The sequence below is a fragment of the Lampris incognitus genome, chromosome 5 (assembly GCF_029633865.1).
Source record: "Lampris incognitus isolate fLamInc1 chromosome 5, fLamInc1.hap2, whole genome shotgun sequence".
Lineage (NCBI taxonomy): Eukaryota > Metazoa > Chordata > Actinopteri > Lampriformes > Lampridae > Lampris > Lampris incognitus.
This window is the reverse complement of record NC_079215.1, coordinates 46,953,704-47,012,270: the sequence shown is the minus strand read 5'-3', so window position 1 is coordinate 47,012,270 and position 58,567 is coordinate 46,953,704. Positions and strand designations below refer to the sequence as shown.

Below are 58,567 nucleotides of genomic sequence, written 5' to 3'. Positions count from 1 at the left end.
CTTGCTGTATTAGCAAAGAAATACAGGCGGTATGGTTGCCCAGTGGTTAGCACTGTTGCCTTGCAGCAAGAAGGTCCTGGGTTCGAACTCGAGGCCGTCCCAGGTCCTTTCTGTGTGGAGTTTGCATGTTCTCCTCTTGTCTGTGTGTGTGGGTTTCCTATGGGTGCTCCAGTTTCCTCCCAAAAGACATGCATATTAGGGTTAATACTCCTGTCTATGCCCCTGATGAAGGCAATGGAAAGAAGAACTGGAGTTGGTCCCCGGGTGCTGCAGCTGCCCACTGCTCCTATACAATAGGATGGGTTAAATGCAGAGAACACATTCCATTGTAAGAATACAATGACAAAATAAAGTGGTTTTCTTCTTAACAAAAAAGAAAGAAAAAAATAAATATAGCATGGCTAGAAAGGCCCTGAGACAAAGACTTAAACACAAGGTGAAGTTGATGCACAGCCAGAGAAAAGAAAGTTCCTTGATGAAGTAACAGAGAGGAAGATTGAGTTAGGTAGTTAGATATCAAGTACTTTATTTTGTAAAATGTATGAAGTCCAGTGTAAGTAATTGTGAGGTATTGTATATAGGACATATGGGCTTAAAGGGTACACAGATAGCTTATAAGCCCAGTCCAGATTTTTAAATAAAAGTAATTTAATTTAATAAGGAAATCATTCTGGAGTTTCTAGATGAGAGATTGATCTTCTGTTTGTAATCCAATTTATTAGGAAATAATTTAAAAACCAGAAAGAAAACATTAGAAACAGATTTTGGTGGGCTTTAATTGGGTCACTTCCCCTAACCTTCCTGTTCCTCAGCAAGTTATTGTGTTGATAAAGGTTATTCAATAGGTAAATTTGATTATTACTACTACTACTACTACTACTTTCGGCTGCTCCCATTAGGGCTCACCACAGCGGATCATCCGTTTTCTTCTTGTCCTCTGCATCTTCCTCTGTCACACCAGCCACCTGCATGTCCTCCCTCACCACATCCAGAGACCTCCTCTTTGGCCTTCCTCTTTTCCTCTTCGCTGGGAGGTAAATTTGATTACATTTCTGAAAAATTAGGCTCTCACACAGATTCTGTCAAGCACCTGTAACCAGCAACCTCTTCCTTTCACTTTCACAGTGAGGCACTCCAGTAAGACAGAATGACTACAGACTACCACCTAAACCCCCAGACTCTTCAGAGAGAGCACATCACTCCTCAGCAGACTTGAGCAGGGTCACCATGGGGTCAATTTGTGATCAGGAAGATGAAGAGGACATGGAAGTGGATGTTCTAAGATGCTCCCCAACCAAGGGGCTTGAGCCCAGCGGGTACGCGATAGGGCATGACATGGGAATAATGCCAGATGAACAACAGAAGGCGGAAGAGGAAGTGGATTACATTTTTTCCGTTTTATTTTATAGGGAAAAAAAACATTCAAAATACAACATCCATCCATTACCTGAACTGCTTATCCTGCTCTCAGGGTTGTAGGGATGCTGGAGACTATCCCAGCAGTCATTGGGTGGCAGGTGGGGAGACACCCTGGACAGGCTGCCAATCCATCACAGGACCCCCCCCCCCACACACACACACACTCTTTCCATTATACTCTTAAAAATATGAATACGAATATGAAGTGAATTACATTGATGTGACAGATGAAACAGAATAAACATTTGTCCATAGATGCTCGTCATCTATGTAAGGTTTTTATTTTGTGGAGTATTGTAACTCTACAGTGCATAAAATGTGGTGTTTTGTCTTTTGGAACTCAGGGAACTTTTTTGTTACTCACGGTATAGTCCATGCTACTTAGTTGCCAACTGAGATAAAGTTTGCTATAAAGCTCTGTATAGAAAGACCTTTCCTTGACTTTTTTTTTGTTGTTAATTTTTACCATCGGTTCTGATGTTGTGATGAACCCTGGCTTGTGCACACACAGGAGCATTGGCTTTTTCTCTCTGGGTTACTTACAAATAGTTCTCATGGATGTTCAATTCAGACAAAAAAAAAGTTCACGTTGTCATAACAGTGTAGATGCATCTACAGTTTAATCTCAGACTCATTTACAAAGAAATACATACGGACACAATTTATATTCAGCTACTCAAAATCCATTTTTTAGCAAAGTGTTGGGGAAGTTATTTGAAATAGAGTAATTACGGTTCATTAAAATTTCACTTATCATCGGTTTAACTTTTTATTTTTCTGCAAAACATGTTCCTGTGTGCATATAGTACACACATAGACACACAAAATACAACATCAACAACACGAGCCCAGGGATACAGGCAGAGGGAGGACAATATCCACTAGGTGCTTCATTCAAGTCTAATCATAGCACCTACTACTACTACTACTTTCGGCTGCTCCCGTTAGGGGTCGCCACAGCGGATCATCCGTTTCCATTTCTTCCTGTCTTCTGCGTCTTCCTCTGTCACACCAGCCACCTGCATGTCTTCCCTCACCACATCCATAAACCTCCTCTTTGGCCTTCCTCTTCTCCTCTTCCCTGGCAGCTCCATATTCAGCATCCTTCCCCCAATATACTCAGCATCTCTCCTCCACACATGTCCAAGCCATCTCAGTCTTGCCTCTCTTGCTTTGTCTCCAAACCGTCCAACCAAGCGGTCCCTCTAATATAATCGTTCCTAATCCTGTCCTTCTTCGTTACTCCCAGTGAAAATCTTAGCATCTTCAACTCTGCCACCTCCAGCTCCACCTCCTGTCTTTTCGTCAGTGCCACTGTCTCCAAACCATATAACATAGCTGGTCTCACAACCATCTTGTAAACTTTCCCTTTAACTCTTGCTGATACCCTTCTGTCGCAAATCACTCCTGACACACTTCTCCACCCACTCCAACCTGCCTGCACTCTCTTTTTCACCTCTCTACTGCACTCCCCGTTACTTTGGACAGTTGACCCCAAGTATTTAAACTCAAATGCCTTTGTCACCTCCACTCCTTGCATCCTGACCATTCCACTGTCCTCCCTCTCATTCACGCATAGGTATTCCGTCTTGCTCCTACTGACTTTCATTCCTCTTCTCTCCAGTGCATACCTCCACCTCTCCAGGTTCTCCTCAACCTGCACCCTACTCTCGCTACAGATCACAATGTCATCCGCGAACATCATCGTCCATGGAGACTCCTGCCTGATCTTGTCCGTCAACCTGTCCATCACCATTGCAAACAAGAAAGGGCTCAGAGCCGATCCTTGATGTAATCCTACCTCCACCTTGAACCCATCCGTCATTCCAACCGCACACCTCACCATTGTCACACTTCCCTCATACGTATCCTGCACCACTCCTACATACTTCTCTGCAACTCCTGACTTCCTCATACAATACCACACCTCCTCTCTCGGCACTCTGTCATAAGCTTTCTCTAAATCTACAAAGACACAATGCAACTCTTTCTGGCCTTCTCTATACTTCTCAATCAACATTCTCAAAGCAAACATCGCATCTGTGGTGCTCTTTCATGGCATGAAACCATACTGCTGCTCGCTGATCATCACCTCTCCTCTTAACCTAGCTTCTATTACTCTTTCCCAAATCTTCATGCTGTGGCTGATCAACTTTATACCTCTGTAGTCGTTACAGTTCTGCACATCGCCCTTGTTCTTGAAAATCGGTACCAGTATGCTTCTTCTCCACTCCTCAGGCATCCTCTCACTTTCCAGGATTGTGTTAAACAATCTAGTTAAAAACTCCACTGCCATCTCTCCTAAACATCTCCATGCCTCCACAGGTATGTCATCAGGACCAACTGCCTTTCCATTCTTCATCCTCTTCATAGCTGCCCTCACTTCCTCCTTGCTAATCCGCTGAACTTCCTGATTCACTATCCCTACATCATCCAACCTTCTCTCTCTCTCATTTTCTTCATTCATCAGCCCCTCAAAGTATTCCTTCCACCTTCTTAGCACACTCTCCTCGCTTGTCAGCACATTTCCATCTCTATCCTTGATCGCCCTAACTTGCTGCACATCCTTTGCAGCTTGGTCCCTCTGTCTAGCCAATCGGTACAGGTCCTTTTCTCCTTCCTTAGTGTCTAATCTGTCATACAACTCACCATACGCCTTTTCCTTTGCCTTTGCCACCTCTCTCTTTGCTTTACGCTGCGTCTCCTTGTACTCCTGTCTACTTTCTTCATCTCTCTTACTATCCCACTTCTTCTTTGCCAACCTTTTCCTCTGTATAATTTGCTGTACTTCCTCATTCCACCACCAAGTCTCCTTGTCTTCCTTCCTCTGTCCTGATGACACACCAAGTACCTTCCTAGCTGTCTCCCTCACTATTTCTGCAGTGGTTGTCCAGCCATCTGGCAACTCTTCACTACCACCCAGTGCCTGTCTTAACTCCTGCCTGAACTCCACACAACAGTCTTCCTTCTTCAACTTCCACCATTTGATCTTCGGCTGTGTCTTCACTCGCTTCCTCTTCTTGGTCTCCAAAGTCCTCCTACAGACCACCATCCGATGCTGCCTAGCTACGTTCTCCCCTGTCGACACCTTGCAGTCTCCAATCCCTTTTAGATGGCGCCTTCTACATAAGATATAGTCCACCTGTGTGCACTTTCCTCCACTCTTGTATGTCACCCTGTGTTCCTCCCTCTTCTTTAAATATGTATTCACCACAGCCATTTCCATCCTTTTCGCAAAATCGACCACCATCTGTCCTTCCACATTTCTCTTCTTGACTCCATACCTTCCCATCACCTCCTCATCACCTCTGTTCCCTTCACCAACATGTCCATTGAAGTCCGCTCCAATCACCACTCTCTCCTCCTTGGGTACCCTCTCCACCATGTCGTCCAACTCGCTCCAGAATTCTTCTTTTTCATCCATCTCACACCCAACTTGCGGGGCATATGCGCTGATAACATTCAGCAATAAACCTTCAATTTCCAGCTTCATACTCATCACTCTGTCTGACACTCTCTTCACCTCCAGCACGCTCTTGACATACTCTTCCTTCAGAATTACCCCCACCCCATTACTCCTCCCATTCACACCATGGTAGAAGAGTTTGAACCCACCTCCGATACTCCTGGCCTTACTCCCCTTCCACCTGGTCTCTTGCACACACAGTATGCCTACCTTTCTTCTTTCCATCATGTCAGCCAGCTCTCTCCCTTTACCAGTCATAGTGCCAACATTCAAAGTTCCAACTCCCACCTCCACATGCCTACCCTTCCTCCTCTCTAGCTGCCTCTGGACATGCTTTCCCCCTCTCCTTCTCCTTCGCCCAACAGTAGCATAGTTTCCACCGACACCCTGCTGGTTAACAGTACCGGTGGCGGTCGTTGGTAACCCGGGCCTCGACATATCCGGTATGTAAGTCTTATTTATGATCCGCATATTTGATTTGGCAAAGATTTTACGCCGGATGCCCTTCCTGACGCAACCCTCCCCATTTGTCCGGGCTTGGGACCGGCACTAAGGATGCACTGGCTTGTGCATCCTCAGTGGCTGGGTTCTAATCATAGCACCTACTTCAGTCAAATATGCTCCGATATCAGTCCTGTGAGGTCACAAAGGTTGGGTATAATAGCACAGGCCTCATAGCTTTAGAGTTTTTTGAATATTTTATGGAATCCACATGTTCATTGAGTTCATTCTTAAAAACATGGAAGAATGGTTTAGAACCATCGAATAAGCATTTGTGGATGTGGTATTTAGCAAGTAAAAATGAACGATTTGTTATAAAATATCTTCCTTCATCGTTATCATTTTCCATGTTAAAATCGAACACGCCACAGAAACAGCCTTAAAACAAAATTCATGAATGAAAACTGTAACGCCGCTCGTGTGACGCGGCTGGGAGGAGCTACGCTGACAGCTGTTTGAATACAACTTTATTGATAGCGGAAGTAGGTGCACCCCGCCGCTTGACCGGATTGAAACACGTGTTTTTTTTTTCCTGCGGGTTTGAAGGTTACCAAGGGAGCTGTCGGACCGGTGTGTCCGTCGTTTGCTGGAGAGGTTTTCTTAAAGAAAAAAAATCCGTGTGGTTTTAGAGAGCAACGGAGTGAATTTTCAAAATGGATCCTATGAAGGCACAGCAGCTTGCGGCGGAGTTAGAAGTGGAGATGATGGCTGATATGTACAATCGGTAATGCCGAATGGCAAGCTTGCTAGCTTGGGTAGCTGCCCTCTAATGCATCTGAGTACATTTATCGCTGCAGGACGCAAGGATTTCATTCATACTTCATTTTCATTTGTGTCCACTTTTACGAACGGAGTCGTCAGTGCTACGTATGATAAAAGGGCTAACCTTGAGATAAAGCGATCGTGACCGACATGATAGGTAAAGCCGGGGAAATGAGACGGGCCCTATTGAATAAGAACTGTTCTTGTCTCACGCCTCAGGGCTATGAGAGTTTGTTAACCAACCAACCACTGTAAAACGTAATGTTCTGGGTGACTGTACAAAAACGAGAGTAGTTACCCGTGTTTTACCGACCACCGTGATAATTCAACAGCTGTGACTGACCGAGTTTTGCATACTTAAAAGCGCATCAATTATAAAGCAGACTTTGCTTTAACTTCTCCACCCCTGTAGCTTCCTCTTAATACCGCAAGTGCGTTGTGACTTCATTTCACGTGGGGTGTAAATCTCGTCTGACTCCCCCAACGCTTTCTCTCCTTCCAGGATGACCAAAGCCTGCCGCAGGAAGTGCGTGCCTCCCCATTACAAGGAGGCGGAGCTGACCAAGGGTGAGTCGGTGTGCTTGGACCGCTGTGTGGCCAAATACCTGGACCTGCATGAGAAACTTGGACGCAAGCTGACTGAACTCTCCGTGCAGGACGAGAAGATGATGAGGAAGGAGGCTATTGGAAGTGGCTAGATCAACCCAGAGACTGGCGGAGGGAATGGAAAGGACTGCATTGTGGGATTTTGGGGGTGGGGGGTATGTGAAAGGGGTATTGCGTGTGAATTCTCTCGATGACCGTTGTAAAGATATGGGCTGCTTTGCTATAATCTCAAAAGCCATATTCATGGTTAATGAGGAGAGTGAGGCGAACTGTCATCTGCTGCACTGAAGGGTGGCGCTAAAATGGGCTTAAAGTAAATGGTGAAGAACTTCGGGTTGGGACTCAGTCTAATATTGGTTCATCTGGGACATCCATCAACCGGTAATAAGACTGTCATATACTTGGCTGGGGGTCAGGATTTGCTTGAGATGGTTCTTCAAAAGTCACTGAGATTTAATTGATTCGGAAAAAACCTGAATCCCATAGTACATTCAAGTTATGCACAGAGATTGTTTTACCCTGCTGGGAGTACAAGGCCAGAGAAATTGGTTGCATCAGGACAACTTGGGGTGGTGTCAGCTGTGTTGTTCAATAACAGAAAATGTGTATGAAATTGATCCACCAATACGTCATCTGGAAGTTGAAGCTCTCTGATACCTGTGTTGTCCTTGATGAGAAATTCTGGTACTTACAGGAGGTTAAAAATAATTATCTGTCAATGCCGCTGTAACAGTCACAGAACGGGACTTGGGGGAATTCGTTTTCTGGACGGCAGGTGGTGCTCGTGGGTGCTGTTTATAAAGGCGTAATCAGCGTGTAGAGGAGCTGTTCTTATATAATTATCATGCAAGCACAGATGTCGATTCCATATACAACCTCTTACTCAAATGCATTTTAAGATTTTTCCCCCAAACGTAAGGGTCATACCTGTGTAATGCAGAAGAGGGAGCGACTGGATAGGACGATATAAATTATGTTCTTAAAAAAAAATAGATATTTGGTCCATTTGTTTCTTACCAGAGACACGTCAGTTTACGTTGATAACATATAATGATAATAATATTAATTACATTTTTATAGCGCTTTTCTAGACACCCAAAGCGCTTATGTTATGTCAATATCACAAACCCGTGTTAGTTTTTCTCACTGTACGTCATGTCAATGTGAATACAGACTTGCTGATTGGCAGGTTTCTTTTCCTCCAGTGTTGATATCCAATCAGATTTGCTAATGATGGTGGATTTAACACTATTCAGTCATTTTTACATGTGATTTTTTTTCCTTTTCTGTTCAACATGTATGGTCTGTGTTTTTGGATTATGATATTTCCGTGTTTTTTGTTTTTGCCCCCCCCCCCTCAGTCCTTTTAATATTGTTTGAACATGGTGGTTTCAAGGCTGGGTGGGGGCTGTTCTATTCCACTGGGCTTTTTACAGTATTTCAGCTGCACAAACGTGTAAATAAAAAGGTGTCCATTTTAATTGCATTATAATGTTTTCCATTATCCTGATAAATGGAGGATTAAAAAAAAAAACCCCAAAAACATACGTGTTGTGTTGCCAGTGGTGTGGCTAGATCAACGCAGGGTTCACTTGGTAAACGGGGTGCTGGCCCTTTAAGAGAAACGGTCCAGCCAGTAGACGTGCAGAAGTGATGCCGGCTAAGTTTCATTTCCCTCGTTATAACCTTCCGCCGTGGCTGCACCTTTGTGGGAAAGGGGAACTGCGTTTTGCGAATCGCGAAGCGAGTAGTTTTGTGCGAGACACGGGTCGTCGGATTTCCAGTAAAGCTGCCTGGCAGTTCGATGCCAGCGGAGGACCACGCGGCAGCTCACGGTAAGGGTTCGTCGGTGTTTCTGAATGATTACAGAAATATGTGACTCGCGCGTTGAGCCATTAAGAGCAGAATTTCCAGAAGACACAAACGATGAAAGATCAGTAGGACCCGCTGTAATTAACAAATCACGGAACCCGGACTTTGGAGATTAGTAGGCCTTGTGCTGTACTCGTAGGGCATCGATACCGCGACCCTCCCAGCAGTTTGATGCTAGCGCGTCATGCACAGCTGGGGAGGGAGGCGTGTGGAGGGTAATGTACACATGGAGGTAAACACCAGCCCACGTTGCTGTGGGGGAGTCGCGTCGTACCAGGCTTCCAGCATGGCTATGCAAACATCAAGTGCCAGGTTTTCCCAAAACGGGTTAAAAATGGCTTGAGGGAAAGTTGAGAATCGGATGCGTTCGTTTTATGGTTAAATGAAACAGCAACATGTGGACTTGGTCTTTGAAACTAAAGCAGGTCGGTGTTATGGTTTTAGGCAAATTTGTCTTTTGTGATCTCGGGCTGTACAAGTAAAATTGACTTGACTTGGCCGGAAGACTCGACTTAGCTGATGAATATACAGAGACTTGACTTTGCATATACATATGCTGAAGACATGGCCGGACAATCACACGCTGAGCTACTCCACCTCCACATCATCAACTTCCGTATCACTACCAGTGCGCGGCACTAGATACTACAGCCTCCTTTCTCAGTATGAAAGTTACACTTCAACATTGCTATCATGAAGAGCTGTTTAGGACTGAACTGTGTGTTATACTGTTATTGTCGAACTCACACATTTGATTTAACATATATAAACTTAGCACAAAAAGTAAGGAAATGTGTGTTTGGTAGAGTATTTCTTTGTTGCAACAATGCTTCTTGGCAATGAATCTTATATCAGGCAGCTGATTGTCAGCACCTGGAGTACCAGAAGCTCAAAACAAGAGTCAATAGCAACAGCAAAATAAGCTGTTTGGCATTGGCAGAGAAGATTTGGCAAATTTATCATGGGCGCAACCCACATACTCAGCTCTGCTGCTCATCCCACAAATGCATGTTCCTTACAAATGTGGCCCCATTTAAAATGGAAATAACCAGGCTTTCCAACGGTATAAGATTTATTGCCAAGAAGCATTATTACAACAAAGAAATAATCTACCAAACACACATTTCCTTACTTTTTGTGCTAAGTATATATATATATATATAGTAATGTTTCTGGTGTTATATATATATATATATATATATATATATATATATATGTAACCCGCACTTTGCGTTCGGCCGTCGTCTCCCTACACGCCCTGGGACTCTGCGTTGTGTTTGTTGTAGTATGATGTTTGCGTGGAAAAGGAAGGAGGCGGAGGCGTGGGATCGTGGCTGAGACCTGGACACTTTACTGGCACTCGCTTACACTTCACCTCTCATCAATCAGCTGGCCGCTGGCCTCATCATACTCACAGCTTCCGGCAGACAAACAAAAAACCATGTATAATCTGCTCAAATAATACTGCATCCTGCGTTATATGCTATGCTAATGCTCAACAGGCTAGCCAACACTTTTTGTCACATTTCTCTTGCCAAATACAATGTTCGACATCAAACTTTAACTAGGTTATAAGCAAACTTGTCTATTAACACCACAGAATAAACAGTTAGACAATATGTGCGATATAAATCAATATTTTTATGATAATGCAGACCGCCAGTAACACTGCTCACCTTCCGGCAGACAAACAAAAAACCATGTGATCAACGTAGCCTTTTGCCCGGGACAAGACTTAGGGGTACGGTGTTGCAAGAGGGACAAACATCGCCATTTGCGGCATTCCCAGGGGAACATACAGCGTAACAGTGCCACCCTGTGGCGGATTTACATTACTACCTTACATCTACCCCTTCTTTAATTGATGGCGTCCCAGCCATCAGACCAAACAAAACAAAACAAATAAAACTTATGAGCATAAACATTAAAACAGATCACACTGAAAGTGACGTATTAATACCATGAGTTGCATATGAAATGTAGATGTGTAAATGCAATCAAAGTAAATAAACCATTAATAAAACTTGTTTGTTTTTTTTTTCGTGGATTATACGTGCCTTGCTACTCTCTCTGCTATGGCCCTCTGCCACAATGTCCAGCCCCTCTCTATCTTCTGCTGTTCCTCTTTTGATCTCACCACCTGTGACTCGTAAGACAGTTTCTTTGGGGGACGTCGAGTTCTCTGTGGGTTCCTCCTCAGGCTGGGGCCATCAAGTGCGTTGGTGTCACTGACATTTAAGTCCTCTTCCCCCCCTTGACTCACTTTTTCGGCTTCCTCCCCCATTACCTCCATGCCATCCACCTCCCAGTCCCCCATGTCAGACTCAACTCCTGCACTTGTTGCTGCACCAGCCCGCTCCACCGGAAGAAACATACACTGTGTAAGAAGGTTGCGGTGAACCACTCTCTCTTTTTCACCATCCTCTGTTCGGACCACATACACAGGTATACTGGGTTGTTTCTTCACCACAATGTATGGGCGTGACTCCCATCTGTCTCCCAGTTTCTGCCGTCCCTCCACATGACATATTTTGACCAAGACTCTGTCCCCTGGGCTGAAACCTTGACTCTTTGCCTTTTGATCATAGTACCTTTTCTGCTGCTCTTTTGCATGTCGTGAGGCCTGGTTAGCCTGAGTATAAGCTTCCGACAGACAGTCATGCAGTGTCTGGACATATTCACTATACTCACATGGCTCTTTGGTGGTAGAAAGCCCAAAAATCAGGTCGACTGGGAGTCGTGGATGTCTACCAAACATTAGGTAATACGGTGTGTACCCAGTAGAGTCATGTTTGGTGCAGTTATACGCATGTGTCATTGCATCCACATACTCATGCCAGTGGGGTTTCAGGTGAGGCTCTAGTGTCCCCAGCATGTCCATGAGAGTCCGGTTGAACCTTTCGGTGGTGCCGTTACCCTGGGGGTGATAGGGGGTTGTGTGTGTCTTAGTGACACCAGTACACTTACACAGCTCTTTCACCACAGCACTTTCAAAATTACGCCCCTGGTCTGCATGTAGTTTTGCTGGGAATCCAAACCGACAGAAAAAGTTCTTCCACAGTACCTTCGCCACTGTACAGGCTTTTTGGTCTTTAGTGGGATAGGCCTGGGCGTACCGGGAGAAGTGGTCAGTGACAATAAGCACATTTTCTATGCCTCCCTTTGATTTCTCCAGAGTCAGAAAGTCTACACACACAAGTTCCATTGGAGCGCTGCTGTGAATACTGACCAGGGGAGCCCTGAGGCCTGCAGTCGGAGTCTTTCTGAGGCAGCACCTTTCACACTGCTCACACCAAGCCTTGATTTCCTGGAACATCTTAGGCCAGTAAAATCTCTCCCTTATCATCTGCAGCGTTCTCTCAAACCCTAAATGCCCTGAGTCATCATGAAGTGCAGTCTTGACGGATGTGTGAAATCTCTCTGGTAGTACCAGCTGCTCTACTACCCCCCTTTGACAGTCTTGGACCTGACGATACATTATTCCATCCCTTACTAATAACCTCCGCCACTCTTTTAAGAGAAGGCAAACCTGCCTGCCACCACCAATCCTCTCGCTGCGGCTCGGTTTTTGGTTCACACTTTTAAAGTGCAAAACGGGACCGATTACAGCATCCTCTTTTTGCCCTGCACGAATCTCCTGTTTTGTCAATGCAGGTAGAGAGTCCATCCCCACATCTTGATAGGATTCACCGAGCGTGTGTGACAGAGGTTCTTGATGCTCAGGTCCCTCTGAAGCGGAGCTTTCCAGTTGTTGGGGAGATTGTTCCTCTACACACTTTTGTACTTTGGCTGATACAAGCTGAGGGCAGGTTTGCAGGACTTGGGTGACCTCCTGGTTAGACAGCCGGGAGAGGGCATCAGCGTTCGCATTATTCTGTCCCCTTCGATACTGCACATCAAAATCAAATGCTGACAGCCGAGACACCCACCGCTGACCTGTAGCATCCAATTTTGCAGACGACATGACATACTTGAGGGGGTTATTGTCTGTCTGGACTGAGAACTTGCGCCCATATAGATGGTCATAGAACTTGTCGGTCACTGCCCATTTCAGAGCGAGGAACTCTAGTTTGTGTGCAGGATACCTCGTCTCTGCTGGGCTCAAGCCTCTGCTGCCATAAGCTATGACTCTCTCGACTCCGTCCTGAACTTGGGCTAATACAGCACCGAGCCCCTCCCCCGAGGCGTCAGTCTGGAGCAGAAAGGGTAGGCTGTAGTCTGGATAGCCTAACACTGGAGCAGTTGTCAATCTTTCTCTCAGTGACTGAAAAGCCTCCTCACACTCATCAGTCCAGACAAAGGGCGGGTCAGGCACTCTCCGTTTCTTTCTAGGGTCACCAGCGGTAAGGCGGTACAGGGGCGCGGCCAAGGTAGAGTAACTGCACACAAACCGCCTGTAATATCCGGTGAATCCCAGGAACTGAAGCACCTCTTTACGATTCGTGGGCCTCGCCCAGTCCTTGACTCTGCTGATCTTCTCTGGGTCTGTCCTGATGCCCTCCGCAGACACCAGGTGACCCAAGTAGTGCACCTCCTTTCTCACAAGCTGACATTTGGAAGGCTTCAACTTCAAGCCATGCTCCTTCAGTCGATCGAACACCGGCTGCAGCCTCTCCAGATGCTCATCAAAGGTTTTAGAGCAGGGGTCGGGAACCTTTTTGACTGGGAGAGCCATAAAAGCCAAATATTTCTAAATATATTTCATTGAGAGCCATATAGTATTTTTAACGTATAATAAATTAAATATGTCTTACTTTTAATGCGACTTCTGGTGCTGCATGGTTTTGCTGATGGCCTTGTAGTCTGGTTCATACGTGGTGAGGTTGAGCTTCATGCAGGCGTTGAGGCTTCCATCAGTTAAACGTGAGCGTAGGTTGGTCTTAATGTTCCTCATATGCGAGAAAGACTGTTCACATGCATATGTAGAGCCAAAAATGGTCAATACGGCAATACTCACACGCTGCATTGTGTGGTATGTCACAGGAAGCTCGTTCCAAGTTTTAAGAATCAGCTGGTCTTCAGGTTGAAGACTTTTAATTTCTGTCCACTTGTGTTCCCTCGCCAGCTCTGCTCGCTGTCGCGCAAGACTTTCCAACTCTCCATTAAGTGACTTGAACTTACTCATCCACATGTCTGATGCCTTCAGGTCAGCAACTTCCAGCTCAAAGTCTCCGATAGAGACCCCGGGGATGCATGTCAGGTCGATTTTGTCCACTGCACACTCATGTGGATGAGTGATGAACTTGAAAAGACCAGTGCGCGCACGAAATTCTCCAAAACGTGCTTTGAATGACTGCAGGAGATTGAACATAAAGCCAGCTAGCTGCTGGAGATCCAGATGTTGAGTGGAGTCACTTGCTAAGCATGCATCTCTAAATTGTTGCAGTCTTTCAAAGTGCAGAAGACGACCTGTTTCAATGTCCCTGAGAAAGACTTCCAGCTTGCTTTCAAATGCAAACACTGCTTGTTGAAGGGATGAGATTGTATTTCCAATACCTTGCATTTTCACATTGAGCTGGTTCAGATGGCCAGTTATGTCCACGAGATAGTGAAACTGCAGGAGCCAGTCAGTGTTGTCTAGCTCAGGATGCTTGACGCCTTTCATTTCAAGAAAAGTCCGGATTTCACTCAGGCAAGCTGCAAAACGGCTGAGCACCTTCCCCCTTGACAACCAACGCACGTTGCTGTGTAAAAGCAGACCGGGATAATGATTCCCAACTTCTTCTAACAGAGCTTTAAACTGGCGATCATTTAAAGCTCGGGCAACAATAAAGTTGACCACTCGAATGACCAGAGACATCACCTCGCCAAGCTCCTGGCCACACGTCTGAGCGCAAAGCGCCTCCTGGTGCAGGATGCAATGAAAACTTAGGATGGCTCTCTTTTCATGTTCACGGAGAAGTGCTACAAATCCTTTGTTCTTCCTCAACATACAGGGTGCACCGTCAGTACAGACAGAAATAAGTTTATCCATCGGTAGTTTTTTTTCTTTAGCAAACTCCATGAAAGACATGAATAAATCCTCTCCTCTTGTTGTCCCTTTCATTGGCAAAACAGCCAAGCTTTCCTCACGCAGTGTGTCACCTGCAGCATACCTGGCAATGATACTGCACTGAGATAGATGGCTAACGTCTGTTGACTCATCTAACGCGAGAGAAAAGTATGTCCCGGCATTTATGTCTTCATTTGTGTTTCCTCGACTTGATTTGCCATCATGATGCTACGATCGTGCACAGTTCTTGCTGACAGGGGCATGTCTTTTATTCGTTTGATTATCTTGTCTTTATTTGGGAAGTCATCAAACAGTTCATTGGCCACATCAAGCATGAATGTTTTGGCATACTCGCCATCTGTGAATGACTTTCCATTCCTTACTATTGCCAAAGCCCCCGCAAAGCTAGCGGAATTCCCGTCACCTTGCTTGGTCCACACACGTAGTTGCTGCTGACTCGTCTGCACTCTCCGCTGTAGCTCCTCGCATGCCCTTTTCCTGCTGTCCCCCGCTGGATATTTCGATGCAAATGAAGCATGGTGCGTATCGAAGTGCCGCTTTATATTTGACCGTTTCATCGATGCAATTTTATCATTGCATATTAGACATACCGCAGATCCTGCTCTCTCCACAAATGCAAATTCCTCTGTCCACGCAGCCTGGAATGCACGGTAATCATCGTCTTTTTTTCTTTTCGCCATCTTTTCCGTTACAAGGGTTGAAGCGGATAAACTAGTTGGCTATCTGATAAAATTGATTTCTTCACCTTTACAATGACCCGGACATGCTCGCGAGCCATTGGTTCCCGACCCGACCCACGGGTGACCCGTGACCCGTGAAATTTATCTTCAAAACTAATTTCTGTTTACTTTAAAATGACACAGTATTATTAAGAAATATCACAAGTATTTTAAAATCAGTTCCAAACTGATTTTTTTGAAAAAAAAATAATTTTCAACTCAAAATTGTCTGGGAGCCATATGCCGTCACCGGAAGAGCCATATATGGCTCGCGAGCCATAGGTTCCCGACCGCTGTTTTAGAGAATATGATCAGATCATCAAGGTAGATCAGGAGATGGGTGAAGTTCAGATCGCCAAAACAGCAGGTCATGAGTCTCTGGAAGGTGGACGGAGCGTTTTGAAGGCCGAAAGGCATTCTGTTGGCTTCAAACAGCCCCATGGGAGTACTGAATGCTGTTTTGTGTTTGTCCTGCTCCGCCACCTCTACCTGCCAGTATCCAGATGTGAGATCAAGTGTTGAGAAATACTTTGCTTGACCCAGAGCCTCCAGGGCCTCCTCTATTCTGGGCAGTGGAAATGCATCTCTTGTGCTGCAGGCGTTAAGCCTTCGGTAATCGATGCATAATCTTAGTGATCCGTCTTTCTTGGTAACAATCACTACTGGCGAAGCATATGGACTCTTACTAGGCCTGATAACCCCTGCTGTTTCCATTTCTGTCAGCAACTTCCTCACATCCTGCCACTGTGAAGGGGGAATCTTGCGGTACGGGAGTCGAAAGGGCTTTGAGTCGACCAGGGGGATTTCGTGCTGCACTGTTTTTGTGTGGCCGTAGTCCATTGAGTGCTGTGAGAACACCCCCATATTCCTCTCCACAAGCTCTTTTAGGAGGGCGCGCTGGCGCTCATTCTCCACTGCTGCCTCACTTATGTCCACCCCACCACTGCTCACAACTTGGTGCAGACACCGGTATGTCTCTTTGTTCTCCTCATTTTGATGACAACCCTGTTCCGTGGCTGAAAAATCCACAACACTGTCCACCAGGAAGGCGCTGGCCAGCTGTGTGTGTGGTTTGATTGTGACAGTTTGTTGGGACAGGTTCATCACTCTGACAGGAGCACAGCCTTTCTTCACATCTGCAAGAACTTTGGCGACCATAAGGTCCTGAGGAAGCCGAATGGAGGCGTGGCCTTCAATTAGCGCTGTGTATGTCTTTCTTTGTGGGCCAGTTTTGATTTTGCACATTAAGTCCATCTCTTTCCCTCCTGGGATGCGTATTTTACGGCCAGTGTACACAGCAGGGCCCACCATGTCGTCTGCTCCTGTATATTCAGTGTCGCCAGTTTCCAGTAAAGCTGTGTACCACTCTGGATGGCTTTCCTTCACCCGCTGAAGATATTGCTCCCCATAGGTTGCTTGGAGGTGCCTCCTGGCGGCACGGACGACATTAGTTCCCACAAGCAGTGGGACGGAGGAGCGATACTCAGAGTCAGGGACAACAAAAGCTGGCACTCTCTGGAACTCTTTCCCCAGCACTTTCAACTTAATGCGCAGGACACCAGAGTAAGGCACATCCTGACCTGCTGCACCTGCTATGGGTATTTTAGAGGGCCGTAGTTTCTGTCCATGGAGGTCAGGGTGGTTGCACCAGTATCCGTGAGTAATACTGGTTACCTGAGGGCCGGAATCGATAAGAGGCCCGCACTTTAATCCATTGACTTCCACCTCACCCTCATTCCTGGGACCCACAATAGGAATGTCCTCTACTCCATCATCAGTATCGCTCACCTGCAGTGGGGGGTCTTGCTGCTTGCCCATGGTTGCCCCAGTTACCACAGGCTCTAGGCGTTTAAATGCTGCGTTGAGTGGGGCGTGGTGCTCTCTGCGGAGGTCGCAGGCTGGGGTCGGTGAGTCCAGGGCAGACTGGGATCTGGGAGCACCGCTCGACATACTCGGGCTATATGCCCTTGCTTCCCACACCGGTAGCAAACAACACTGGAGCCCTGAGTAACTGTTCTGGGAGATGGTTGGGGCCTTAGTGGGGGTGCAGGGGCTGGTGCAGGGGTAGGTGCAGCAATTCTCAACTCAAGGTGAGCCAACTTGGTCACCTGTTCTTCTTGGCTAAGAGCTAATTTCTTGACCATATCTTTAAGCTCTGTCCATTCTGAAGTGTGTTTTGACCTCTCTGACCTCATATTGGTATCACATTCTGATGTGACCTGCACCTGGGTGAGCGCTTTCTTTGTCTTGTGTTGTGACTGGAACTTCTGAGTCTCTTTTGCAAGGTTTCTAAGCTCTGCTTGCAGCTCCCGGAAACTCCAAAGCCTGGGCTTCATTGGTGCGATCCTTGCATACACCATCTCATCCATAAGCCCTCTTAGAAACTGTCGAGTGAGTTTACTATCACGATCAGGAAATTGCCTGCCCCCTCTCTGACTTTCCTCTACCGCTCTGTGTTGCCTCCAGAGCAATAGCATAAGAGCAGGCAGACTCTCCGGACCTCTGGCTGCGCTCATAGAAGTCGGCTAGTGGATCAAGTGAGCCTTGTGTGTCGCTGTATTCAGCCCTGAGCTCCTCATACGCCTTCTCTGGAGTCTGGTCGTGGGGGGGTAGGTTCAGGACTAGCTTCCTGGCCTCACCGCTCAGGTGTCGCACAACAGTCGAAAAGCGGAGGTGTGTGGGGAGCTCGATTGCCTCCAGAAGGTACTGCATATCACGAACCCAGTCTTCTACAAGTATTTTGCTGTCTGGATTGCCAGTGAAGATTTGGACATTTTTTACCTGATGAGTTTGCATGAACCCACCATATGCAGCTGGTGGAAGGGTTGTGTTTGCTGCGGCTCTGGCGGCAGCATTCACTGGGGGCTCATACGGACGTGGGTGCATGTGCGGGGTGGTGGATGGGTGTTGTGGGAGTGTGTTGTGGTACATGACCGCTCGAGGGTCTGAGGCAGGGGCTGTGTGGTTAGGGTCTACATGTTGCACTGCTAGTGGGGTGGTCACCTCTTGGGGGTAGAGGGCAGCAGGCTGTGACATATGCAGCTGGGGGATTGATCCATGCTGCAAACTTTGAAGGGTCTGGCCAGTAGAAGAGAGGTAGCTCATAATGTTCATCATTGGTGGCATTTGAAAGCTTGGCATGAGGGCCTGGGGCACAGGGGGATTATATGCAGGACCAGTGTAGACCTGGGGTTTAGGCTCGGCAGCAGGGCTTTGGTAAGGAGGGGTGTCTGGGTGAGTCATGGTCGGCCGCTGTACAGTTTGCATTTCCGTGGAGGTGGGGCACGAGAGGCTGTGAATGGGCAAAGGGTGTGTGTGCTGGTTCACACTGGCTTGGGCCGGGGGATTAGGTTCCACTAATATCTGTACAGCTGGAAGGGATGCACTGGGCAGGCTGTAGTCTGGCCTGCTGTTTTGGTGGATTGGTTTGGCAGCTGGGCTGCTGTCAAAACATAGTGAGGGTGCTTGCATTGGAGCTCTAGAGGCTGGCAAGGTGGGTGCATGAGCTGGAGTGGAGTAGTGAATAGGGTAAGGTGACAGTATTGGGGGTGGTGGAGTGAGTGGTGCACTTAGTCCTGGGTATGGGGGCTGCTGACTGCTGTGGTGGTCTTGAGGGAGGATCAGCTGTTGGGTGGTGGTGGGGCTAGTGAAGTAGTTGTTAAGCTTTGGCCTCACTGATTGCTGTTGATTTGCAGCACTGGTGGTTGTTACGCCCTTGCTTGAAAGGTGGGGTTGTGTCTGGGCTGGAGTGTCACAGTTGTGGCTGGCTGTGGGTATCGGGGGCAGTTGGGAACCCGGTGTGGCAGCAGAGGCACCTTCTTGCTTTGACTGATAATCTGCATAGTCACTGAACATTTTGATATATTTTTTTCTAAATCACTATGACTGGTGTAACTGTTGGTGTCAAAACAGATGACCATTAATGATTCACTGTGTTCACAGAATAAGTTTAGCTGTGTATGCAAAATCTCCCCTTTTTTCCAGTAAATATATCAAAAAACAATAATCACTATCAACTCAAAACTCACATTAAACTTGAGTCAAAATCAGATGGTCAATACACAACCCTTAACCAAAACCAAAAAATTATGAATGATATATATCAGCTTAATGTTAAACACAGTGTTCCTATAGCAGGATCTCACATAGCACACTTTTACACAACTCAAATAACAGTTAAGTTTATCGAAATATCATAAAAAGTCCTCAAATGGATATAGCAAGCTTTCAACAGTCTTTAAAGGATATTTGAAGAGGTGAGTATCTTGCCAATGCTGCAACGCCGATGACAGTAGTTCAGTCCACCACACTGTCCAGTCACTGAAGGTAACGCAGTTCAATGCAGCAGCAAAGGCGAGGACGCGAGTCTCTGTATCTCCTTGGATCTCGAAGCACCACGATCCGGGTCACGGCACCATGATGTAACCCGCACTTTGCGTTCGGCCGTCGTCTCCCTACACGCCCTGGGACTCTGCGTTGTGTTTGTTGTAGTATGATGTTTGCGTGGAAAAGGAAGGAGGCGGAGGCGTGGGATCGTGGCTGAGACCTGGACACTTTACTGGCACTCGCTTACACTTCACCTCTCATCAATCAGCTGGCCGCTGGCCTCATCATACTCACAGCTTCCGGCAGACAAACAAAAAACCATGTATAATCTGCTCAAATAATACTGCATCCTGCGTTATATGCTATGCTAATGCTCAACAGGCTAGCCAACACTTTTTGTCACATTTCTCTTGCCAAATACAATGTTCGACATCAAACTTTAACTAGGTTATAAGCAAACTTGTCTATTAACACCACAGAATAAACAGTTAGACAATATGTGCGATATAAATCAATATTTTTATGATAATGCAGACCGCCAGTAACACTGCTCACCTTCCGGCAGACAAACAAAAAACCATGTGATCAACGTAGCCTTTTGCCCGGGACAAGACTTAGGGGTACGGTGTTGCAAGAGGGACAAACATCGCCACCCTGTGGCGGATTTACATTACTACCTTACATCTATATATATACACTCACTGGCCACTTTATTAGGTACACCTTGCTAGTACCGGGTTGGACCCCCTTTTGCCTTCAGAACTGCCTTAATCCTTCGTGGCATAGATTCAACAAGGTACTGGAAACATTCCTCAGAGAGTTTGATCTATATTGACATGATAGCATCACGCAGTTGCTGCAGATTTGTCGGCTGCACATCCATGATGCGAATCTCCCGGTCCACCATATCCCAAAGGTGCTCTATTGGATTGAGATCTGGTGACTGTGGAGGCCATTTGAGTACAGTGAACTCATTGTCATGTTCAAGAAACCAGTGTGAGATGATTCGAGCTTTATGACATGGCGCGTTATCCTGCTGGAAGTAGCCATCAGAAGATGGGAACACTGTGGTCATAAAGGGATGGACATGGTCAGCAACAATACTCAGGTAGGCTGTGGCGTTGACACGATGTTCAATTGGTACTAAGGGGCCCAAAGTGTGCCAAGAAAATATCCCCCACACCATTACACCACCACCACCAGCCTGAACCGTTGATACAAGGCAGGATGGATCCATGCTTTCATGTTGTTGACGCCAAATTCTGACCCTACCATCCGAATGTCGCAGCAGAAATCGAGACTCGTCAGACCAGGCAACGTTTTTCCAATTTTCTATTGTCCAATTTTGGTGAGCCTGTGCGAATTGTAGCCTCAGTTTCCTGTTCTTAGCTGACAGGAGTGGCACCCGGTGTGGTCTTCTGCTGCTGTAGCCCATCTGCCTCAAGGTTCGACGTGTTGTGCGTTCAGAGATGCTCTTCTGCATACCTCGGTTGTAATGAGTGGTTATTTGAGTTACTGTTGCCTTTCTATCAGCTGGAACCAGTCTGGCCATTCTCCTCTGACCTCTGGCATCAACAAGGCATTTTCGCCCACAGAACTGTCGCTCACTGGATATTTTCTCTTTTTCGGACCATTCTCTGTAAACCCTAGAGATGGCTGTGCGTGAAAATCCCAGTAGATCAGCAGTTTCTGAAATACTCAGACCAGCCCGTCTGGCACCAACAACCATGCCACGTTCAAAGTCACTTAAATCACCTTTCTTCCCCATTCTGATGCTCGGTTTGAACTGCAGCAGATCGTCTTGACCATGTCTACATGCCTAAATGCATTGAGTTGCTGCCATGTGATTGGCTGATTAGAAATTTGCGTTAACGAGCAGTTGGACAGGTGTTCCTAATAAAGTGGGCGGTGAGTGTATATATGTATCCATTATCCGAACCGCTTATCCTGCTCTCAGGGATGCTGGAGCCTATCCCAGCAGTCATTGGGCTGTGTGTGTGTGTGTATGTATATATATATATATATATATATATATATATATATATATATATATATATATATATATATATATTAATGAGCATAGTTGGAGCGCCACTCTTACCGCCGGCTCATCAGAAAGTCTTTGTACCTCTCAGTCCTGGTTTGAGCCTCTGGGAGCACGCGCTTCCGATGGCCTCACGGTCTCACCATCCCACTTGTAGCGAGTTCGGGGGGCAGTCTGGGAGCCGCCGCAGCCAGGATGCGAACCCGGATCTCCCGCACCACGGGCGACAACGTTAACTAGTCGACTAAAGGGTCCGACCCGTTAGTCAAGGGCTAGCGAGTCTATTCATTTATCAGTGCACGTCACACTCTCCGCCAGGCACTATGGTTTGGTCGCATGTGTGTGTGTCTGTCCGCGGCTAAGCTTGAAAACTACTGCATTTATCAACCTAAATTTGTTTTGTGCACAGTTATGACTGTATGCTCTAGAACCTCCCGCGGAGATTAAAAACCTTTGGAAAATGTTTGTTCTCACTATCGCCGATCCCACTCCTCAGTCACGCTAGCTCGCTCGACCAATGCTGCTCTGTCGCTGCACGCATGCGCACGGTTGATTTAGATCTGATTAGTGCCCATAATGTATTAGGGCAGTGTTGAGAGTAAACGAGACGTCAGCTGTGTTTCGCAAATCAGTAAATAATTCACTGCTGATCTCAGCACAGGAGAACTGGAGGAACACTGGATGAACCAAACATAATTTGCTTTATTCACCTCGCCACCATGTTTGTTTAACTGACGTCATGGACGTGGAGGTGTCATAGACTCCAACGTTAAAACTCCACTATAAAAATACAATTTTAAGAGTGGGATTAATCATGGTCACAGCTGGAAATCATCTCAGTAGCTATAATAAAACATGATCTATGCATTCTTACCGCTGTTTTATTGCTTTAGAAGGAACGAAAGTCATTAGGCTGCGTAACGTCCATGCTTTGTAACACGTTTAGTAATGTTTCTGGTGTTAGTTTTAATGTTTATCCTGGTCACAAGGGGCGCTCTAGGGGGCGCTCTAGGTTAAGTGTTAAGCCCGGAAGTAGCGGAAGGAGAGAGGTGTGGTGACCCACATCTATATAACGAAAGACATTCACCTAAGAGGACGGTGTTTCTTTAAGGGAAGAGGCGAGGGGTCAGATAATGCACTTCCGCTTCCGGTTCACAGTTCAGTGTCTTTGTCTAATGTATGACATGCTAAGTTGGAGCTATTAAACTACCTCGACTACGTCTACTCTCACGTCTCCTGTCTCGTTGTTTTCTAACTCCACATTGGTGACCCCGACTTGATCGAACTACTAATACGAGTATGTCTGACAACGAAGACGCCGGCGCTAACAACATGGCTATTGCTAACGCTAGCATTTATGCCGCTACTGTGAAGCTACCCGACTTTTGGCAGCATAATCCACGGCCGTGGTTTCAACATGTGGAAGCCCATTTCCAGCTGAGAGGGATAACGCAGTACTTCCACGTAGTGGCGGCGTTAGACGCATCGACAACGGCGCGAGCAATGACACTGTTGGAAGCTCCGCCAGCTGCTGGCAAGTACGATGCTATAAAGACATTCCTCCTATTTGAACTGTCGGAGCTGGAGAAGGCAGACCGTTTACTGTCCCTGAATGGCCTCGGCGACGGCAAACCGTCTGAGTTAATGGAAAAAATGCTGTCTGTGCTGGGATCGGCTGATCCGGCCTTTCTTTTCACACACATTTTTCTGAGGCAGCTCCCCGCACCTGTACGCACAGCACTGGCCAGTTCTCCTCTCGCCGCCTCCAAGGACTACCGTTCTCTGGCTGCTGAAGCAGACAGGGTTTTCCTGGCCAACCGGCAACAGTTTGTGCATGCCCTGCTACCCCACCAGACCGCCCCACCACCACCTGTGTACGACTATATGGACACCGCGGCTGCGGTGACAGCCCGCCGCCAACCTGACGACGGGCTCTGTTATTACCATGCCAGGTTTGGGGCAAAAGCAAAACGGTGTCGCAAACCCTGCAGTTACAGGGTTCAGGGAAACGCCAAGGCCGGCGCTCGTTAACGGCTATGGGCGCCGGCCGTGACTGCAAGCTGTTGTTCATCAGAGACTCCTTGTCGGGCCGGCGGCTGCTGGTTGACTCTGGCGCTCAACGCAGCATACTACCAGCACAAGCTGTGGACACGATGACCAACAGTCACGACCCCCAGACGGACGCCGCCAACGGCACGTCCATTCGGACGTACGGTATCAGACATGTGGACGTGTGTTTTGGCGGCCGACGTTTCGGCTGGGACTTTGTGATGGCTGCTGTATCCACCCCGCTCCTAGGTGCGGATTTCCTCTGTGCTTTCAACCTGCTGGTGGATATTAAAAACTGTCGCGTGATTGATGCCGTCTCTTTTGCGTCATACCCCTGCACGCTTGGGGGCGCTGGAGCGCTGTGCCTCGCTAACACACTCTCCACCGGGGATCCATACCAACGCCTGCTCGCAAATTTCCCCGAGCTCACCACACCCACCTTCTCCTCGGCGGTGGCCAAGCACGGCGTGGAACATCATATCACCACAGTGGGCCCCCCAGTTTACGCCCGGGCCCGACGCCTCAACTCGGCCAAGCTCACAATAGCCAGGGAGGAGTTTTCGACTATGGAGCGCCTCGGCATTGTCCGCCGTTCTGACAGCCCGTGGGCTTCCCCTCTTCACATGGTTACTAAGGCCGACGGGGGTTGGCGCCCGTGCGGGGACTACCGTCGCCTAAACAATGCCACGACCCCCGACCGGTACCCCATACCACACATACAAGATTTCTCTACCCACCTGGCGGGCGCTGCCATCTATTCCAAAATCGACTTAGCGCGGGGGTATCACCAAGTGCCGGTCCACCCACTGGATGTCCCAAAAACGGCTGTCATCACACCCTTTGGGCTCTTTGAGTTCTTACGTATGCCTTTTGGCCTTAAAGGGGCGGCGCAGACGTTTCAGCGCCTTATGGATTCTGTGCTCCGCGACATGCCATTTTTGTTTGTGTACTTAGACGACATCCTCGTGGCCAGCGCGTCGGCGGAGGAACACATGACGCACCTCAGACAGCTGTTCGACAGGCTCAGCGAACACGGCCTCATCATCAACCCAGCTAAGTGTCAGTTCGGGGAGTCGTCCATCACCTTTCTCGGGCACCACATCACTCCACAGGGGGCCGTTCCCCTCCCTGCCAGGGTTGAGGCTGTCACCATGTTCCCCCGCCCCCGCACTGTACAGTCGCTGCAGGAATTCCTGGGCATGGTGAACTTTTATAACCGTTTCCTGCCCCGTGCCGCCCACATCATGCATCCCCTGTATGAGGCCCTGCGGGGTAAGAAGTCTAAGGACGTGCTGGACTGGTCTTTGGGGATGGATGAGGCTTTTGTGGCCGCCAAGACCGCGCTGGCCAACGCTGCGCTGCTAGCTCACCCGTCGCCTGCCGCCCCCATAGCCCTTACAACGGATGCCTCCGACTACGCCGTGGGGGCCGTGTGTGAGCAGTGGGTGGGGGGGGGGGGCTGGCAGCCGTTGGCGTTCTTCAGTAAACAACTCCGTGAGAGCGAGCGCAAATACAGCACCTTTGATAGGGAACTACTGGGTCTCTTCCTCGCAACCAGACACTTTAGGTTCCTATTGGAGGGCCGACAGTTCACCGCTTTCGTGGACCACAAACCGCTGACGTTCTGTATGGCCAAAACCTCAGAACCGTGGTCTGGGCGTCAGCAGCGCCATCTCGCAGCGGTTTCCGAGTTTACCACGGACATACAACACGTGTCGGGCAAGGATAACTTCGTTGATGACTGCCTTTCACGGGCGGTTGTTAACGCCGTTCACTTGGGACTCGACTACGCCACTATGGCAGCGGACCAAGCAAAGGACGCGACCGTTCAAGACTACCGGTCGACCCCTACGGCGCTACGGCTGGAGGACGTGACGTTTGACGCGGTCAACACCACCCTCCTCTGTGACATCTCCACCGGTCAACCGCGCCCCCTGGTGCCTACTTCCTGGCGGCGCCGAGTTTTCGACACCGTCCACGGCCTTTCCCCCCCGGGAGTGAAGGCCTCGACCAAGCTGGTGAGCGTCAAGTTCGTTTGGCCTGGGCTCCGTAAGGATGTTAGAGCCTGGGCCGGCTCGTGTGTGGCGTGCCAATGCACCAAGGTGCACCGCCATACCAAGGCCCCTTTGGCACCGTTTGTGGTTCCAGAGAGGCGGTTTGACCACGTCAATGTTGACCTGGTGGGTCCCCTGCCCCCCTCCCATGGTTATACGTTCCTCCTCACTATTGTGGACAGGGCCACCAGGTGGCCAGAGGCTATTCCCTTGTCCTCCATGACGGCAGCAGAGGTAGCACGGGCATTCATCGGCTGCTGGGTGGCCCGTTTCGGCACGCCTGGTGACATCACGAGCGACCAGGGCTCCCAGTTTACCTCGGAGCTCTGGACGGCGGTCGCTGAGCACCTGGGGGTGAAGATCCACCGCACTACGGCGTACAACCCGCAGAGCAACGGACTTTGTGAGCGGTTCCATCGGGACATGAAAGCCGCTCTGCGGGCAAGCCTCACTGGCTGCGACTGGATGGACCGGCTCCCGTGGGTCATGCTCGGCCTGCGTTCGGCCCCGAAGGAAGACCTCCAGACCTCCTCCGCTGAGCTGGTGTATGGTCAGCCCCTGCGGGTTCCGGGGGAGTTTCTTCCGGATGCTACGGCTCCCTGGTCGGCCGCCTCTCACCTCAGTGTGTTCCGGAGAGCTGCCGGTGCCTTCGCTCCCGTTCCGATGTGTCAACACTGCCTCCCCCGGTCCTACGTCCCCAAGGATCTGCCATCGGCGAGGTACGTCTTCATTAGGCACGACAGCCATCGGTCCCCACTGCGGCCCCCATACGACGGGCCCTTCCGCGTCCTGGAGGCGGGGGATAAGAACTTTGTGGTGGACATGGGGGGCAGGCCGGAGCGGGTCACTATAGACCGTCTCAAGCCCGCTCACTTGGACATTGGGGAGCCAATGCAATTGGCCCTACCCCCACGGCGGGGGCACCCTCCTAGGTTGGCCCCGGCACCTGCCTCTGTTCCTGCTTCGGCCCCGCCTATGGCCCGGGTTTCGGCCCCATCTGTTTCCCCTCCTGTGAAGCGCAGCCGTTATGGCCGCAGGGTCCGCCCCCCGACTCGTCACCTGTTTTCCCCGTGACTTTGCACTATGTCATTGACTGTTCTGTTGTAGAGTCTATTTTTATGTTCATGACTTGCACTTTTGCTGTTTTGCATTGTTTTGTGTAGGTGAATTCTGGGGGGGCCTGTTTGGTGACCCACATCTATATAACGAAAGACATTCACCTAAGAGGACGGTGTACCTTTAAGGGAAGAGGCGAGGGGTCAGATAATGCACTTCCGCTTCCGGTTCACAGTTCAGTGTCGTTGTCGAATGTATGACATGCTAAGTTGGAGCTAGTGAACTACCTCGACTATGTCTACTCTCACGTCTCCTGTCTCGTTGTTTTCTAACTCCACAGAGGTGTGTTAGTATGCCATGGCTAGCAGATACACTAACAGATTGTTGTGTTGCTAGGGGACCACTCGAAGACACACGTCTGTTAGCATACGCTTCTTTACTTCAACGACCCACGTCACACTCCTTCTCCCCTCTTACAGTCACTTACATCCTATCTTGTCCTCTAGCTACCCCTACTGTCCCCCAACTGCATCAACTCAAGACGTCACACAGACGTACTGTTGTCGTTATGCAAATGTTTCACTAAAGATTCAAAAACGCAGCTTCGTGGTATATGAGTTATTATTTCAAAACTTTACAGGCTTCATTCATTTTATATCATAAAAAACCGTGACGTTTAAACCCATAACGGCTCCTTCCCCCAGTAGGCGAAAAACGGGAAAGTTTGTCGCCAAGTCCGAGCACCGGAGAAGGGAAGATACGCCTGGCAGGGATCTGCACTCTGCCAGGTGCACGCTCTCCGGCACACTGGCCCAGTGGTTAGCACTGTTGCCTCACAGCATGAAGGTCGTGGGTTCGAACCCCAGGCCGTCCCAGGTCCTTTGTATGTGGAGGTTGCATGTTCTCCCCATGTCTGCGTGGGTTTCCATGTTTGTGTTAATAGTCCTGTACCCCTGACCGAGGCAATGGGAAGAAGAACTGGAGTTGGTCCCCGGGCGCTGCAGCTAACCACTGCTGCTATACGATTGGATGGGTTAAATGCAGAGAACAAATTCGTTGTAAGAAATACAATGCCAAATAAAGTGGCTTTCATTCATTCATTGTAGTTTTTTTTTCTTTTTGTGCCGTGTGGCGTACATGTTCAATCTGGTTGCTGAGTGACATAAAAGAAGATCTGGTGGTGATGCTGCAATAGCTGCTATAGTGCTCAGTGGTGTGGTTGTTGTGGTTGTTCAAGATCAGCTGTCTTGTTGGTGTTGATGCAGTATTGCTATATTTTGTATGTGACTGTGTTGGCTGTGTTGGCACCAATAATGAGAAATATGTGTGTGTGTGTGTGTGTGGGGGGGTGCAGTTGGTTACTGAAGGCCCTGACTGAAACCCCACGCTATGCTACTGCCTAAACTTACAGCTGCTATGCGGAGTGTTGGGTTTTTGTGGACTTAGGATGCTGTGAACAAATGCAGTGACGGAAGAGTGACTTTCACTGTCGTAAAGACACGGCAAAGTCTATTTGCTGGCACATTTGTTTTGAGGAGGGAGATGTGGCGGTGTCTTGCAAAAGCAAGGTTGTCGTGGGAATTATTTAATTTCACTCTGACATTAAATGAGGAGCAGGACAAACATCTCTTACATTATTGTCACACTTTAATATAATGCTCATGAACAGATGCACTCAAGTTTAGATGCTTGAATACACGCCGATCGGTACAGTACACTCTCTCTTATAGGGCGATTGTTTGTTCTTCCCCTCCTTGTCTCATGCCTTCCAGCTGTCAGCCTACCAAGGCCATTTCTCCAATTAGTGTGTACAGACTTGCTACTCTCAGTGAGTCTCCCACACATTCCTCTGCTATTGACCAACAGTTAATAATAGACCTTTATGTGTGCACTTGGAGAAGACGCTTTATAAGACTACCTTTGTTCTGTTACACATGGACATTAAGCATCTATCTAAGTAATGTACGATAAAGTTAAACATGGTCATACATGGCCAAAGATTAAAAGTAAGGAAACATTAAATGCCCTTACACTTGCAAGATAGACAGCAGTTAGATAGTGCCATCCTTAGATTATTTTTTTCCTGCATTATCCGCCTTTTATCGGGTATTGATAGTCGAGAGAGAGAGAGACAAGAAAGGCAAGGGGGAGAGGGGATGACATGTAGCAAAGGGTGGTAAGGATTCAGCCTTATGTGGTACGTGCCCAGGTAGTTCATCTTTAATTCTGGCAAATATCCCGTCTGTGTACATCAAAATTAAACAGAGACTGATACACGATCAGTGGAAACTCACTTATATCAGCTTTCAGCTGGAAGTGGGCGGAGTTGGAGGGACAGACGTTATTTTACGTCCGCTCAATGTACTGCTCATGTTGTCCACTAGATGGCAGCGTCCGACACAGAAGCGCTGTTCTCCGAAGCGGAGGAGAGGCCAGCGCGTCCCAATGACGTCAATGAGCTGCAGAATGTCGACCAAGAGGGAAACTTAATGGGACAGGTAAGCTCTCGCACAGCAGCTCAAGTCTTGTCCGCCGAATACAACTCAACCGTTTGCCATCTCTACGAAATACACATTTAGTGGGTCAGTTACTTAACATGTCCCCAAAATCAAAAGGTCTCCCTCAAGTTTTCCCATCGTAAATCGAAACATAAAGGTGACCAGAATTTTGGGGGGAAAACCATGTACATTACACGCACACGCGCGCACATACACAAATATAACCAGTAAACTCCCACACATGCGTCCATCATCACTGACCACTTCTCAAAAGTCTCATCCTCGGTTGCAGGTCAGATGAATAGGAATTCTGTCTACAGAGTTTGCCATTAAAATTACATTTTTTTTATAAATGCATTGATAACCTTGGCTGCATCAACTCTGAGAGATTAAGGTTGTGAGTGCACATGAAAGTTGAGACAAAATTTGAATCATGCTAAGAGCCTCTTCCCCATATTTTTGAAAATTATTTTGAGTGACAACGGATAAATTAGATTGTTAATTTCCATTCATAATAGTTTAGAAAAAAGTCCCAGTGGGCAAGACACCCAATCTGGGGACTGTCACCCTAGATGAAACCGATGTTTTACTATAAAACTGTTTCCCTTCCTGCATTCAATTGTCCGTCAGATGGAGGAGTTTCTGGGCCCGCAGGCAGAGTATGATGAAGAGGAGGAGGAGAGGAAGTACTACAGGAGGAAAAGGCTAGGTGTCATCAAGAATGTTCTGGCAGCCAGTGTTGGAGGCATGATAGTGTACAGTGTATACATGGGTGGGTAGATATAGCTTGTGTGTGTGTGTGTGTGTGTGTGTGTGTGTGTGTGTGTGTATCTTCTGTGTTTATATAATATGTGTGTGTCTGTGTGTGTTATCTGTGTTACTAGGCCTGCTGCAGATGCAGTTGATCCTGCACTATGATGTGACTTATAGGGAGGTGAAGTACAGCAACCTGGGCCTGGAGAACATTGACCGCAAGATGCTGATGGGCATCAATGTCACACCCATCATTGCCCTGCTATACACTCCTGTCCTCATCAGGTCAACCAAGATACAAGTTTACGAGTCACAACACACAAAGAGGGGGGACACACACACAAGCATATTCTTGCTTATTCTGTATCATCTTTTACCTCCTCCTATCACCTAACAGTTTCTCCCCTGTCTCTGTCTCCATCTCTCTCTTACCTTTTCTCATCTTTTCTCTGTCTTTCTCTTTCTTAGGTTTCTTGGAACCAAGTGGATGATGTTTCTGGCCTCCGGAATCTATGCACTCTTCGTCTCCACCAATTATTGGGAGCGGTACTACACTTTGGTCCCATCAGCTGTGGCCATTGGTGTAGCCATTGTGCCGCTCTGGGCTTCTATGGGGAACTACATCACCAGGTGATGAACGGGATGTGTGGTGAGAAAGATAGATGCCAGAGAGAACATGATGCTGGAGCCCAGTATACACATTAACTATGGTTGATCAACACTTACCATTTCAAAACCCTCTTCTCAAAACATAAAATTGAAAAGAGCTGGCTATGGAAACTTGCTCGACACTTGGATACTTGAGAGATCCTACTGTCTCTTGACACATTAGCAAAGAAGGAGTTTGGACACAACTGGTCAGTGACCACGGCACTGGTCTGTTTTAGGCAGACAACATGTTGTATCTCAGAAAGAGAGACAAGTTTGATTATGCTTTAACATCGCTAAATCAACAGTTCATTTATCTGTATTTACTAGTTAGCTTGCTGAACTGCATCATCAGAAATTCACCTCTCCCCGTTCAGAGTAGCGTAGCTCCCCTTACACATGTTCATCCGATGTCGCTTTCCCACTTGCAACTGGTCCAAAATGCTGCTGCCAGGGCTACTGACTGGGACCAGATGACTCTCATACTGGGATTTCTCCACTGGCTCCCAGTCAGCTGTGGAAGTGATTGAAAGGTCCTGTTAGCTTTTAAAACACTTCAAGGGCTGGCTGCTTGCCTACATCTCAGACTCCTTGTGCTCCTGTTCGACCACTTGCTGTTGTTTCCTGCATGGACTTGGCTGAAGCTGAACCACCATTTATACTTTTAAATCCTGTCTAGGGGCGTCCAGGTGGCATGTCGGCCTCTTCCGTTGCCTACCAGCATGGGGATCGTCAGTTTGAATCCCCGTGTTACCTCCGACTTGGCCGTGTCGGCGGGTGGGAAGCCGGATGTGTGTATGTGTACTGGTCACTGCACTAGCGCCTCCACTGATCAGTTGGGGTGCCTTTTCTGGGGGAGGGGGAACTGGGGGGAATAGTGTGATCCTCCCACGCGCTACGTCCCCCTGGCGAAACTCCTCACTGTCAGGTGAAAAGGAGCGGCTGGTGACTCCAAAAGTATCGCAAGAGGAATGTGGTAGTCTGCAGACCTCCCTGGATCAGCAGAGGGGGGGGGGGGCAGCCATGGGGACGGCTCAGAAGATTGGGGTAATTGAACGGGTACAATTGGGGAGAAAAAGGGGGAAAATAATTATATAAAAAAAATCCGTCTCTACTCTCAGCCATTTGGTTGCTCCCGATGTGCCCTGTGATGTATTTATCGTGTGTGTTTGGGGTTTGTAAGAATTACTGGCATTGTTCTTTTGGTCTACGCTTTAGCTGATTTAATTTCTTCATTGTTGAGTTGCTCTGCACTTTGGTCAGCGTTGATTGTTTTTAGATTTGCTTGACTTAGCATTACTGATTACTATTTACTTGAAGTCAGTGTAGTGATGAGTCTTTAATCACTGTTTTCTTCATGTATGCTCTCTCCACACACACACACAACCACACAGGATGGCGCAGCAGTACTACGAGTATGTCAACTACAAAGAGGAGCATGTCCAAGAGCAGAAAAAGCCGCCCAAAGGAGCATTTCAGTCCTATGTCATTGTCTTTCAGTCCATCTTCTACATAATCTTCCACGTGAGTCTTTATTTACACCAAACCTCTGAAAACCTCCTTAAGGGTTGTTGACACTGATTATGTAGGATGGTGGGCTTTGTGTAATTACACAGAAAGGGGGGAAGTTTCAGAGATAGAGGTCGAAGAAAGCATTTGCAGAAATGAGAAAAGTGCAACATCTGCTCTCTGTTCCCCCATCAGCTGAGTTTTGTGTTTGCGGAGTTCCCCATGCGCATCTTCCTCCACGGGTCTCTCCACGAGTACAGCCATGTCCTCGCCAACGTCCAGCACTGTGGTAAAGGCACACACCCCCTCATTAAACTAGGTCTGATGATCACCGTGAGCTATCCACTGCCTTTTGAAAGAATGGACATTTATCGATTTGAAAAGAAACGGACGATAGCTATCCCCCCATCAGTGACTGACAAAATGAATTATAACATATTTACAATCAACATCGTAACAATAATTTAACCACCCTGAAGACTTATTTTCTAACAAATGCCCTTTTTGATACTTTTGCCGTATTTTGAGACATGGCTGATACGGTGTGGCGTTTTAGTACTTCATTATTATGTCCGTATGTAGAAGAGTAAAGCAGGAAACTGCAAGTCTGAGGGAGAAGCTGTTGTTGTGGCTAACATGCAAATAATTTATACCAACAAATACTAAAGCATCAGTAGCTAAAACTCAGATTTCACTGTTTTTCTTTCTTTGCAACCCTGTTTCATTGTGAATGTAACTGGTATTTAGAGTGGTACCAGTATCATCATACAGTAGGTGTTAGCACGCTAAACAAAAACAAAGATCTTCAGGATCGTAGCTTTAAGAAATGTTCCCCTCCCTTTTTTTCTCCCCAATTATACCTGGCCAATCACCCCACTCTCCAAGCCATCCCAGTCGCTACTCCATCCCCTCTGCTGATCCGGGAGGGCTGCAGACTACCACATGCCTCCTCCGATACACGTGGAGTGGCCAGCCGCTTCTTTTCACCTGACAGTGAGGAGTTTTGCCAGAGGGACGTCGCACGTGGGAAGATCACGTTATCCCCCCCCCAAACAGGCGCCCCGACTGACCAGAGGAGGCGCAAGTGCAGACACCAGGACACATACCCGCATCCGGCTTCCCACCCGCAGACACAGCCAATTGTGTCTGTAGGGATGCCCAACCAAGCCGGAGGTAACACGGGGATTCGAACCGGCGATCCCCATGTTGGTAGGCAATGAAATAGACCGCTATGCTACCCGAGTACCCCCACTTTAAGAAATGTTGATTGATGGGCTTGTGATATGCAAAAAAATAAAATAAAATAAAAATAGATGTATGACATTTCTGAAAGAAACTCTTGTTGGGACTACAGGCAGGTCACTCATCTTTCATTCATTCATTTACTCATCATCGATACTCTATACGCATGCAATCTAAGCCTATGACAGAATAAGGCATCGGACAGAAGCCAGAGAAACATTCTGGATAGCCAATTCCCTATTCATTAAAGGGCCCAAGCACGTGATCAACTACAACTGACAGTCTCCAACTCACTTCCTCGAATGTAAACTCCATGTGGCTTAGGTGAGAAGACACAATCTTAGAACAGTAGCAAAGAAAATCTGTTCCAATCAGCTGTGGAAATAAACCACTCATTTGTCTCCAGGCCCAGAAATGAACTCTTCCTGTACACACAAAGACATGGAAACCAGGATACCTGTGCAGTGAGAAATGTTACTTCTCTGCTCCTTTCTATTTAGGATGAGAAATATAGACTAATATGAAGCTGCCATTTGAATCTAGTAGCTGCTGGAGACTAGTGAATCAACAAGAAAGGTAGATGAATCTGCCTATCAGTTGGTTTTCAAAAATGTATAAACAGTGAGCGTCCGGGTGGCGTGCTGGTCTGTTCCATTGCCAACCAACACGGGGATCTCCAGTTTGAATCCCCGTGTTACCTCCGGCTTGGTAGGGCGTCCATACAGGCACAATTGGCCATACCTGCGGGTGGGAAGCCGGATGTGGGTATGTGTCCTGGTCGCTGCATTAGCGTCTCCTCTGGTCAGTCGGGGCATCTGTTCAGGGGGGAGGGGGAACTGGGGGGAATAGCGTGATCCTCCCATATGCTATGTCACCCTGGTGAAACTCCTCACTGTCAGGTGAAAAGAAGCGGCTGGTGACTCCGCATGTATCGGAGGAGGCATGTGGTAGTCTTCAGCCCTCCCCGGATCGGTAGAGGGGGTAGGGCAGTGACGGCGATGGCTCCGAAGAGTGGGGTAATTGACCGGATATAATTGGGAGAAAAAGGAGGAAAAGTCCCCCCCCCCAAAATGTATAAACAGCTTCATCAGGTCTGACTTTCATGAAGGTTCCCACGAAGAACTGAAGCCTCGTTTGTTTTTCTCTGTAACGTCCCAACTCCTTCCCTTGCCCCTGCTGCGTGTGCATTTGTACTTTGCAGGTGCTCAGATCAGCGGAGTCATCCCGGGCTTCAACACCACCGTGCTGACCAGGCTGCCGCGCTCCATGCTGCTCATCAAGGTCGAGAGTGTCCTCATGGGCTTTGCCTTCCTGTCCATGCTCATTGTAAGGCCTACCTTTGCCTGTTGATAAGTCAGCTTTTTAGTTTTCTATACCAGGTTTTGTGGTACTAAAACTGGCCAAACGTTTAGAACATGTTTATTTCTACGTGGGTAAATGGGCTTTCACACTACAGAATGCATCTGCATCGGCTCGTTTGCCATTTGTCATCTTTTTTTACGCGTGAAACGCATCTGGATGGTGTGGTATCGGGTTGAGTCTGGCAGAATGTTTATTTTCAACAATAAAGAAATAAAAAGATTTATCTAAATTAACAGCTGACAATAAAAGTGGTATGGCGGATATGGCTGCAGAGTTTTGGCCTGATGAGGAGACAAATACGTATACTGCTTGCCATTCGGGTGGAGGAAAATATTCAAAAACAAACTAGGGTTTGTGTGAAAAGCAAAGAGTATTTAAGAGAAGATTGCTGAAAGGCTTGACACACTGGTGACTATGCTCTCTCTCTCTCTCTCTCTCTCTCTCTCTCTCTCTCTCTCTCTCTCTCTCTCTCTCTCTCTCACACACACACACACACACACACAACTTTATATTCTCACCTGCAAAATCTTCTTTCCTTCCAATCTTCAGCCCACATGTGTAGCATAGGCATTTAAAATTTATCTGACGGGGGGCGTCTGGGTAGCGTAGTGGTCTATTCCGTTGCCTACCAACACGGGGATCGCTGGGTTGAATCCCTGTGTAAGGGTGGGCGTCCCTACAGACACAATTGGCCGTGTCTGCGAGTGGGAAGCCGGATGTGGGTATGTGTCTTGGTTGCTGCACTAGCGCCTCCTCTGGTCAGTTGGTGCGCCTGTTCTGGGGGAGGGGGAACTGGGGGGAACAGCATGATCCTCCCATGCACTACATCCCCCTGGTGAAACTCCTCACTGTCAGGTGAAAAGAAGCAGCATGGGACTCCACATGTAGCAGCGGAGGCATGTGGTAGTTTGCAGCCCTCCCCGTATCGGCAGAGGGGGTGCAGCAGCGACCGGGTCAGCTTGGAAGAGTGGGGTAATTGGCCAGGTACAATTGGATAGAAAAGGGAGGGGGGGACCCCCCCCAAATATAAATAAATAAATAAAACATTTCTGACGTGCCCTTTAGTTTTCTAGCCAGTCTGTCTCGCTAAAGAGATCGTTCACTACATGATGTCATCAAACGGTGGGATGGCTCTTTCACCCGCAGTGCTGTATCTACATGGGCACAAACGACCAATGGGAAAAAAAATTGGAACAAGAAAAGTAATCTCCTTTTCCAAAGGACCTTGCTTTTTGGAAAAGGGCCTGGGATTGGTACCTTTATGCATGTTTATAAAATTGATCTGATGGGTAACTGTTGGTGAGTGTGGGTGCTCTCTCTGGTTGTTGTTGTTGTTGCATCAGTTTAAGTTATTACAAAACAACAAGTCACTCACTGGAACGCTGGAGTTCAAGTGTCTGGCTTATATTGTGAAAACTCAGAGGCTTGGATCCACTTTTATGCAGATGCAGTGTATCCGGGACAAAGTAGACAGCTGTGAAAGTACTGTTAATTTCATTTTCACTCTCAAAAAAAGAAGTGCAAGTAAGCCAGGGAACAAAAAATAGCTTCTGGATTTCTCCATCACAGCAAGGTTATGCTGCCAGCTTTGTGAAAATATGGGGCGGCATGGTGGCCCAGTAGTTAGCCCTGTTGCCTTATAGCAAGAAGGCCCTGGGTTCGAACCCCAGGCCATCCTGGGTCCTTTCTGTGTGGACTTTGCATGTTCTCCCTGTGTCTGTGTGGATTTTCTCTGGGTGCTCCGGTTTCCTCCCACCATCAAAAAGACATGCATGTTAGGGTTTATACTCCTGTCTGTGCCCCTGAGCAAGGCAATGGAAAGAAGAACTGGAGTTGGTCTCTGGGTGCTGCAGCTACCTACTGCTCCTATACAATAGGATGGGTTAAATGCAGAGAACACATTCATTGTAAGAATACAATGTTGAATAAAGTGGCTTTCTTGTGATGTGTTGGACTTAATTAAAGGGATTTGTAAAAGACTTATTGTCTCTCTACCCACAGTTCTTGTTGTTGTGTGGTGCGGCATACCGCCCAACAGAAGAGATAGACCTGCGCAGTATTGGCTGGGGTAACATCTTCCAGCTACCGTTCAAACACCTGAGGGACTATCGCCTGCGTCTTCTCTGCCCCTTCTTCATCTACAGTGGCTTGGAAATGTTCTTTGCCATTTCTGGACTCTCCTTGGTACAGAGCCATCAATGGCCAGCGTTGAGATGATAATACGCTGTCTTTTGTGGATTTATTTCATTAGTAGGAAAGAAAATAGCAAAAGGGAAAAAGTCAAGCTCAGCGTTTTAGCTGAAATTGAATTCATTGTGTCCGATTCACTCGCATAGCTTTCAGAGTGTTTCATCTTTTGCAGCTTTGAAGGAGGAAGTTTGAATGAGAACCGCTGAGACATAGACTGCTGGCTGTCTCCACTGTTCTCATTCAAACTTCCTCCAGTGAAGTAGACACTGGCTACTTTCTCTCATTCTCCTGCATGAGAATGAGAGAAAGTAGCCAGGTTCAGATGGTCGACATTATCCAATTATATTATAATCTGTTCTCTCAAATTGATGCACACCCTTTCTATATATCACTACAAACATCATGTAATAACACCAATGCTCTCTTTCTTCCTTTCTTTCTTTCTTTCTTTCCTCTCAGTCTTACGGCGTATGTGTGTTGGGGCTGAAGAAACTCTGGCTCTTGGTTGTCGTCTATGGCCTCTCCTGCTCCATCTTCTCCTCCCTCTCTCTGTCCCTCCTACGTCTTCCGCGCTGGGTGGCTCTGCTAGGAGGTGGTGCCGTGCACTTTGTGCTACTTATAGTTCTTCTGTGTTGGTCTCCGGAACCAAGATCTCCCCAGTTGGAGGGCCCTCTGTTGGTCCTTTCTATTCTCTGGGGACTCGGCACGGCTCTCAACAAGACTGGACTCAGCAGTGAGTGATGCTAATGGCAAAGCACACAGACACATGCACTGCACACTCTATTGAAATGCGCTACAATGTGTAATATGTAACATACGAAGACTACAAAGGCTACACACACAACAATGAATGTACATGCACTTGCATGCATAAATGTGCAGTTCTGTATACCTGTTTTTACATGTCACTTTATCTTTCCCCTTCCTCTCTCTGTCAGTTCTGCTCGGTATGCTGTATGAAGACAAAGAGCGTCTAGACTTCATCTACACCATCTATCACTGGTGGCAGGCCATAGCCATTTTTATTGTCTACCTTTGGTCAAGACTGCCCATGAGGGTATGTTAGTATGTGTTTCAAGAGACAAGTGTCTTTATCTGTGAACACCTATGTACACGCCGTCTGCATAAGCATCTGAGAAATGAGCTACATGTGCACTGTGACAGATTTTGGAGGAGACCTTCCGGCTTATATGTTTTCTTGGTTTTGCCTCTTAAGGCCAAACTCTCCATCTTGCTGGGCACTTTACTCCTGGCCTGCTACTGTTATTTGGAGATTGAACGCCGCCTGGCTCAGAGAGTGCCCTTCAGACTGCCTCGCATCCCACGCCCACGGCATAAGGTAACCAGTCAGAACCTGTAACCAAGATTGCCTTCATATTTCGCCTGGGCAAATGCTGGGCCATATATTAGTTTATCCAAAATTATTATTATTTACTGTGCATAGGAAATACTATAACAGGGGTTCTGATAGAGTAAATCATGCCAGGGTGATTAATTTCCAATTAGAGATGAAACAGTATGAAAATTTCATATCATGGGTGTGTCTGGGGTGGCGTGGTGGTCTATTCCATTGCCTATAAACACGGGGATTGGCGGTTCAAATCCTCATGTTACCTCCGGCTTGGTCAGACGTCCCTACAGACACAATTGACCGTGTCTGCGGGTGGGAAGCCAGATGTGGGTATGTGTCTTGGTTGCTGTACTAGTACCTCCTCTGGTTGGCTGGGGCACTTGTGCGAGGGGGGGAGGGAGAACTGGGGGCAATAGCGTGATCCTTCCATGTGCTACGTCCCCCTGGCGAAACTCCTCACTGTCAGGTGAAAAGAAGCGGCTGGCCACTCCACATGTATCGGAGGAGGCCTGTGGTAGTCTGCAGCCCTCCCGGATTGGCAGAGGGTGTGGAGCAGAGATCGGGGTGGCTCAGAAGAGTGGGGTAAACGGCTGGATACAATTGGGGAGGGAAATGGGGGGAAAATATATTTTAAAAAAAAAGAAAATTTCATATCATGATTAGAGTGGCCAAAATTATCCCAGTTACCAGTATTATCATGATATTGGTAAAATGTGCTGAAAATGTTCAAAAGTACTGATACATACTGAAATAATTTCAAGTTTTCTAATGAAAACAACAAATAAAATTAGCAGCACTATGCACTTTTTGTTTGCATAAACATTAAAGTAATAACATAGCCAATACCTTATTTAAACATATGAAAACCATATCAAATATGCATTATTGTGGTTATAATCTTAACCATGTCTACGTCACATGGGAAAGATGGCCACGATGCTGTGTTTAGCTGTTTGTCATCGCCAGTTGCCGCTCTTGTTTGTCCCGGTTCTGTTTTTGTCTCTGTGTATGGATGCTATGCAAGCCACTATTGTCTACGGTCATCAAACAACACTGAATGTTCGAGCTTCTGTCATGGACTTATAAGCTTGGGATCCCGGCAAAGAAGCTTTCACCATTCTCTATTTTACCAACTACTGGAAGGTATGTGTGCTCAGCCCTGCAGCTACCACCATAGTAAACTAGCTAGGAGACGGAGTAAATATGCAAGCGCCTCGATTAAACTGAGGAATCTTGCCTGCTCTTGCTTGGCACTGGCCCACTTTTTTCAGCTCAATGATGGACCTGGTTGACCACGTCGCTTCATTACTCGGCGCTTCCTCGAGACCAGGTATGCCTTTCTCCAACCGATTATCCCAGACACAGACCTGGATGCCAGACTGCTGCCCTGCAGGCTCCCCGCCAGCCTAAGTGTGAAGCAGGGTGGCATAGTCCTCCAGACTCTCTGCCCTCTGTTGTGGGAGCCATTGTTGAATTATACCGCTATCCCGGTCAAAGTGGCTATGTTCAACATGAGATCCTTAGCCAATAAGACTTTTATTCTCAATGATGTTTTCACCACCCATGGACTGGATTTCTTTCTGGTGACAGAAACCTGGCTGAACACTGGTGAGCTTGCTCCACTTGTTGAGCTCTGTCCAGATGACCAACTTTTTTAACACGTCTAGACCCTCTGGGTGCGGCAGGGGTCTAGCTGCTCTGTTTTAAAAAAATTTTTTAATTGTCGCCTACGGAACTTTGATTATTTCCCCAGCTTTGAGTTGCAATTAATTAAAGGGGACCTGGTCAATCCCCTCTTAATTGCTCTTCTGTATCATCCACCAAAAATACATAAAGATGCTATCACTCAATTTGCGGACTTCCTTTCAAACACTATGCCCAACTTCAATCAAGTTCTGATTCTTGGTGATTTTAATATTCATGTTTGCTGTCTCACTAAGCCTCTCATGAGTGATTTTACACAACTGATTGAGTCTTTAAATCTTGCTGTGCTTACCACTGGTCCCACTCACAAGCTTGGCTATACACTCGAACCAGTCTTATCATTTGGTTTTCTGATCTGCAATGTAGATATAATTGATGCTTCTCTGTCGGATCATAGTACTGTCATATTTGATGCATCTCTGCCTTTCTCTTTTCTAAATCTCATCTCCCTGTACATTGCACTCACTACATTAACTCTTCGATGGCCAATAAGTTCTCCGAGGCTCTCATAGCTGATCCCAATACCTGCACTATTGAGGCTTCTCCCCCTCATCTCAGAACTGAGGAACTCTCTTCCTTATTTAATACCACCTGCTTTTCTATTCTGAACACTGTCGCTCCCCTTAAATTGAAAAAGCCTAAGCCTAAAGGTCTGCCTTGGCTTAATGACACCACCAGAGCCCTGAGAAAGGAGTGCAGAATATCTGAATGAAAGTGGAAGAATGATAAGCTTCAAATTTCCTTCGACATTTTGAGAAACAATCTTCACAAATATCAAGAAGCAGTTAAGGATGTGAGAGCAAAATACTTTTCTGACAACTCTCATAATCCCAAGGTCATATCCCAAGGTCTCCAGTATGAGGTTTGTGTTGATGGCTCTGCCTTGAAATGGTTCACATCCTACCTCAAACATAGAAGCTTCTCCATCAACATAGGCAATTTTTCCTCTCTCCCAGCTAGTCTCTTCTGCAGGATCCCACAAGATTCTATCATAGGTTCCATTCTTCTCTCTATATACCTGCTTATCCTCGGTGAAATCATTCAAAATACATTTCCTTCCACTTTTATGCTGATGACACTCAGCTTTATCTCACACTGAAACCAAGCAATCAGCTCAATCTAGTCAGCCTCTTGAACTGCCTTGAGGACATTAAGTGCTGGATGGCACAAAATTTCCTAAAGCTGAATGAAGGCAAATCTGAAGTTGTCCTATTTGGCCCCCAACTCCATGAAATTTTTTACCAACAGTCGTGGCAACCTGTCCACCCTTGTCAAACATCATGCCAAAAACCTTGGTGTGATATTTGACTCTGCCTTCAAGTTTGACAAGCAAGTTAATGCAGTAGTGAAAATCAGTCTTTCCAGCTTCACATTATTGCCAAAATCAAGCTGTTTCTCTCTTTTAAAGATCTCAAGAAAGTCATCCACACTTTGATATCCTCCCACTTGGACTACTGCAACTCCATATTGGGATTAGTCAGGCATTCCTGTCCCGTCTGCAACTTGTCCAGAATGCAGCAGCCAGGCTCCTGACTGGTCCCTGGAAGAGAGACCATATTACCCCTATATTGGCCTCTATCCACTCGCTGCCTGTGTGGCTCAGAATTGGTTTTAAGGTTCCCCTGTTTGTTTATAAAGCCTTAAATGGGCTGGCTCCCTTCTATATCGGAGACTTTTTAACCCTCTATTACAGCTCCAGGTCCTTCAGGTCAACTGACTTGGGACTCCTGGTTATCCCGCGTTCTAAACTTAAGCTCAAGGGTGACAGTGCCTTTATTGTTGCAGCCCCTAGAGTCGACTGTGGAACAGCATTCTTCTGCCAATAAGATAATAATAATAATGATAATGATAATAACTTTATTTATATTGCACTTTTCTAAAACAATGTTACAAAGTGCTTTACAAAGAAATAAAACAAGACAAGGCAAAAATAAGAATAAGACCAAATGAGTAAGACCAAATAAGTAAAGAGTAAAAATAAAAACAGCATAAAAAATTCAAACATTTGTAAAAGCTTTCATAAAAAGAAACGTTTTAAGACGAGATTTAAAAGAAGCTTGATTGACTTTTTTAAGTCCCGGCTCAAAACTTGCTTTTATTCACTAGCGTTTGGATCCTGCTGATATGGCTGATTTCTGGCTTGTGCCTATGTCCATGTGTTGCTTATTTGTGCCTACGAGCGATGTGCCTTGTTGTCTATGTCACTGTGTCTTATATTTGCATTTTAGCTACCTGCTCTGGTCTGTACAGCACTTTAGTCAACATGGGTTGTTTTTAAATACGCTCTATAAATGAATTTGACTTGACTTGACATCATCATTAAAGATGGCACCATGTGGCCCTCCCTGAGAGGTAGAGCCTAACTGCACTTTGTGCACATTGCAGATAAGAAAACAGCAACCAAAAAGAAATTTCTTCACATTCTATGCTCAAGTAATGAGATCTAGTCTTTTACAAATTTCGCTATACTGGTTGTGCCTGACCACAAGAGTCAGTAAGGGCCATTTCACTGTTTCATACATTGCTGTTGGGAGGGTGTTCTGTTGTCCAGCCCAACTCGGTGATTTAGCTTGCTATAGGGAAGCGGATTTTTTTTTCATGAAAAGATTCCCTTGTGCAGGTTGAAATGACCACAACCACACTCCAGACCTCTTAGACGGCTGAAAAACATCCACTGGAGCCCTGTCACTGCCTTCCGCCATGTTCTCATTTGTTTTGTGTCAAAAAAAAAAAAAAAAGCAGAAACAAGTAGCTGAAGCAGAAACCGCCGCCACCCTGTATCTGGGAGACTGCTGCTAATTTTGGTTGATGCTGGACAGTATTTACTGTGACTTTTTTAAAACGCGGTAATGAAACAATTGTTATGATAGTTAAAAATTGGAACGGTAATACTAACCATCGGGGATTTTACTGCGTTTTATCGTTAAATTGTTAACCGTTTGTGTTTCCAGTGCTGAAAAATGTATTGCCCCACTATACTGTTGGAATCAGAAAATAGATTACCAATTTGCAGATAAATCTTTTCTTTTTTTGGGGGGGGGGGGCACATTGGCGCAGTGTTTAGTGCGGTCGCCCCACAGCAAGAAAGTCCTGGGCTCCGGGGTAGTCCGACCTTGGGGGTCGTCCCGGGTCATCCTCTGTGTGGAGTTTGCTTGTTCTCCCCGTGTCTGCGTGGGTTTCCTCCGGGTACTCCGATTTCCTCCCAGTCCAAAGACGTGTAGGTCAGGTGACTCAGCCGTAACTAAATTGTCCCCAGGTGTGTGTGTGTGTGTGTGTGTGTGTGTGTGTGTGTGTCTGTGCCCTGAGATGGCCTGGTGGCCTGTCCAGGGTGTCTCCCTGCCTGCTGCCCAATGACTGCTGGAATAGGCTCCAGCATCCTGCGACCCTGATAGCAGGATAAGCGGTTTGGATAATGGATGGACAGATCGCTTCTTCTTCTTCTTTTTTTTGTTTTTAATCCCCCCCCCCATTTCTCCCCAATTGTACCTAGCCAATTACCTCACTCTTCCGAGCTGTCCCGGTCTGCCGATCCGGGGAGGGCTGCAAACTACCACACGCCTTCCCCGATACATGTGGAGTTGCCAGCCGCTTCTTTTCACCTGAAAGTGAGGAGTTTCACCAGGGGGACGTAGCGCGTGGGAGGATCACGCTATTCGCTTCATTCTCCCCCCCTTCCCCTGAACAGGCGCCCCGACCGACACGGCCAATTGTGTCTGTAGGGATGCCTAACCAAGCCGAAAGTAACATGGGGATTCGAACTGGCGATCCACGTGTTGGTAGGCAACGGAATAGACCGCCACACCACCTGGACACCCTGCAGATAATTCTTTTAATTATTTTATAGCACTGTCAGCAACAAGATCCTTTGCAGGCTTGTAAAATTATGGTTTACATATTTTTCAGTCTAATGTGTAAAAGCCATTATTTGTTTATTTGCCAAAAGAATCTGGTTTTGACCTAAAACTTGTTTATTGCGTCATCACTGCAAAAGATACTGCAGCAACTCAAGTTAGGAAAAAACGGTAAATGCACATTTTATTAAGATAGCATGGCATCAAGCCATTGCAAATCTTCCAGTGCTTAGCCCACATTCCCACGCGAACCTTACAAAGAATAACAAAGCAAGGACATCTCCATTAAGAGGACATTTTGATCAGGATGCCTAGGTTTCCTTAGCTCATTTTTTTTAAACCATCTATAGAAGTCCCCCTCTCTTTTGGGTCAACACTATATTTCTCTATCTATATTTTTCCCAAGGTCAAAGGATACCGCTACCTGGAAGAAGACAACTCTGATGAGTCAGGCTCGGAGAAAAGTGAGGGGGATGAAGAGGAGGAGGGGCATGAAGAGCAGGAAGTGGAGGAGTTCGGAGCTGAGAGGAGGGAGGACCAGGGCCAAGACTCAGGATCGCAGGGATCTGATTCACCCAGATCCAGGATGGGAAGGGCACGGGGACGCCAGCGGAGACGGGAGGATGCCCATGGGGAGATGGGAGAGGGGCAGAAGCATAAGGGAATGTGAGAGAGGAGGAAAAAGGGCAGGGGATAAATAAAGCAAGGGGCGTCACCAGGGAGAAATAGCAAATAGCTACTGTATTCTTGATAAAGATACGGCACGGTCAAGTGGAAGTTACATATGAGTTACATAAGAAGCACTTATCTACAATCAACATAGTATCCAAAAAAATCAAACATTTGTATTTTTTGATTTGTTTTCAGCAAAAATTTTAAACAACCTTTTTCAAGCACAAAGGTTACAATAAATTGAAATATTGTGTATGTAGCGAATTTGGGGGGCAAATTATACAGTGCATAGACATAAACTTTTTTTTTTCCACAGCACCTCTCACAAATGCTCCACGTACTTCACAATGCTTCACAAATGTTCATCTTCCAGATGAACAGATTCAACTTTCTGTGATTTCCTTGCGTGGATTATTGAGCATGCATAAAGAAATGGTTTAGATTATATTCTGAAGATACAAATGATAGAAAATTAATTTGCCACCTTTGTGCCTCTTGACAATTAAAGGGTGAGGATAATTCTGTCGAGGTTCATGTTCTCCACTTTATATGCTAGTTTCATGACCTGTATTTCCCATTTTGTGCGCTATTTTATATTGTAGCGAATTCGGGGGGCAGTCCGAGATACCGTCGCCACAGCCGGGACGCGAAACCGTATCTCCTGCACCGCAAGCGACAACGTTAACCAGTCGACTAAAGGGTTCGACCCGTTAGTCAAGGACCAATGTGTCTACTTATCCATGCACGTTGCAATATACTAGTTTCACGGGTTGTTTTTCCACACTTTTCATGCTAGTTTATGAGCTAGTTTCATGTTTTGTAAGAAAACCCTGATGCAAAGTAGATGCAAAGCAACTGATGAGAGTGAGGAATTCACTTTTGACGTGCCTTCGCCTGATAGGGATAGTTTGGAAATGCGCTTCAACCATTAGCTAAGATATGTTGGCTTTATTTTTATGTTTACAGTCATTCCTTCACTAGAGAAATCGAGCTATCTTGAAAAGCGCGGTGTTCCAGAGACTGTCTCCACCTGCTGGTATTCATTTTTCTGAGTGTCTGATGCGCTTGTGTTTTACAAATGAGGTAATTGTCATTTGAAGATTTCATTGATAGCCGAGCAGATGTGGACAGAGAAGACTTGATAGCGCTCGTACTCTTGAATCCATGTCTACGTCTGCGTCTGCGTTTGTGTCTTAATGTGAAGAATTATGTCTGTGATCGTCGATTTCGTTTGATGGCTGGGAGAGGTGGCGTTGGATCGGCTGGGAGAACTTGGTCCGCTGCGTCCTGTGGGCCGAGGGACCACGGCCCTGCCTGGAGCTGCGCCCGAAGAGGAAACACCGAGGGCGGTCTGACAGGACGCGGATGCAGGGCAGGCTAAGCTAACTGCTAGCCCACGCAGACCGGCGGTACGGATAACACCGAGGGCGGTCTGGCGGCGGCTTCGCCTGGCGTCAACTGTGCAGTGTTTTTGTCTGCGTCTGCGCTTGTGTCGTCGTGTGGCGTACGAAGGAGGTGTGTCGGAGGTGTCTGGCTGGGGGAGCTAGTGTTGGATCGGCTGAGGGAGCCTGGTCTGTGCATCCGGTGGGCCCAGGGACCACGGCCCCAGCCTGGAGCTGCGCCCGAGGAGGAAGCACCGAGGGCGGTCTTACTGGACGTGGAAGTGGGGCAGGTTGGACTAGCTGCTAGCCCATGCAGACCGGCGGTTCCGACAGTCATCGTGGCTGCGGTTCGTTGTCTGGACAGTGACATCTTTGGACTGTGTTATATATTTACTGAATGTACCGTGTGTGTGTCTGTGTGTTTGCTTTGCTCTCTCCGTTTTTTAAAAATATTTTTGGTGGTGTCGTTATTGTTTTGAATATGTTTTTTTTATTTTTATTTTGTGTTGCACTGCTGTTGGCTGGGTGAAACGACATTTCATCTCTTTTGTGTATGAAAGTACATGACTGACAGGACAATAAATTGTTTCTGATTCCGATTTCTGATTCTGATAAACCTGAGAGAATATTAATCGGCCAGATTGACATGTATGGGTATGTTCTCAACTGGTGGGTCGCGACTCAAAAGTGGGTCGCGGAGTGTGTGGTCAAAAAAACCCAAAAACAACAACTTCTATTTTAACACTAGAAAAGCCAACCCTTTAACGCTACATCAACGCCCCGGCAAACGTGAATATAAGCCTACCAGCGGGGGTCGCTGTTGCTGCAAATGTTTGCCATCAAAATAATAGCTACTACGTACTTGTAATGCAGCGGTATTAAACACCATGCTTTTAGACTGTGATCTATAAAATCCTATTGTTTTTTTTCAAACACAACCCCCCCCCCGCAACCAAATTAGTTTAAACACTTTTATGTTGTAGAAAACGGGGTTTTTAAGATCATTTATCAGCCAGCAGACGCTCAAGCCCTTTCCTCTTTGTAGTCGAAACGGAGAAATCTCATGATTTGTTTGAAGAGGTTCCTAGCCATTGTTTCTCTGAAAACAACTCCGACCAGAATCTCTCAATATTCAGGTTTCTGCCGCCATCCACGAGCATATGTAATTCCAACGAAAGGTTTTAATTCATTCATAGACGCGGTGCGCCTCGGTCACAGTACAGTCCCTGTCGCGTGTGAGCACGTCCGTGTCAAATAAACAACGAAAAGTGTCGAGCTTACTGGATATTTATGTTTTGGCGTAATCGATTGCAGCTGTCTCCATCAGAATAATAATAGTGTAAACCACTAATAAGACACGTTAGTCCCTAGCTAACGGGTCTGACCCTTTAGCCGAGCGGTTAGTGATGTCGCCTTGTGGTGCAGTACACCCCGTATCGAATCCCGCACCGGGCAAGAAAATAACCAGTTACAATAGTATGCAAATGCAGCCCCCCCCCCCCCCCCGGTGCCGCACTGACTGCTTGTTCAACCCGAATCATGCCGTCTCGTCTCATCTCGCGCCGTTAATCTGTCAGAATCCAGTAGCAGAGCGAGGACTTACTCTGGATCAGTTCGTTTTGTTTTAGGCACGGCTAAACAAACACATTGTTTACTCCCAAGTGTGTCCCCTACTTATCTTTTTTTCCCCCCTTTGAATTGTTTCCTAATTTTTCTCCCCAATTTTCTCCGACCAATTACTCCACTCTTCCGAGCCGTCCCGTGCGCTGCTACACCCCTCTCGGCCGATCCGGGGAGGGCTGCAGGACCGCTTTTCACCTGACATTGAGGAGTTTCGCCAGGGGGACGTAGTACGCCGGAGGATCACGTTAACTCCCGCAGTTCCCCCTCCCCCCGAACGGGCGTCCCAAACGGGCGTCCCGAACGACCAGAGGAGGCGCTAGTGCAGCGACCAGGACACATACCCACATCCGGCTTCCCACCCGCAGACACGGTCAGTTGTGTCTGTAGGGACGCCCGACCAAGCCGGAGGTAACACAGGGATTCGAACTGGTGAGCCCCGTGTCGTTAGGCACGGGGGCTCACCGTGCCTAACAACACCGCTACGCTACCCGGACGCGCTGCCCTGCTTATCTTAGGTGAGTGCATAGAGCTTTACCTCTTCGTAATTCTTCCCTCAATTATGCATTTTCCCACAATCTTTAGCATCGTCATCACACTATTGTTCTAAGGGCATGTCTATTATAAGTGTTATTAAGTTAGTTTCGATGGCTGGCGATTTAGATCGTTGGCACTTACAGTTAGAAGAGGGAGCCATTCCCGAAGGAGGAGAGCAGACGCATTCACATTTAGGGCACCGTGCCAAAAAGTGATCCACTACTACTTTCGGCTGCTCCCGTTAGGGGTCGCCACAGCAGATCATCCGTTTCCATTTCTTCCTGTCATCTGCATCTTCCTCTGACACACCAGCCACCTTTCAAACCTCCTCTTTGGCCGTCCTCTTTTCCTCTTCCCTGGCAGCTCCATATTCGGCATCCTTCTCCCAATATACCCAGCATCTCTGCTCCACACATGTCCTTGCTTTTTCTCCAAACTGTCCAACCTGAGCTGTCCCTTTAATATAATCGTTCCTAATCCTGTTCTTTGATCGCCCACCAAAAAATGATTGCCTACCGCAAACCTTATCAGTTTATAAATATTCAGTTCTTATATTAATTTAAATATTGTAACGTTGCGTTGTGGCGAACTCATAGGAAATAAGAGACTGAGACTGTAGTCCTCTTTGGAAGCTCAACTGAGCTCGGATTTGATTCCTGCCGCAGCGAACAGACTACCCGGAGTTGGAGGTGCACCCGGAAAATAACAACAGCTGACCAGTTGACAGATTAATGTACTGGTCCCGGTCACTACTCGTAGCTTAGCTCAAGGCTAACCGCTAGCATGGCATCCATTTTAGCTCGCCGGAACAACCACAACCACACCGTGCAACACCAGAACTCTTCCCCATTCCTCCTCTAGTCCCGCCCCGCTTTCCTACTTGGCCAATACCCGTACGGAGAACACCTCCCTCCAATCAGAAGCTAGGACACATAACACGATCCCCTTGGCCCCTCATGTCCATATCCCAGCGTTATAATATTCATTAACAAGGCCTTGTCATTAAAATTTAGATCAATTTATCTTGAGGCATAAACAACCTTTTCAGTCACAAGGTAGGAGCTGCCATCACTTTTTGGCCAATGCAGAAGTGTATTTTATGGGTTGTATTGTCCCTTTAGAGGTGTTTCAATTAACAATAAAAACAGCTTGGAAGCGCTATAATGTGGGAGAGTTTCTTCTCTACTCACTAATCAGTTTCATTCACTCAGTGTTCAAAACTTTCAAGTCTGACCTTCCTCCCACAGTCCAAAGACATGTACGTCAGGTGAATCAGCCGCACTAGATTGTCCCTAGGTGTGTGTGTGTGTGTGTGTGTGTGTGTGTGTGTGTGTGTGTGTGTGTGTGTGTGTGTGTGTGTGTGTGTGTGCGTGTTGGTGGGGTGGGCTGTGATGGTCTGGCGGCCTGCCCAGGGTGTCTCCCCACCTGCCACCCAATGACTGATGGGATAGGCTCCAGCATCCCCGTGACCCTGAGAGCAGGATAAGCGGTTTGGATAACGGATGGATGGATGGATGGATGTCAATAGGTTTATTGCATTACCAAAATTCATGTACAATAAATCGAGCTGGTCCCGGGAGCAACTGAAGCATCTTCTGAGTGCACACCTCTTTTATGCTGTACCCCTGTCTCCTCCCTATGTGGAGCTTAAACTCAGACCATTCCTTCACTTCAAACCATGTTGCTTTTATACACCATTATTTTCTATCAGGACAGTGTTCCACATACTGCCATCTGGTGACCGTAGGGGGTTAGTTCTCTTGTGATGGTTTCCTGAAACTTTAATGGTGTCTTTTCCTCTTCTATGGCATAGCTCAGTTGCCCTTTATTGACACCATTATTTCCACATTTGCTATACATCTAACAATAAAAGATAATTGATTACTTACTTTAACATAAATTATTGTATGCTTAAATTATTGTATGTTTAAATGATTACCTATGGATTATATATGTCATTATGAGAGCAAGTTTTCCTTGCACATGTGCGCCGATCAGTACAGTATATTCTCTGTTATAGGGCAGTTGTCTGTTCTTCTACTCCTTATGTTTTCCAGCTCACATACCACCAAGGCCATTTCTCCAATTACTATGCTTCTCTAATTACTACTACACTTGGGGAATTTCTCACATATTCCTCTGCTATCAACTAACAGTTAACAATAGGCTTTTATTTGTTAATATTGGGAAGACACTTTATAACACTACCTTTGTTCTGTTACATATGAACTTCAAAAGTCCCCTCCTGCTTCAAGAGCTTCACTATCATCCCGGTCCCAAAGAAATCCCGTATCATAGGATTAAGTGACTACAGGCCTAATGCCCTACCCATTGTCTGTGGTCATGAAAGAGAGACTGGTGTTGGCCCACCTGAAGGAAATCACAGGCCCCCTGCTCAAGCCCCTGCAGTTTGCCTACCGAGTAAACAGGTCAGTGGATGATGCAGTCAACATGGGATTGCACTACATCTCCCAACAACTCCCCTCCCCAGGGACATATGCAAGGGTCCTGTTTATGGAATTCAGCTCAGCGTTCAACACCATTGTCCCAGATATCCTCCACTCCAAACTCACCCGGCTCATTGTACCAGCCCCCATCTGCCAGTGGATTAAAAATTTCCTGACAGACAGGAGGCAGCTGGTGAAGCTGGGGAAAATCCCATCCAGCACCCGGACAATCAGCACTGGTGCCCCCCAGGGATGTGTGTGCTCCCCTCTATTCTCCCTCTACACGAATGATGGCGTCTCAGGTGACTTGTCTGTTAAACTCCTGAAGTTTGTGGATGATACAACTATCATTGGCCTTTTCTGGGATTGTGACAAGTCTGCAGATAGACAGGAGGTTGATCAACTGGCCCTTTGGTGTGGCCATAACAACCTGGAGCTGAATATACTCAAAACAGTGGAGATTACAGTGGACTTCAGGAGGAGTCCCCCAACACTGCCCCCCCCCCCATCATCATACTCAACAGCACCGCATATATGGTGGAAACCTACAGATTTCTGGGTTCTACAATCTCCCAGGACCTAAGGTGGGCATTCAACATAGACACAGTCATCAAAACAGCCCAGCAGAGGATGTACTTTCTCCACCAGCCCAGGCAGTTTAATCTGCCTCAGGAACTGCTGATTGAGTTCTACACTGCAATAATCCAGTCTGTCCTCTGCATATCCATCACTGGTTTGGTTTGGCCACCAAACAGGACAGGGACAGACTACAACGGACAGTTAGGTCTGCAGGTCAAAATCAACTCTTCCTCCAACATGAAGCACTGTGCTGATCAGCTGTCTCTGGTGTTGATAGATATTTTTAACACCTCACTGGAGACATTCCACATACCAGCCTGCTTCAAGACCTCCAACATCATTCCCATCCCCAAAAAAACAAGGACCACAGGACTCAGTGACTACAGACTCGTCGCCCTGACCTCTGTGATAATGAAGTCTTTGAGTGTCTTGTTCTGTCCCACCTTAAAACTATCCCTGACAGCCCTCCCCAGATCGGCAGAGGGGGTGGAGCAGCGACCGGGACAACTCAGAAGAGTGGGGTAATTGGCTGGATGCAATTGGGGAGAAAAACAGGGGAAACCCCCCCCCAAAAAAAACCTATCACTGACTCACTCCTACACTCCCTGCAGTTCACCTACAGAGCCAACAGGTCTGTGGAGGATGCAGTAAACATGGCGCTCCACTTCATTCTCCAGCACCTGGACTCTGCAGGAACCTATGCCAGGATCCTGTTTGTGGATTTCAGCTCTACCTTCAACACCAGCATCCTGGATCTGCTGCAGGACAAGCTCTCTGAACTGCACATGCCTGGCTCCACCTGCAGGTAGATCACCTACTCACTATCTGACAGGAAGGACCACATAAAGCTGGGGAAGCACATCTCTGACTCCCGGACCATCAGTGCTGGTTTCCCTCAAGGATGTATCCTTTCTCCGTGATGCTTCTCCCTGTATATGAACAGCTGCACCTCCAATCACCAGTCAGTCAAGCTCCTGAAGTTTGCTGATGAAACCTCCCTTATTGGACTCATATCTGGTGGGGATGAGTCCGCCTACAGGTGGGAGATTGATCAGCTGATGTCCTGGTGCAGCCAAAACAACTTGGAGCTCAACACTTTAAAGAGAGTCGAGATGGTTGTGGTCTTCAGAAAGTACCCAGCCCCAACTGCCCCCATCACCCTGTGTGGCTCCCCAGTTGACACTGTGGAATCCTTTCGCTTTCTGATCACCACCATAACCCAGGACCTCAAGTGGCAGCTCCCTCACCAAGAAGGCACAGCAGAGGATGTACTTCCTGCAGCAGCTGAAAAAGTTCAATCTGCAAAAGCCAATGATGGTGCAACTATTACACTGCCATCATTGAGTCCATTCTCACCTCCTCCATCACTATCTCAAACACTGCTACCACTGCCAAGGACAAGGGCAGACTGCAGCATATCATTCACTCTGCTGGGAGGGTGATTGGCTGCAACCTGTAATTCCTCCATAACCTGTATGCCTCCAGCACACTGAGGCAAGCAGGAAAGATCATCGTGATCCTTCCCACCCAGGCCAAGGTCTCTTCAAAACCACCCCTCTGGCAAGAGGCTAAGGCCTATAAAAACCAGAATCTCATGCCACAAGAACAGCTTCTTCCCTACAGCAGTAGGCCTTTCTAACAAGCCCCGAGACACCAACAGATCCTGACACTGCTGCCCTCCTACCACCACCCTCCTTCTATTTTCTCTACTGTGCTCGCTGTATATAGACACCTTGCATAAACTCTGCACTACCCTGTAAATAACTCTTATTCTATAAATAACTTCTTAAAATTCTCATTTAACTTTTTGTAAATAAGGCTGCTGCCACCCACTGGGCATCAGGGGCTGCCACGTGGTCTCTCGTGTTTCAACTCTGAACCGGTGGTGAGTACACCTTATTTTTATTTTAGTTTTTTCTCGTATATTTTCTCGTATATTTCATTTATCATTCTTTTTAACTTTTATCTTTACTATTTACTGTTAATCTTTCCTCTTGTACCAACATACCAAGATACAGCCCTTATATGTTCTTGTACTTGGCAATAAATACAATACTGATTCTGATGAGAGTTGAAGTTAGTTTCAGTTCAGAAAGTAACTACATAAAGACCTATCTAAAGTGGCTCAATTGATATTTTATTTTTGTGACAAAATTACCCTTTTGAAATTTGCATTGAACTGACACCAACCTTGTGGCCTCTGGTACGGCCATAACAACTTGGAGCTGAACATGGTCAAAACAGTGGAGATGACAGTGGACTTCAGAAGGAGCCCCCCAAACACTGCCCCACTCACCATACTCAACAGCACAGTGTCTGTAGTGAAAACCCACATATATCTGGGTTCCACAATCTCCCAGGACCTAAGGTGGGCATCCAACATATACTTAGCACAAAAAGTAAGGACATTTGTGTTTGGTAGATTATTTCTTTGTTGTAACAATGCTTCTTGGCAATAAATCTTATACAGTTGGAAAACCTGTTTATTTCCCTTTTAAATGGTGCCACATTTGTAAGGAACATGCATTTGTGGGAAGAGCAGCAGAGCTGAGTATGTGGGTTGTGCCCATGAAAAATTTGGCAAATCTTCTCTGCCAATGCCAAACAGCTTATTTTGCTGTTGCTATTGACTCTTGTTTTGAGCTTCTTGTACCCCAGGTGCTGACAATCAGGTGCCTGATATAAGATTTATTGCCAAGAAACATTGTTACAACAAAGAAATAATCTACCAAACACAAATTTCCTTACGTTTTGTGCTAACTTTAGATACAATAATCAAAAAGGCCCAGCAGAGGATGTACTTTCTCCGCCAGCTCAGGAAGTTCAACCTGCCTCAGGAACTTTTGATTCAGTTCTACACTGCAATAATCCAGTCTGTCCTCTGCACATCCATCACTGTCTGGTTTGGATTGGCCACCAAACAGGACAGGGACAGATGACGATGGACAGTTTAGTCTGCAGAGAAAATCATCGGTGCCAACCTGCCCTACATTCAGGACTCATACACCTCCAGAGTCAGAAAACAGGCAGGCAACATCACTGCAGACCCATCACACCCTGGTCACAACCTGTTCCAACTCTTCCACTCTGGTGGGCGCTACAGAGCTCTGTACCCCAAAACAACCACATATAAAAACAGTTTCTTTCCATGGGCTGTCATCAAATTAACAATTAACATTGTCAAGTAAATCCAACTGTTTTGTATATAAACTATACTCTACATTGTACGTATACTGGTATGCTCTGTCATGTCCATCTACCTCAGGCATATATGCAAGTAACCTGCTAACCTCTATTTCAGCATCTCTGATATAGTCTCTGCACCACTGCACTTTATCACTCTTATTTCGCCTGTATATAGTCCATCCTCTGGAGATTGTGTTGTAGTGTTGTTTTTCTATGTTAAGTACACCGAGAGAGCCACAAAACCGGTGTCAAATTCCATGTATGTGCAAACATACATGGCCAATAAACATGATTCTGATTCTTTTAAATTGTGCTGATCACGAAGTCATTTGTTTTTGTATTATTTCATCTTAAAGACATAAGTTCTGCGAAATCATTAGTTGCAATGTGAAAGGGGAAATATATTTCTGTTGATTACATTTGTGCACAAACAAATGATTTGAAGCTGAGGCCTGCTGCCCATGATTAGGTGCCTGCCCTTTCTGAATGTGGGTGTTGTGTTATGAAAGACAAATACCCATCGCCATGGAAACTTGAAAGTTAGACAAGAATATACAATGAAAATCAATCCTATGAAGACAATTTGTCTGAATTGATGTCGTACATTTTTGCAATCACATTTTTATAGGCAGAATATACCCATGGAAGGGCTATAGGGGACAGGTTCTGGTATTTTCTGTCAAAAAAGTTAAAGCTGGGGTAGGTAGTTTTTTTTTTTTTTGTGTGGGTTAATTGGCAAAAGCTCCATAGTAAACTTTCAGCACATTGTAATTCAAGTGGTCTGAGAGAAAACTAGACTTCTCCACCTCTTCTTGGTTCTGTATTCAGGCTTTAGAAAAACTAGCCCCGGACGAAAGATTATAGCCAATCAGGGGTCATATCAAAGTGAGGGCGTTCCTATTGGCTGTTCTACAAATGCAGATAGGTGTGTACGTGATCAATTCGCGTCACTTGTGGTTGTAACTCTAACCCTAAAAATCAGCAAGACCAACTCGAAATGGCTGCTTCACACAAATAATGAAATCCATGAAAAAAAAATGTATATTTTTTTTACATCGATAGATTATCAACTACAACACAAGTTTCACGAGTCTCGCTTCGACATTTCCTGGTTGTGCACCAGTGAAAGGGGCTGAAGAGTGATGCGGAGGTCATTTGGCTGGAGGGGTTTAACGGAGTGATACGAGGTGGCAGAGCGAGAGGCGGAAGGATTTGCATTGGAATGTTCAGTGTTACCTACTGCAGCTTTAACAGTCACACACAAATGCACACATAACCAAAAAAAAAACAAAAAAACAAAAACACGTACCGTTTCAAGTCAGCATGAGTTTATTGTGCCGTAACAAACTCCTTTCTCGACACCCGATCAGGTTTATTCAGACTGAAATTGTTGTTTTTTGATGCTGGTGGACCGGTGTCCCTTTTTTCTCAGTGATAGAAAACAAAATGCGATTAACTTTTGACTGAAAACTGAATTTTCTCTTTTCAAACACACTGACATTCACACAGGAATCATGGAAAGACCTATCTATGTGCCGAGTGAATTTACTGCATTTATTTAAAAAAAAAAGAAAAGAAAAAAGAAGAGATGTGTGACTGAGTTTTTACAATAAAACCGGGTGAGATGTGTGTTAGCAGGATAGAGGAATAAGGGACAGTAACTATGCAGAGGTTCTAACTCAAGTAGGTTTTTGGCTTTTACGTCGAGGGGCGGAGTCTTAGCCCAGACTCAAACCTAAGTCCAGGCCGAGGCCCTGTCCGTCCTGTCAGCACTGGGATTGTCCTGTCTTAGTGCTGGATGCGTCTGATGGACTGAATCTTTGGGGTCTGGCAGTGAGAGCCCCAGATCTTGCAGTGCTGGTAGTCTCCGCTGTGTTTATCACATTCCATGATGTACTGTTGGCCTCTGTAGCCAGGGTATTCATAGCACACAAAGCTAGATAAAATCAGAGCGAGAGAGAAAGAGTAAGGGGACGAAATTTGATTTGGATCTCATCAGTTGTTCACATAGCACTATACACTGGACATATCTGCATATATATATATATATATAAAAATAGAGAAAGAGGGAAAGGACAGGACAAAACTTGAGGACTAGTGCATTATAAGAAGTTGTGTGCATCATTGCATTGATTATGTGTAAATATCAAGGTGATGGCTAAGAAACTGAAATTGTATCAAACATAAAAAGGAAAAAAATGTCTATGAGTGACAGCAGGTTAATATTAACCAACTTACGCGCCACACTGCACATGCATGGAGCCCACCTCAGGCATGGACCAACCCATAGCTTGCAGAGAAGGGTAGTCATCAGACAGCTCCACAGAACGTCCCATGAAGTTCTCCTTCTCAAAGATTGTCATACGGCTGATCTGGTGGGACTGGGAACAGGGTGGAAAGAGGGAGAGGGATCATCTTAAAGTTAATATTCAGGCATTCAAATAAATGAACAGAAAAACATGAACGTTGCATATTTAGATATGTCAACTGTTTCTATGTCTGAGTATGCTCACTCGTATGTCATCTGACTTCCTAACTCACAACCTCCTGTTTTCCATTTCTTGTTCTTTCTCTCACATTATCTCTTCCCCTCTCTTTTCTCTTCCTCTTTCTCTGTCTCTATTGTCTCTTCCTTTCTAACACCTTCGCCATCCTCCGGAAACCACCGCCAACACTCACAGCACAGGTGATGGGGCGCAGGGACATGAGGCGCTCCACGTGGTAAGACAAAGAACCGCTATAGGCATCCCAGTGGGGGTACTCTCCCTTCTCCAGGATAAACTGCTGGCCCTGGAAATCATGGTGCTCAAAGCCCACCCAACTGGATAGAGAGATGGAAAGAGGGGGGGGGGGGGATATATGAATAAAATGGGCTGACACATGAATTCTGGGTAAACACATAAGAGAAAGGCGAAAAGCAGAATGGGATAGGGACTGGGTGAAAAACGCAGACGAGGATGGACTGTGGCTGACAAATTACATTTTAGTCTCTCTCTCTCTAGTGGTCAGATGCAGTAGTGCACTATTTGAACTTGGGGAGACAACAGATGTGCATAAACATGTTAACGCCCAGTTATATGCTTTAGTTGGATATCTGTGCAATGGTGCTCGACCTCCAAATGCAAGTACGAGTTTAGCTCGACAAAGCAAAATCTGAAATGTTGGAATGCAAAATCTCCTGCTCTTATAAAATGGCTATTGCCAATAGAAAATAGAAAAACATAACTATACATAAATTAATGAAGATTATATATTGTGTTTTTTTTTCCCCAAATGGATTTTTGGTGTTTGAAGGAGGTGATGGAGGATGGAGTAGACTAACCAAAAGCAAATACTGGGCCCATTTTGTGTTTTGGTGCAGCTCCGTAGAAGAAACTGACATTATTCAGGGATAGACGGGCAGAAAATTTGAGAAGAATATATTTTTTGCTCTATAGCGCCTATCCTCTTTGTCTGTTTCATTCTATTTCCGTTCGTCCCTGACTTATTTAGACACAGGTACACAGACTTGCAGGCGTACAGGGTGTGTGACTCACGCTCCACTCTCCACTCGGATAGAGCGGATGTTGTCAAAGCCACATCTGTGGATGTTGCTGCACTCGGTGGTGAACTCCTGGCGTTTGCCCTGGAAGTGCTCCTGCTCAAACACAGTCACCTGTGTACGAGAGCGAGAACGCTGTTGGTAGCATCACAGTAGATGGAGATTGATGCTGTGTGTGTGTATGTGTGTGTGAGTGTATGTAAGTACATCTGACCATACCTTGAAAGGCGCCATACAGGGGCTCAACATGGGTGAGATCATGTGGCTTTTAGTGGCGCTATTCATTTCTAGAAGCAGGGAGAAAAGGAAAGAGAGGGTGGGAGGGACAAAGACAGAGTGAATAACAGAAAGAAAACGAGTGACAAGAGATCAAGGACGACGGCTCAAAGCTTGAAGCAGATTGACAGTGTTGTGAATCCGATAAGCCAGAGGCCCGTGTCACTAAATGCTGGGCACACATACAGTCATGAGACAAAAAGAACACCAACCGATCTTTCACGGAATTTGTTTCTTTTTTTTGTTTTTTTGTTTTTTTTGTTCAAATGAAGTTACGTGATGACAATATGTCTAGAGTTTATGAAAATATACTTTCACCGCTTGACCCGGGC

General features: G+C 46.6%; 3 protein-coding genes across 3 annotated transcripts; 2 read left to right on the top strand and 1 right to left on the bottom strand.

The window, feature by feature from the left end:
- The first annotated feature begins 5,924 nt into the window (after nt 1-5,924).
- Nucleotides 5,925-8,288, top strand: timm10 (translocase of inner mitochondrial membrane 10 homolog (yeast)). The gene is made up of 2 exons (XM_056280798.1): nt 5,925-6,110; nt 6,651-8,288. Exons 1-2 carry the CDS (start codon nt 6,040-6,042, stop codon nt 6,844-6,846), a joined length of 267 nt encoding a protein of 88 aa, XP_056136773.1. The 5' UTR covers nt 5,925-6,039; the 3' UTR covers nt 6,847-8,288.
- Nucleotides 8,289-8,454: 166 nt separating this feature from the next.
- unc93b1 (unc-93 homolog B1, TLR signaling regulator) lies at nt 8,455-45,191 on the top strand. Its single transcript, XM_056280321.1, has 13 exons — nt 8,455-8,589; nt 29,272-29,385; nt 30,016-30,157; nt 30,270-30,423; nt 30,607-30,768; nt 32,181-32,310; nt 32,491-32,584; nt 34,739-34,863; nt 36,901-37,083; nt 37,549-37,822; nt 38,028-38,146; nt 38,306-38,428; nt 44,402-45,191. Exons 2-13 carry the CDS (start codon nt 29,272-29,274, stop codon nt 44,663-44,665), a joined length of 1,884 nt encoding a protein of 627 aa, XP_056136296.1. The 5' UTR covers nt 8,455-8,589; the 3' UTR covers nt 44,666-45,191.
- An 11,015-nt stretch (nt 45,192-56,206) lies between these two features.
- On the bottom strand, nt 56,207-58,244 carry LOC130112259 (beta-crystallin A3-2-like). Its single transcript, XM_056279542.1, has 5 exons — nt 58,179-58,244; nt 57,955-58,073; nt 57,098-57,239; nt 56,657-56,799; nt 56,207-56,354 (listed from the first exon to the last, which is right to left on the bottom strand). The coding sequence occupies exons 1-5, from the start codon at nt 58,242-58,244 to the stop codon at nt 56,207-56,209; spliced, it is 618 nt and encodes a 205-aa protein (XP_056135517.1).
- Between the last annotated feature and the right edge of the window lie 323 nt (nt 58,245-58,567).

Excerpts from the sequence above, each read along its gene's own strand:
- unc93b1 (XM_056280321.1), top strand. The coding sequence starts at position 29,272 with ATGGCAGCGTCCGACACAGAAGCGCTGTTCTCCGAAGCGGAGGAGAGG. Across the intron at positions 30,158-30,269 it reads AGTGTACAGTGTATACATGG|GCCTGCTGCAGATGCAGTTG; the intron begins GTGGGTAGATAT and ends CTGTGTTACTAG. Across the intron at positions 30,769-32,180 it reads ATGGGGAACTACATCACCAG|GATGGCGCAGCAGTACTACG; the intron begins GTGATGAACGGG and ends ACAACCACACAG.
- timm10 (XM_056280798.1), top strand. The coding sequence starts at position 6,040 with ATGGATCCTATGAAGGCACAGCAGCTTGCGGCGGAGTTAGAAGTGGAG. Across the intron at positions 6,111-6,650 it reads ATGGCTGATATGTACAATCG|GATGACCAAAGCCTGCCGCA; the intron begins GTAATGCCGAAT and ends CTCTCCTTCCAG.
- LOC130112259 (XM_056279542.1), bottom strand. The coding sequence starts at position 58,244 with ATGAATAGCGCCACTAAAAGCCACATGATCTCACCCATGTTGAGCCCC. Across the intron at positions 58,074-58,178 it reads CCTGTATGGCGCCTTTCAAG|GTGACTGTGTTTGAGCAGGA; the intron begins GTATGGTCAGAT and ends TCTCGTACACAG. Across the intron at positions 56,800-57,097 it reads TGCGCCCCATCACCTGTGCT|TCCCACCAGATCAGCCGTAT; the intron begins GTGAGTGTTGGC and ends CCCTGTTCCCAG.